Source organism: Elaeis guineensis, chromosome 2 (assembly GCF_000442705.2).
Source record: "Elaeis guineensis isolate ETL-2024a chromosome 2, EG11, whole genome shotgun sequence".
Lineage (NCBI taxonomy): Eukaryota > Viridiplantae > Streptophyta > Magnoliopsida > Arecales > Arecaceae > Elaeis > Elaeis guineensis.
Window position 1 is genome coordinate 116141291 of NC_025994.2, and position 72089 is coordinate 116213379.

The 72089-nt window shown below is 38.1% G+C and overlaps 4 protein-coding genes across 11 annotated transcripts in view; 2 read left to right on the top strand and 2 right to left on the bottom strand.

The window, feature by feature from the left end:
* Positions 1-12224, top strand: part of LOC105041941 (nuclear pore complex protein NUP85-like) — a 17462-nt gene extending 5238 nt beyond the window's left edge. The window contains exons 1-7 of one of the 2 annotated variants that reach the window (XM_073252900.1): positions 1-8111; positions 9146-9210; positions 10183-10293; positions 10408-10463; positions 10564-10719; positions 10795-10872; positions 11940-12224. The exon at positions 1-8111 is cut by the window's left edge and continues 5238 nt beyond it. In XM_073252900.1, the coding sequence (XP_073109001.1) occupies positions 8060-8111; positions 9146-9210; positions 10183-10293; positions 10408-10446 (267 nt within the window). In that variant the 5' untranslated portion in view covers positions 1-8059 and the 3' untranslated portion in view covers positions 10447-10463; positions 10564-10719; positions 10795-10872; positions 11940-12224. Of the gene's footprint in view, positions 8112-9068; positions 10294-10407; positions 10464-10563; positions 10720-10794; positions 10873-11939 lie in introns of both variants that reach the window. The other variant, XR_012139199.1, reaches the window with a different exon arrangement.
* A 5884-nt stretch (positions 12225-18108) lies between these two features.
* Positions 18109-44160, top strand: LOC105040813 (dolichyl-diphosphooligosaccharide--protein glycosyltransferase subunit STT3A). Of its 7 annotated transcripts, none has more exons than XM_073252902.1 (27): positions 18109-18413; positions 19424-19569; positions 19734-19796; positions 20649-20704; positions 20803-20874; positions 20977-21082; positions 21181-21231; positions 23488-23583; positions 23670-23729; positions 23808-23921; positions 24019-24105; positions 25163-25266; positions 25441-25536; positions 27096-27216; positions 28470-28550; positions 28641-28739; positions 28908-29159; positions 30666-30809; positions 32341-32527; positions 32615-32712; positions 33099-33178; positions 33251-33338; positions 33592-33678; positions 33761-33855; positions 41019-41125; positions 43186-43737; positions 43819-44160. In XM_073252902.1, the coding sequence occupies exons 2-24, from the start codon at positions 19450-19452 to the stop codon at positions 33824-33826; spliced, it is 2328 nt and encodes a 775-aa protein (XP_073109003.1). In that variant the 5' UTR covers positions 18109-18413; positions 19424-19449; the 3' UTR covers positions 33827-33855; positions 41019-41125; positions 43186-43737; positions 43819-44160. The 7 variants fall into 7 exon arrangements, with proteins under 7 accessions (XP_073109003.1, XP_073109004.1, XP_073109005.1 ...); XM_073252903.1 differs by having other exon boundaries at positions 43186-43647; XM_073252904.1 differs by having other exon boundaries at positions 43186-43265; positions 43350-44160.
* LOC105040806 (uncharacterized) lies at positions 35207-36400 on the bottom strand. Its single transcript, XM_073252908.1, has 2 exons — positions 35898-36400; positions 35207-35708 (listed from the first exon to the last, which is right to left on the bottom strand). Exons 1-2 carry the CDS (start codon positions 36025-36027, stop codon positions 35392-35394), a joined length of 447 nt encoding a protein of 148 aa, XP_073109009.1. The 5' UTR covers positions 36028-36400; the 3' UTR covers positions 35207-35391.
* A 6818-nt stretch (positions 44161-50978) lies between the features above and the next one.
* On the bottom strand, positions 50979-60168 carry LOC105041950 (protein unc-13 homolog). The gene is given in 15 exon segments (XM_073252909.1): positions 50979-51854; positions 51857-52048; positions 52051-52230; positions 52233-52382; positions 52385-52501; positions 52590-52779; positions 55928-56157; positions 56160-56382; positions 57214-57488; positions 57491-57658; positions 57661-57699; positions 57702-58071; positions 59326-59417; positions 59420-59476; positions 59479-60168. Coding segments are annotated over 15 exon segments (2934 nt in total). The 5' UTR covers positions 59858-60168; the 3' UTR covers positions 50979-51582.
* Between the last annotated feature and the right edge of the window lie 11921 nt (positions 60169-72089).

Sequence of the window (72089 nt, forward strand, 5' to 3'; positions counted from 1 at the left end):
TGATGGCAACTATAATGAATTTTCTCTGACTGAATGCCGAAGGAAAAGGATCGAGTATGTCGATTCTCCATTATGCGAAAGACTATAGTGCAACAATTGATGTTAGCTGACTGATCGGTTGATGCTGTATATTAGTATACTTCTAGCATGGTTCACATCTTCAGATAAGTTCAGCTGTATCCTTTTTCATGGTGGGCCAATAATATCCTTGTCGTAAGGCTTTATAAGCCAAAGATTTGCTCCCCAAGTGATTTTCACAAATCCCTTCATGAACTTCTTAGAGTACATGGTCGGCATCCATTGGTCTCAAACACTTCAGTAAGAGAAAATAGAATGACTTTTTATAGAGTTGTCCATTCATTAAAATATATTACGAGGCCATCTATCATAGTTGTTTGGCTTCTGAAGGATCTGCAGGTAAAATTTCATTAGTCAAGTACTGGATGATCGGGTCCATCCAGCATGGCTCGTCATTAATTTGTAGCGCTTCTTCAACTTTGTCATTGCTTGGCTGCTCGAGACATTCGATGAACATCCGACCCAGCGAGTTAAATAAATTGGTTGTAAGTCGAAAAAGTACGTCGGCTCGAGCATTCTCCATTCTTGGAATGTGAGAGATCTCAAAATATTTTAAAGTTGATGTAAGATCTTTCACTTTCTGAAGATACTTCATCATAACGAGATCTCGAACTTCAAATTCGCCCTTCACTTGTCTGATAATCAACTGTGAGTCGGTAAAGACCTTCAGGTTGTCTATGTCAAGTTCTTTGGCAATTTTCAAATCGGCTAAGAGAGTTTTATACTCAGCTTGATTATTTGAAGCTTTAAAATTAAACCAAAAGACATATTCGGTTACAATCCCTTCAGAGTTGGTGAGGATGAGACCGGCTCCACTGTCTTGTGCGTTGGATACTCTATCAATATGTAGCACCCACACCAATATTAAGTCGGGCTCAGGAGTTTCAACTTATTTTAATTTGTCGTTGGGTTCATTCTTAGAGTTATTGTTAGATATAGTACATTCGATGACAAAATCGATCAAAATTTGTACCTTCATCGACGGTCATGGACGATATTGAATATCAAACTCACTGAGTTTTATTGCCCACTTCGTCATTTGATCTGAAGTATCAGGTTGGTATAAAATTACCTTTAACGGCTGATCTGTCAAGACAACAATGAGATGTGCTTGGAAGTATGGACGAAGTCGCTGTGATGATATGATTAGAGCGTAGATCATCTTCTCTATACTTGAATATCTTATTTCAGCATTATGAAGCACATTACTGGTGTAGTAATTGATCGTTGAATTCGGTTTTTATCCTCTTGGATGAGTACTGAACTAACTGCTTCCATTGAAGTGGCCAAATAGAGATACAAAGTTTATTCGATCTTTGGTTTCGTAAGTAATGGTGGAGACGCCAGATATCTTTTTACATCTTCGAAGGACTGTCGGCACTCGTCTGACCATGAGAAGTCTTTTGCTTGTCTCAAGGTCTTGAAGAAGGGCAAGCATCTTTTTGTCGACCTTGAGATGAATTGACTGAGTGTGGCGATCCTTCCATTAAGTTGTTGTATCTCTTTCTTGGAGTTTGGATGCTTCATATTGATGATAGCTTTTATTTTTTCGAAATTGGCTTCAATTTCTCGTGGTGACATAAGAAATCCAAAATTTTTTTTGGAAGTTACTCTAAATGTACACTTAGTCGGATTTAATTTCATCTGATGTCGTCGAAGTATGCTGAAGGCTTCTTCTAAATTTCGAACATGATCAGAAGTTTGGAGACTCTTCACCAGCATATCATCAATATAGACTTTCATATTTCTCCCAATTTGTGCTTTGAATATTTTATTGATTAGCTGTTGATAAGTAGCTCTGGTATTTTTTAAACCGAATGGCATTACTTTGTAACAGTAGATGCCTTTATCGGTTATAAAGGCAGTGTGCTTCTCATCTTCAGGTGCCATCCGAATCTGATTATAGTCCGCAAAAACATCCATGAAGCATAAAAATCGGTGTCCCGAAGTCGCATCAACTAGCTGATCGATCTTTGGTAAGGAGAAACTGTCCTTCGGACAAGCTTTATTTAGATTTGTATAGTCGATGCAGATTCTTCATTTTTCATTGATTTTTTTCACCATCACTACATTGACGAGCCATTCGAGATAATTAGCTTCTCTGATGAAGCCAGCAGCGAGAAGCTTGTCAACCTCTTCGTCGATGACTTTCTGTCTTTCAGAAGCAAAAGATCTATTTTTTATCTCACCGACCTAACTTTAGGATCAATATTCAGCTGATGAGTTATTACTTTCGAAGGAATTTCTGACATATCCGTTGCCGACCAAGCAAAAATATTAGCATTTGCTCTTAGTAGATTCATCAGTTGTTGTCGCTCCGGATCAGACAACTGTGATCCAATTTGGACCGTCTTCTCAGGATCTTCTTCTTTTAATGGGATGAAAATCAGTTGCTCGACTGGTTCATCCTTTTTTTTATTTTTTTCTTTGGTCTAATTTATTAACAAACAAAGAGTCTTTAGATTGATTATTCTTTGTGGAGATCAGAAAGCAACGTCGAGCAAATTGTTGATCTCCACGCATTTTTTCGACTTTATTTCTTATTGAAAATCGAATCAGTAAATGGTATATTAAAACTACTGCTCTCAGAACATTAAGTCTAGGCTATTCAAGTATGGCGTTGTAAGCCGATGGAACTCAGACGACTGTAAATGTAAGAAAAACAGTACTTTATTGTGGATCCATTTCTGGGGTTAAAGGAAGAGTAATTTTTTCTTCCACGATAACTGCATCTCCAGTAAAATCGACTAATGGCGTCGAGACTCTTCTGAGTCGGTCAGTTGGTAGTCGCATTTGAGAGAAAATCGAGTAAAAAAGAACATCAGTTGAGCTTCTATTATCAACTAAAATTTTTTTTATATCATAATTTGCTATCATTGTCGAGACAACAACAGCATTATCATAGAGTGTTTGTATTCTCCGGACATCATCTTCCAAAAAAAAAATTACATTATCAAGTCGTCGTTTCTTCACCGACTCTTCTTCAGAAGTTGCCCTTCGGTCCTTCGGTCACCCAGAGATCATATTGATTACTTCCATCGTTGGTCAATTGTTGATCGCTGAGGCTATTTCTCTAGGTAGCCTCGTCGAATCAGGATCCCTATTTCGTCCTGAGTTGGATGCACTGTTCGGTATCGTGTCCGTGATCATGATGAAACCAACAGTATTTCTTTCTGTCACGACTCTTCGGTGGTGCTTTCGTCGGTGGAGTGTGTCGAAGATATTCCTCTCCTTCGATCTCCATTAAGATCTGCACACGAAGAGCAGAAAGAGAAGTATAGAAGTCATACCTACCATAGTTGATCGACTTTGGACTCTGTCGTCGAGATAAAGCTCGCTTATTGATGGTTGACCGACTTGATTCGATTGAAGCTCTACTTTTCTTCTGCTTCTTTTTTTGACCTTTTTTTCTGTCCGGCACCGGTCAGAAGCATCCTCATCCACGTGAATATACTTGTATGCGCGCTCCAAGAGTTCAGTATAGATCCGGAGGAGAGTCTTATCCAGAGAATAGGTGAATCTGGATCCCCTCAGACCCCTCTTCATGGTCGATATGGCCATATCTTCATTGAGATCCCTGACCTCGAGTGTGGCCGCATGGAAGCGAGCCACAAAATCTTTCAACATCTCTATCTCGCCTTGCTTGATGGAGAAGAGACTGTCTGACGTTTGTAGCACCTTCAGCTGGTGCTGAAATGGGTCATGAAAGAATGTTCGAGCTGCTCGAAGGAGTTATATTCTCCGACTGTAGCCTAGAATACCAGACTTGAGCAGCCTTCTGAATAATTATAGAGAAGTCGATGTATAGGAGGGCGCCTGTTGCCTCCTATATCATCATGAGAGCTTTGTAGCTCTCTAGGTAATCAATTGGGTTGATGGAACCGTCATATGGCTCCATCTGTGGCATCTTGAATCGAGATGGAATCGGCTCATGTAGGATGAGTCAAGGGAGAGGTTGGGTAGTGTGGAAGTAATAGTCGCTGGAAGATTTCCGACCTTCCATCTAAAGTCGGGCAAATTGGCTGTTGATTTCCTTAAACTTGCACTCATAGTCATTGAGCCACCGTTGTTGAGATAATCCGGAGGTAGTCCCTCAAAGAATTTGAAGATGGAGAAGGAGAAGGTTCACGCGGCTTTTTCTCCTTCTTGATACTATGTACACTGGAAAGAGAAAGAGATCGCCGCGAAGGATGTGCGGTGTGGCGAGAATTTTGAGAACGCGATTGCTCGACTTGATGAGGATGCCGAGATGACCGTCGTTCTGGAGATGAAGAGGGTGAATGCCGTGAAGGACGACGGCTGTGCCTAGATGGTATTGAATGAGCCACCGGCTCCTCCACTGGCGGTCGCTACTGCTGCTGTGTTTGTTGCTGTTGGAGGCTGTGAACTACCTTTGTTAACACTTTTTTTGCTGCATCAAGGCAGTAATTTGTGCATCCGTAGTGACTATAGGACGCGAAGAGCTAGGCTCTGTCAATTGGAGAGGAGGAATATCTTCTCGACGAAAAGATTGCCTCGTGGATCCCATTGAATGCTGAGCTCTGATCTTAGCCATGGTTGCTCGTATTCTTTTCTCTATCTGGCGCGTCAATCTGTTGCGGCTAATCTCCTGTTGTGCCCGTTATCGGAGAAGAGCACCTATAAAAGAAGTCCACACTAACCGAAGTTGTGTCCGATGGGGACCTTCCGATGTTTAAGTTAGTGGAGAGTGGTGAACAGCAGATAGAATTTCGAAAATGGTAGAGTATCAGTCCAGAAGTGTCCTACCTAATGCTATTCATTTACCTCCTTTTATAGATGAATGGTTGGTAACTGTCTGTAACGGTTAGACATATGGGTCTCGCTTGTTTTGGTATTATATGATCGTGGGATGGGTGGTTATTCCCGCCACTGATCATGTTCTGACCATTACGCGCTTCCTGCTCTGACAGTTTCAGGTAAGCTGACTATACATCGGTAATCGAGATATGTCGATCGTATGTCAGTAGTCGTGGAAGTCCGAATGACCATCGGTCAGTAACTCTGATATACCGATGGTCATCGATCTGAAATGAGTCGAGTCGTTATAGTCGGAGCTCATCAAATTTGCGGATAGTCGACCATTAGTCGGCTAACCAATTGATAGTCGGCAAGTCGTGCTTATCAGGCCGATCGTAAGTCGGAATCGGGGGGTTAGCTGAATCGCCCAACATGTCCAATTCTTTTCTTTTCTTTTGTGCTTTTTTAATGTACCTGTTTGAAGTTTTTTACATGTCAATGTGCTGTTTGGAGGATTGGTGTTTTCTTGAACTAGGGTTTGTATCTTGAACTATGGTGTTCAAGAACTCGTCCATAGTCATTTGTCTATCCGAATGAGTAGCCTATCATCACATCTCTTGGGGCAACTTCTTCATGGAGTTTTTAGTTACCAGAAATGCATACATCCTTTACAATAGTATGTGATGGAAAACTTAGGGGTCTTTTGACTTTGCTATGCTCCTTTTTTTTTTTCCTTTTTTGATTGAAAATGCTCCCAATTTTTGAATCACCCGCAAGATTTCTGTTGAAAAGGTTCAAAAATTTTATTCAGCTTAGCCTTTCTTGCACTTCTTTTAATAGCCAATATCCTTGTTGAAAGAGGATTGTAAGAAAGAGCAAGGCTTGGTGGTTTCTTGGGTCAAATGTTCCACCACCATTTATTGGTTACTTCAATTGGGCTTTTGGTGCTGCACTATTTTTCCAGAAATCAGCCAATTGCATTTATCTCAAGATTTTCAGAGAAACTTGTTGAACTTTCTTCGTTGAATTTCTGGAATAATGGGTTGGTTGGGTATCGCAATTGGTATTGACCTTCCAACTTTTTCTCTTTATCCAATAACTGCCTCTATTGAAGTTAATAAACTCTTCTGCCAAAAACCCATGAGGAACCTACCAGTTTAAAAGTGGCATGGCAGCTAATGGAAATATTTTATGTGGATAAGTAGTCATTAACTTGGTTGCCAGGGTGCCTCTTTGATTGGTTTGCAGCACTATACTTTCTTTTTATTGTTCAGCTTCTTATTCTTCTCATTCAGTGTGCATCTGACACAGCAATTTTCGTTCTCCATTATGGGATTTTAATGCTTGCTTTTGTTTTTATTTTATTTTTCCTTCCTACTATTATGACAACCTTCTAACCAGGACAGAGACTACAATCCATTCAAAGCTTCTGGGCCCGAAAAAAAGATGTTGATTTACAGGATTGATTCTTTTTATGATCTATCAGACAACATCATTTCCTCCACTTGACTTAATTTAAAATATTTCTGTACTTAATATGGTCCTTTATCATGAACTTTTCCATTTGATTTGGATATACTTTTCAGTAGAATAATCTTGTTCTAGTTTGAGATGGTATTCTTAGTTGCATTAGTTGGATTATTATTCCTTGAATCTTACTTAATCTTTCTTTTACTATCTGCATGATTCTTTTTGGTTGGTTTCATTACTTTTGGCCATCGTATGGTATCATGATTGATCATTAAGGGATTAAAGTTCCATTATTTTAAGACCTCACTATTCCGTATTGCACTTTTTAAGTTTGTAACAGAATGAACCCTTAATAAAGATATTATATTGCAAGTAGTGATCTGTGCAATTGCCTCTTGCTTTTTTCAAATTTACCTCTGCAGTTTTTTTTTTTTTTTGATCAGTGGCTTAATAACTTTATTGGAGAATCATATTTGCTAGATGTCTGGTTTTTATGAGAAAAATAACTGTCAATAACTCTTAATTTGCTTGTGCCTTAAATAACCATATGAAGGATATTGTTGCTTTATAACTTCTTGTGCAATAATAAGACTTCTAGCATTCATGGCAAGATTGCTTTATGGCTTGAGATATATCTGGATTTCTTAGGATGCACAAAACACATTCACCATGAGTCTTCAGTATGTTCATTAGCACTTGCAGTTGGGTGGCTTGACCTTGTGGTAAGATGTTCTGAAGTTCATCTATCTTAATTCTCAAGTAGTTCACTGGCATCTGCAATCTGTATCGTTAGCACATCGTTCCAGTCTTGTAACTGCCTCATGAGCCAAGAGTACACTATTCTTTTTTATGAATGAAATTGTTGAGACTGCATGGATCTTATCAGTTGGATCAACTTGGCAGCTATGAGGTTGGTAAGCATACCAATAAAAGGTTAACTAGTGTGTGTGTGTTCTTTCTTTTTCTTTTTATTTATTATTATTATTTTTTTTTTTATGGTCACTAATATTGACACTAGAAATCATGTCGTACCGAGAAAAAAGAACTAGCTTTCATGAATTGAATATTAATGTTACTTCTAAAGGAAGAGAGCCTTTTGGGTGAAATGCTACATCAGTAAGAATTATTAATTTTTTAGTTTCCAAAACCCACAGTTGGCTAACTTTGGAAGGACAGACAGTGTGACATCTCAAGTATTTTTATGTGATAGTGCATGGTCTCAGCCATCTTTTCTTGCTTTTTTGCCATTATTTCCAACAGACATGCTGTGTTTTGAAAAGAGCAGTTTATCGTGGACTGATTTTCCTGTTAAAAACAAAAGGAACTTTCATGCAACATGTTGAGAAGTTAATATCAACTTTGAGTACATAGATATATCAGGTAACCGTTTCATGCATTGCTTTGCCTCCACATGCATGGTACAGACAGAAAACGGGCTGGTAGAGGCAGTTGCTGTTCTTGTCTCCACAATGCCACGCATGTGTCCTTATCTACCAACTGGAAGATTAGGTCAATGCTTTAAAGCCAAACCGGATTTTGTCAAGGTATGATGATAGTTGCCCCATCATTATTATTATTATTATTTTGTTATTGATAAGAGGCTAACCATGTTATTTCCACTGCTAAGTATGGGAGAATGGCGAGGCCAAATAAGTAATTAGATTGTAGTGCATTTTTGGATTCAATGTGGGCTTGAGGAATGTATTATGGATGATGCTGGGAAACATTAGCTATCTTACAGCTGCAACTAGTCATGGAATGGAGCTGTTTATATCTCACTCTCTATGGAAAGGACTTTCACAATGGTTAGTACATATATTTTGTTTTCTACTATGGACTCTGATGCTCTATAATGGTTTGTAATATGTTAGTTATTTATTCTGATGATTTTCTTAGTTAGTTAATCTGATGATTTTCAAATTAATTGCTCAGGATAATTCATTTTGTAAGTATCAGTTTAATAAAATGATGGTGGTTTACACCTATAATTGAATGATAGATTTAATTCTGAAAAGTTTTGTGTGGCTCAACTACTTATTTTATGGAAATTAATTAATCAATCAATTTTCTATTTTTAGAATGATAGACTAGAGGAATGAGAGTCAGATTGTGGATGTATTTTTCATTTAATTGTTGCATTCATCTTCTACCACACAGACAAACATTTCACAAAATCAAAAAGTTTTGTATTGCTTTGCATAGTTATTCATTTTAGATTCTCTTGTGACTGACTCAATGAAGAAGTTTAATTTTGGGTTTGAGGTGTCGGTATCACTTGATGCTCAAAATTCCTTGGCATGGTCATCAAGTTCAATGGGCAGTCATTACATTACTAAGTGAGCAAAATATAGATTACTAAGTGGGCAGTCATTGCATTACTAAGCGAGCATACTGCCCATCAAAATATAGATTACAATGTGGAAGGCTAAAATCAATTTGGCAAAGACTGGGCAAATCAAATCAAATCAAATTGGCTAGCTTCTGGGGGAGCATTTTGTACATCTACTACAGGATGTTTATGTTGTGAGTTTTCTAAAGTAGTTGGAAGTTCAAGATAAACCTATCAACCAGTATGGAATGTCGAGAACAAGGAACACTGATCTTATCTGGAAAAGGTTTTGAAGGACCTTTATCATGCTGAAGGTTGCTTAGAAAATAGGAAAATCCATGCACCATCTAGATAGTAACTAGGATTTTAATATGTTGATGTACCTCCCTTGCTTCACATGTGATGCTGAATTGAGTAAATGTTATTGCTGCAGAGCTTCAACAACACTGATATGTAAATGGAGTAGTGAACCTAGTATGAGTCTGCCTTCAAATTGTGTGTTTATGACAGGAAGTGTTTTCATTCTTGAAGCTGAATTGAGTAAATGTTGCTGCTGCAGAACTTCAACAACACTGGTATGTAAATGGAGTAGCGAACCTAGCATGAATCTGCCTTCAAATTGTGTGTTTATGACAGGAAGTGTTTTCATTCTTCAAGCTGATTAGTTTGAAATTTTTATTGCAGTTTTTGATCTTGTTTGTGCTCTGTGTCTGTCATGTCACCTTTTCATTTATCAGATACTTAAATGTCTGGAACATATAGCAAGCAAATTTTTCTAAGGATGGCTATTTAACTGAACTATTGTGGACTCTTTGTTTGCATGGCTTTCATGTCAGTTTCCAATCTGAATATGCTATATATACAACATTAGTGTGTGTGTGTGCGTGCGTGCGTGTGTGTACGTGCGCGCGCGTGCGCGTGCGCTAATTGAACCTAAAATAAACATAATGCATAATCTATTTTAGAGGCTGCACGTGCGTGCGTGCGTGCGTGGCGCTAATTGAACCTAAAATAAACATAATGCATAATCTATTTTGGAGGCTGTGTGTCTTATAGTAAGTTTGCTATACTAGCCACATCTGTGTGCTAATTAAACCTAAAATAAACATAATGCATAATCTATTTTGGAGGCTGTAAGCATTATTCCCCCTTGCAATTTGCAGTTTCTTTTTCTGATGATTATTCAAACTTGATGCATCTTTGTTATTTGAGTATTCAGTAGCTTATGTTTGTTATAGTTATGATTTTATGATACAATAGGCCACTTCAGTGTGTTGATTCTAGATAATTTTTAAGGATCAGAATCTCACCATTATATTATTATCCTTTTTTCCTTGAAAGTATCTATTCATAAGAAAAACTGATAGGATGTTCTCATTTTCTTATCTGGTTAGAAATTCGACAGAGTTAACTGCAAAATCGATGGGAAGTATCCTAAAATTTAGATATAATTTTTTCATAAAATACTGCTGAGGCTTTTCCATATTCTTAAGTTGTGTAATGCTTTTTGAATTTTATGTGCCGAGAACTTTATTACCATGACTTAGGGTTTAGACTGGCTCCATAACTTCTCTCAGAAATGCATGCAATTGAAACCATCCTCTAGTTCTAACGGGTTGATGGGCCTCCTTATTGGTATTCTTGGAGAACATCCTGAGGTGAGAAAAGGATTACTTGCTCAGAACCATTTGGTCTTAAAAATATGACAACTTTTCTACAAGAGATATACAGCTCAATTGTGTAAATGACGGTGTTTCTTACTTGTTCTTTAGGTTGTGCTGGCAGAATGCTCAAAAAGATTTGGATCATGATATTCCTAAAAGCCTCTGTAAATGCTGCTTTTTGGTTTTTAGTTGCAACAACTGTGATAATTATATTTGGATCTGGCATATTTATCTTACAAGCACCTCTTGTCTCTGTTTAAGTAGGATGATTGCCCATGCTATGGCATTGTTGACAGTCGATAATTGTCATTCCGACGTTCTGTTGCGTGAGAAGAGGTGTAATTTGGGGGTATCAGCATTAAGGAACTCCACCAACTTGTATATGCTCAAGTTTTGTCTTCCCATCCTTTAACTTTGCAAGTATGTTCCAATCACTTTGAACTTAAATTTATCCATAATATGACCTGATTTATCAAAGAAAATCTTAATCATCAGGAGAGTTTGCACAATATCAGCTTCATGAGTCTAGCAAAGACCAAGGAAATGCAATCATTGCATAAGATGCTTCTGGAGGTATATAGATCAATTTCCATGCCTAGATGATCAATTATCGATGTTAAAGTAACTATACTGATCTTAGATTAAGTTGTTTTAGAGAATTTTCTAATATTTGCCTTTGTAAAAGAAATATTTCATGGGGAACAAAGAGGGAAATTTCATCTCTCACCCAAGTTTCTGTAGTAAATGTAAAATTGAATCCATGGAGCAATCAGGGGTCAGGGCCACACATTTGCTTGTTATCTATACTTATCATATTGGGCTTTTGAAATCCAGATTTTTAGATAAGTCATATGCATTGTAGGCATGTAGCATATAACTAGGCCTCCTCTGCTGCCAAGATCCCTTTAATTTCTAAGTTTAATTTTCTAGCATGTATTCCTAGCACCCAATATTCTGGCTCAACTTTAGAAATTTATGATGTTGTCTTTATGTTCTTTTTTCCCCTCTTATAGTATTACAAATTTCCACCAAATAAATAGTAGAAGTCCGGTTTTTAATGTGTACCATGATTAGTGATCTAGCCCATTTAAACTGCCATCTTGTGGTTTGTTCTCAAAAGCACTTTGTTTCAGCTAAATTGCTGATACTATGTCATCTCTTGTCTGATTGCACGAACATATCTGGCATCATGCCCAAAGCAAGGTTTGGGCATGTTAGAGATTTTAATTTTACAAACAGTCCATACAACATTATAAAATGATACTTAAGGTGATTAGCCTTGTCATTAGATTTGGTGGCATTAATTTTCTTGTTGCTCATCCTTCCGATTTGAATATGGTTGATTTGTTTTGGATATGCTATTTAGTACGTGAATATTCTCTTTTGTGTTCTGATCAGAATCTCGAGATTTGCTATTTTTATGAACTGGAAAAAACATCAGTTTAAGCGTTATGAAGGTTGCCCTAGCACTCCAAACATCTGTCATGTAGTAGTTAAGTTAAATTTCCAAAAATTGGTTGTACATTGCCTCAAATGCATCGTTAATGGCAAAAGACTTTAATTTATATGCCCAGAATATTCAGAAAATCCTGATCTTAAATAAATAGAATATTCTATTTGATTTATTTTCTCTTTCACAGGACAGATTGGTGGCATATACGATCGGGAGCATGGTAGAAAAGGTCTTGGTATTTGCTGGTGTCAACAAGCTCTTAATGAAGTTCAACTCAGCAGAATTGCTCAACAGCTCTTTGAATGTACTAGAAATTCAATCTCTGATGATAGTTTCAAGGTTTATTTTTTTCTTTTGCAATCTTTCATGCAAATTAATAGAAACGATTTTGCAGAAGACACTTTAAATAATGTGTGGTAATTGATTATATGAAGAGCAGCTGTTGTTTACTTTGACTTATATTTTCCACTCCTAACAGCAATGGGAGGGTTCAATTGATGTTCTTGATTTGCAAATTGGGACCGCAGGATGCTACAAATTTTTCCACAAGTACTGCTTTGCGCTTTTGCTTCCTTTTTCTTGCCATTCTACTGTAATGCCCAGTAGTTTGTATGTTTTTCCTTTTCTGGTTTCTTCTTTCCATATTTCTAAACTACGTATTTGAACAACAACTATCAGTATTTAAGGTCACTTCAGCAGGTGCAAGATCGAATTTCCATTGATGCTGCTCGGCAGACCATGGAATCCCTTATACAAATATTTGAATTTTGTTTTATGTGCGAATGATTTTGGCTTCATTAGTCTCTGAGCAATGTGATTGTTTTGTTTGGTTTGGTCTGCTTATTTACTTATTTGCCTCTATTCTTTTGTGCAATATGCTGGGCATCTTAGATTCCACCTATTAATTATCTGATTCATAAAAGTTAATTTATCATTTGGTCAAAAGCTTTTCTGTTCAACAAGATCTAGATAATAGAGGCTCTTTTGAATCATTTTTCACATCCAATAAACATTCAGATTCAGAATGGTAAAGTAGAAAACTAGAAAAAGGGGAGAAACAAAGAAAATGCAGGCTATCCCCTTCTTCATTTGGATTTACAATGCATAAATCTTATTATGGTTGTACTGATGCAAAATTCGATTGCCTTATACGAGGATTAAGATGCTTATCATACAAATTTCATCATTCTTGTTATAATCTTGGATAAATTCTTACATCTCAATCTAGTTTTGGGCCAGAAAAGTATAAATTAAATTAAATATTCAAGACTAATATGTTTCAGGTAGTGACAGTTTCTCAGAGCTTGAATCATAACATTCAAACTATTACATTTCTAATCTTCTAGATCCATAATTGTCAAATGCTGAAAGGAAAGAAAGATGATCTAATGTTGCCTTGGTAAAAGAAATTGTTAAGGTCTTCTATGTCACATCCTGTAAAGTTGTCAGGTTCTGCTGGATCTTCATGTTATAATCTATCACTTCTGTTTCTCTTTTCTGTGATGAGGTTGGCTGGTGAGAATTTTAATTAGGAAATTTCCTGACCTTTAAGAACGTCTGCTAATTGTTGCAGGGAGTGGAGCCTTGCTATATGGATTACAAAGTGATACTCTTTTATGAGTGCTTTAGAAATTCCTGCTACATTATCTGATGATGTGCCAACAAAGATAAGCAACCTTTCAACAGGGACAGCAAGATCATGCATGCATGAGTCGAGACGTTCTACTTTTAGGCCCAATACTAAATGAAACAAGCAAAAATAGCAACAGGAGAGATGAGAGAGACTCATGCATTGTCCAACCGCTCATCTTTTCTCTTTATTCTTTTGTTTTCTTAACCCACGGCTACGGTATTCATTCGCTTGCCGTTGCCACTATCCAGCATCTGTGGTATTTGGAGTTCCCGTCTGCTTAAGATCAAACAGACCGTGGCAAATCACGAGCGATGCTGGTCCACATCCAATCTCAAAACTTATTCTTAATAAAAATTATGAAAATTCATATAGAAATGTATTTAGTCACATATTACTTATACACAAAGAAGGCTATGAACATTGAAGCAGCACTAATTATCAAGCACCTCAATTAAAATGCTGACGAGTCTTTTAGAATGATATTAGAGTCTGTTCAATTATTTATGGTATTTATGATTAAATTCTTTTTCCAGATCAGGAGTCCGAAATTAAGTGATTCTATGATATGTCATAGGTTCATCTGTTCGTTCTACGATTAATTCTTTAACAGTAAATGGCTAATGAAAAAATTGGTCCTTAATATTAAGTGACTAGCGAACAAGTTGATCCTTAACATTAAATGTCTTGCGAACATGTGGAGCCCAATTAAGCATCAAATGGCTATTGACTTCCAAACCAATGAAATAATCGGATGATTAGTTTAACCTATATAAAATTTCCAGAGAATCTTTCTTGTTTGACAAAATTCTGACAGGTAAATATGTTTCCAGACATGACGTGTAGAACCCCCCGGTGGTGACTTGGTTCCTAACACTAGGTGGGTGAAAGGCGCATTGTTTTCATAAAAGGTAAGCAGTAACATCCAATAAAGTCTACTCTTGGCATGGTTTCCATGTGCTACCGTGTGTGAATTTCATCTGTTACAAACAAAGCTAGTGCATACAAGAAAAGAGTAAATTGATTTTGTTTTTATTTAAGTAGACAATTTTTTGATGTTTCTATTTTGTACTTCTAGTAGTCAAACAACTGCACTGATGGACAATATCTACTTTAAAACCTACAGCTTATGAAAAATCGGTCAACAACACAACATTTCTGGCTTCTTCTACTGCATGATTCGCCTCTCCTTAGTTGACGAGTTTTTTTCTTTATGTGGAAATATATTACTTTTTTGTTTAAATAAGGAAAGAATGTTGCATGTATAAAATAATATTCTTATTAATAAAAGGGAAGATAGTTGCCTGTATGTATTAATTCTGGTAGTTGCCTGTGCAAAATAATATCCAGTTCTTTTGCCTCAAGCAACACAAGAATACTCTAAGAGTAAGCAAATTATGCAAGTAACAAGAAGTGATTCAAGAATATTTTTTATTCAATGTTTTGGTCTTGGGCAGGAATCAATTGTTGAGAAGGTTTCACCTTCCTCGCTTTCAATGAGTTTGGAAGTTGTTGGAGAATATCGATCGATCCCGCTCGTGCCGACTCATAATCGGACATACCGACCGGCCGACCGACCCGACCGACGGACCGGACCGACCGACCGATCGACCGGACGCCATCACCGGCCGATTAACGGCCCTCTACCGACTGAAGATATGTCGGTCGGGCAGACCTTTTCCACTCTCCCGATCGACCGAATTAGGAAGTCTGATGGCCGACTCTCGCAACATGCCGACTGGCCGTCGGAGGGGCCCGAATCTCCATCCGACGCCACACAGCTGGCCACCGACCTAGGGTCGATCGATTCCTCCGATCGCTGTACAGCGGCCAGAGACTGTCAGCCCTGACAGCAGCATGCGGCACTGCCACCTAAGGCATTATCCCACCTAGGACATTGTCAACCCTAGTGATTTGACAGCCCCACGGCGATGTGACACTTTCACGGCGACTCTGACAGTCTACAGTGAGTTGACAATTCCTCAATTGTCCGCGCCATTAATGACGGCATCATACCACGCTCCACTATATATATCGGGGAAGGCAACAGTGTAAGGGGCCCTTCGAAACAACAGGCTGGCTCCCTCTCCCTCTCTCTCGATTGAGCTCTCTGTCTTTATTTCACTGTTGTCCGGTCACCTCTCTGACTTGACCGTCGGAGGGTCCCCGCCGGAGCCGCCTCCGGTCAGTGTGGACTTCCTTTTTTGCAGGCGCTCGTTTCCGGCGATCAGACGGCGAGGGGATTGGACGCAACAGATTGGCGCGCCAGGAAGGGGAGCGGCACCAAGCCTTCTCAAGCAGAAGATACTAATGACAAAGACAAGAGCCCAACGATCGAGGGTCACAGGGTCGGCGAGGCGCTCTCCCCGCTGGGAAGAGGCCTCTCCGCCACCCTCCGCGGCGGAACCCAGCTCTCCGCACCCCGCGTGACCACGGAGGCGCAGATCGCGGCAATCGTACGGCAGATGACCGTGCTGACGGACGCGGTCAAGAGTCTCCAGCAACAACCGGCGGCACGTCCGATGCCCTCCAGGAGCAGCCGCCGACGCCCGCACCGATCTCCGTCGTCTCCGCACGAGCGCCTGCCACAGCGCTCCCACGGAGAGGAGGGGCGGCCACGGCGCGATGCCCGTCAGTCCCAGCAGCTCTCTCCTTCCCTGCTGGAACGGGCGAGGAAGGAGAAACGACCGCGAACGCCGTCCGCCTCCCTCTCGGAATCTTCCGGAGACTCCACTCCTGGGGTCTTCCAGTACCGACGGACGGACGACTACGAACGCAGGTTCGAGGAAATCGACCGTCGGCTTGCGCAGTTGCAGGTGGACGGACAGAAGTCTTCGAACGACGTCGACTTCCAGACCGCCCAACCCCTCTCCCTCTCTCTGATTGAGCTCTCTGTCTTCATTTCATTGTTGCCCGGTCACCTCTCTGACTTGACCGTCAGAGGGTCCCGCCGGAGCCGCCTCCGGTCAGTGTGGACTTTTTTTTTGCAGGCGTTCGTTTCCGCGATCAGGCGGCGAGGGGATTGGATGCAACAGAAGTATATTTGTTTTTTTGCATGTTTGTGTATGATGTGCATGTATACATGCATTCATGCGTCTCTGTGGTTGCTCTGGCTTGGCTGGCTTTTTCCCAAACTGGAAGAATTATCTATGGCCCTACTGACTGTATCCAAAAAGAATCTGTAATTGCATAGACTGCAAGAATTATCTATGGCGAAGCTGCATCAAGATTTCTGTGAACCCAACCTGCCACCTCATGCCTTGAGCTCTGTTGGATTGGCCCTGGCTACAAATCTTTGGCATGCTATTCTTGAAGAACACTGAAACATTCGTTACGTCAACTATCATGGCGTATTGTGTTGTTTCATTTAAGGAATCAGAATATTCAATTGTTTGTGTCCCTTTTAAGAGTCCATTGTCCTGAACATTAGATATTGGTATCTGAAATAGTTGGAAGAAGGCTAAATGGTTATGGTTATATATAGTGCCAATACGTTAAGTCCCATCTATGAGTATCAACCAAGAGTGCCATATAGCAGTCTGCTGGGGCGCTTTAGTATAACCACTCAACTTTCATTCTTGCTTGTACCATCTAAGCTTGGGAATGAGCGGTAGTGTATCATCTTCTTCCCCGCTAGAAGGGTAAAATGCTTTTCACGGAGCTTGTCTGTGCACATATGAATATTTGTTGTCTGCATTATGGATCTAATTTCCATATTTTAAGCGTATAGTAGCTAAATACACTGAATGAGTTCATCGTAAAATTTTATAAGCATTATAGATTTAAATACCATCTTTTTTTGGTTCAGACCAGCTGCTTACACGGCTCTAGAGTAGACACATTTATCTGCATCAGCACGAGAATACCCTTCAATCTCTAGGGTAACGATGCTGCTGTTTCCCATAGCATCGCTCTATCATGATCGGCCATGTATGATGTCATCCACTTAGATGCATAGTGCCCTCCTTGTAGGGATGTTTGGTTACGTAAGAGTTGCAGCTCCAAGTCTCCGGATCTCTGCCACAAGAGGAGGTTGGTGTCTTGGTACACCATTTTCATTGTAATCCATGTTGTTGTTTTTAGAATGATATGCTCAGCCCTCAAAAAAAAATGGCATGCATCAATCCCTCTCACGCAGCTCTTAGCTCATTAAGTGGAACTGGTTGCAAATGATAAAGCCGGCTCCATGTTGACCATCGCTCTTGACACTTTTATTAAAGTCGATCATAAGGAAGCCAGGGGCAGAGGACCAGAGGTTCTCATGTGAACCACCTTTGACATACATTATAGCTTGAAAGAATTTAGCGAGTTGAAACAGATTGGAATTTCTTCCCTCATGGAGCATGTATGTGAACACTCGCATCAAAAACTTTAGTTGTCGTCATCTAAATTTTGAGAACTCGTGTCTAAATGGGAAGAGCCCATTTGCCAAATTGTTGTTGGATTGGGTGATAGGATCAATGCATCCAGGGCAGTGTGGTCTTGCAATTGTGGTGGCATTCAATGTCTTTGCTCATGACCAAACCGCGTAAAAAATAATCGAGCGTGTTCCAGTCGACATGAGAGGAACAGATGGTTGAGTCAGAATGGTGCTAGCAATAATCCTTGATGGTAAAAGCAAGCACTGCATGTGAGAGTAAGTGCACTTAAATCGAAATTTCAGGTTTAAGACCGCCCGTGATAACTACATCTTGTCCGGTTTAAGGGCATATAATATATCCATCTCAAAGAAAAAGAAAAGAAAACGGCCTAAAATGTAATTTATTTTAATTGTAACTGTTGGTCCGTTATGGACCATGCATTTCATCAAATAGAAGCAAAGAAGAGAAACGAAGCAGAGGAGTAAACCCCATTAAATGGGGGTTGCATTGATGTAGTTCCACGGTAATTTAGCAAAAATTAGCAATAATTTAGTTGCTCACAATTCTATGGCCGAGCCAAAGGGGTCAGCGTCCAGGTCCCCTCATCATCCACAGGCTTAGCGTCGGGGCCGTCCTCATTCATTGCAGCCTCGGCGAAGGCGGAGTCCAGGTGCTTGCCTTTCTCCAGCCTTTCTTTCTTTTGATTCTCTATTATATTGCTAACAAATGCGGGTTTTGTTTGAGGAGTTATTAGATTCTTGATGAATTCTGTGATGGGTTTCTCAAGAATCGCGGTTTCTTGAATTGTGGTTTTCTGGGTTTGGATTTATATGATGTAAAGTTGGCTTTTTGGGATTTCTTTGGGCCTTTGAATTTGTGTAGTTTAGCCATATGTTTTTGGCTAGTGGTCAGCCAGACGAACATGATGCATGGGCAATAAAAGAAGGTTATATGTATTATTTTGGGACAGGTAAGTTTGTAACATGTGGAAGCGGTCAGGAAGATAAAATCATATTTTTCCTAGGAATGATGTGTTGGTATGAGTAAAGTGGAATCTCCAATATGTGAAAGCCTTGCAAAGGCAAATTACCAAACCAACACATGTCATAATGCTCGTTCTTAACCTTCTGGATAACAACAAATTAACTAAGAATTGCATTTAGGAATTATGTGAAAACACTTTCTTAATTGAATGCATCCATGATTTCTCTGAAAAACAAGCTAAAGTTTGAAGGCTGTCCAACACATGAGACATGGCCTTGAATACATGGGCATATTAGATACCATTTACATCATAGTAGCTTTTTTATAAAATGATCATCTCAAACAAATTTCTCAGCATTTTGTACATCATGTAATGTTTACTACAAATAAAAATTTTGCTTATCTCTATTTTAATGTTTTTTTTGTGTTATATAATTTAGTGAGGGTTTTGTTCTAGACATGCAATTTGTAGTCTGAAGAGCTAAGATAACCAAATCATTTTTCTTCATGAAGTACCTTCCTTGGATCTTTAATTGGTTGGGTAAAGAGATGATTCTATTCGCAGCAAGATAGGGCCCTTGCAACAAAATCTTGAAAGGATTTTCAGATAATTTGATGGATAAAAGCCCCGGTCCAGCAGGACTCGGGTTCCTAAACCCCTACATTGGCACTCTCAAAGTCTGTCTTCTCTCTCAGATCTCCTGTGTTTCAGACCGCCAGCAATGATGGCAATCGCAGAGGCCAAGGGAGCGAGCGCTCTCAGGAACGCCTTCGGGGGCATCTTGGGTGTATTCATTCTCCTCCTTATCGGGATTTTCGCCTTCTCGATTCGCCTCTTTTCCGTAAGTTTTTTGTCTTCTCGACCTCTCGAGGATACCCTCAAAGCCCTAGACCTGATCTCCATTGTTTCTCTGTAATCAGGAGTGGAGCATGATTTGATTCCCAATCTCTGGACTATTTGCTTATTCTTTGTGGCATTTCATTTTTGGGTTGATTGGCATTTCAGGTTATCAAGTATGAGAGCGTGATTCACGAGTTTGATCCATACTTCAATTATAGAGTCACTCAGGTTGGATCCGTTTGATGATCTTTATTATTTTTCCCATTGTAATTTGTTTGTTTTGTTGACACTTTAAGCTCTGGACAAATTCCAGGATTGTTCCAAGTGTGCTAAACCCTTTTCTTTTGTTTTCCATCGGTTGGATTGTTTGTCTAACTGTCCGGAATGATATTCTTGCAAGAAAATTGACTCTGATTTTTCGGCTAACATTGTGAATGTATTAAGCTTTTTTTTACTTATTTTTTTATACAGCATATGTCGATCTTCTAATACCGAAACAGAGAAATTTTTGCTCAGGATTCAGTTAGAGAAGCAATTAATTCAACATAGAAGTTTCATGTATACAAATTGCTTTAACAAGATAAGGCCTTTTTTGATTTTCCAGTGAAAAAGAGACTAAGAAGCTAACATGACTCAAAGAAAAATTTGTAGCGTATTTAGTGTATAACAATGCTCTCATAGTATAGTGTTAATTATCAGGCATTTTTTAATGTTTTTCCTTTTCTTTCTTTCTTTCTTCTTCTGGAAAACATGGTGGGAATTCCACCTTCCTAGTTCGAACAGGGAACCTTTCTCATTAGCATGTGCTATTGAGATGGTGCTAACTAGTGGACCCGAGTCTCTTTGACAATTGTAGGCATCTTTTTCTATCATTCCCTTTTAGCTAACCACAGCTTCTTTGGTGATACCTTACCATAAGTAGGATGAAGAAACTGAATAAAACTGCAAACTGACAATGTTAGCAATACTGGCTTCAGTATGCTACTTTGGGTCAAATTTTCATTTGGTTGCTTGAAAAACTTATGTTTTGCATCCCACTTATGCTTACTCTATTCTATCTGACTACGTCACTTGTTTCAGTATCTTACAAATAATGGAATTTATGACTTCTGGAACTGGTTTGATGATCGAACCTGGTATTGGGCCCAAAAAACTTATGTACTTTTGCGATATAAACAATATCGGATACAATTAAATCCAAATTTGAAGTGATGCTCTTCTTACCTGTCTGTAGGTATCCTCTTGGTCGTGCCATCGGTGGAACTGTTTATCCTGGCTTGACATTAACAGCAGGTTCTATGTGGTGGTATGTGCTTGATATGGGTATTCTAATTTCATATAATAGGTCTGCATATGTCGGAACCTTAATGAACTTCATGGTATCAGAATGCTTGCTTGCTAATTTCAGGCTACTGAATTCCTTGAATATTCCTCTATCAGTGGAGACTGTCTGTGTATTCACTGCTCCAATTTTCTCTGCTAATGCAGCTTGGGCTACATACCTTCTGACAAAGGTAGAGTCTTTTGCAAAATTAACAGCTTCTGGCATTGTAAATGCTGTTGCATTACTACATTCTTAATAACTATTTTGTTACCATTGTTCTGTCCACAGGAAGTTAAGGGCACTGGAGCTGGATTGACTGCAGCAGCCCTATTAGCAATGGTAACTTATATGCTCAATTCTGTTCTTGTGGAAAGAGGGAAAAAATCTGCTGGATATGGAAATCTGAGCTTGATTCTCTAGTTATAAAATTGGACAAAGTAACTATGCTGTAACATGGATAAAACGTTGATTGATGGTTTGCCAAACCAGCCCAAACCAAGCGATTCAGGGCATGCTGAATCATATCGGCAGCTAATCAGTATGGTTTGGATATCCGATTTGGAACACCGGCGAAAAGAAGTGAGGGAGAAGGAAAGAGAGGAAGAGAGAGAGAGGAGGAAGAGAGGGAAGAAGAGGAGAAAGCCGGTGGCCCTTCAAGGCTGCCAGAGGGCCACCGAGACTCTAGGTCTCCACGATCATCCATAAGAGAAATTGAGAAGAGAGAGAGAGGGGGGGAAAGGAAGGGGAGAGGAAGGAGAGAAAGATGATGGAGAGACCATCGAGTGGCTGCTAGGTGGCCCAAATCCATTGCCGACTCACTGTGTTATGGATTTTTTAAAAAATCCGACAAAATAGGGACGAAGCCCCTATTTTGAACCATAATAGTTGTGGGGGTTCTTGGACTGCTCGATGGCCATAAAGGCCATCCGGCGACTCTCTAGTGACCTCTCTACTGCCTTTCCCGTCCCTTCCCCTCTCTCTATTTCTCTCTCTTCTCAGTTTCTCTCATGGAGGACCGTGGAGCTTGGGAAGCCTTGACAGCCTTCCAGTAGCCTCCACGGCCCTCCAACGGCAATTGTAGACGTCTTCACCGGCTTTCTGCTCCTTCCCTCTCCTTCTCTCCCCCCACTTTTTCTTTCACTCTCTTTTACTCTCCAATTCATCCTCCATTTTCATGTCGGTTCGGGCACAATCTGATATGGAGGCGTACTGACTCGTATCACCAGCTGCCCGGCATGGGAACTGGTTCTGAGTCAGCGATCTTTGATTGATTCGGTAGGATTCTAAATTTCTCTAAGTTATGGATGTTGGAAGTTAGTACAAAGTCTGCTCATAACTAAACCAGAAGCTTGAATTTGTTTTCATGTTGCATTTGTATTGAGAAAGCTTAGGATTTGTTTGATCAACATGAGGGGCTAGTTTTTCACAACTTTTTGAGTTGGGTTATATATGTCAAAATAGAGCCAACCCCTTATCTAGAGACTAGATTTTCATAATCAATTTAATTATCTTTTGATATTGAAATGTAGGTTTTTCTTTGGGTCATAAACAAGTTGTTTAGATCAGATTCAAGTTGATTCAAACTCAAACTTTATTCAGGAAAATTAAGATTCAATACATGTCCTGAGTAAGTGGTTTATGTCTCAGACTTAGCTTTAGAACTGATTAGTAATTAGTTCTAACTTGACTATTTAATTATAAGCAAGGACTGAAGTAACATATTCATCTAGTACGGCCCACACTGGCTGGTACGTAATGCCCACATCGGCAAAATCCACAAAGTTCTAGAACATCTTACAAATTTACAATCATCTCTCAATATGATATCAACCTCTAAGTTGGTATTAAACTCCTGGCAGTGCAACTTTTTGCAGGATGGGAAAAGGCAATCTAGCTACTTGGAAAGCTACCTTATGGGTTACTTTTTTGGTCTCATGCAGCAACTTGGAAGCCAACCTCTAGTGTTAGACATGAAAGGAGTTTCCACAAACCTAGCAAAAATCAATGCTTGACGTAAGGAATTGAATTCATCTCTAGAAAAAGTGATTGATCCTATAGTTGAAATTACTATTGAAGGGAAACCATCACAAATATTTATAGGATATGGGTAGATATTTATTAGCATGTTGTAGTGGCTGATGAATCTGATGGGTAAATTCCCGGAAAGAAAACTTAAAAGATCATAAAGAGCATAAAAGCCTCAGTTTAGATGTTTCCTGCCTCCATTTTCCATAATTGTATAAACCCCAAAGGAAATGCCGCCTGAAGGTATATGTTGTCATTTTTAGTCATTAAGCATTTTGTGTATTTGACTGAGAATTGTCTTGCATTTTGATTATGCATGCCAATTACAAACCAGCTTGTTTATTGCTTATCATTTTATATGCCGTGGAAAAAGTTTGGACGGTACAGGCCTTATATTTTTCAGTGTTGCTTGGCCAATCAGGTTTCAGAATCAACAATATGCATGCACACTGTTGCTTTCTAAAATTCAGTTATATGTTTGCTTCTTTAATCTCCAAGTGACTCCTTGCAGCTTCCACTTGAAAATCTGCCATAGTTCTAAACACCCATCCGTTCTTTCTTTACTTGCAGGTGCCTTCCTATATTTCACGTTCTGTGGCTGGCAGCTATGACAATGAAGCTGTAGCAATATTTGCTCTAATATTGACATTTTATTTTTATGTAAAGGTATAAGATGAGCTCAATATCTGCAGTCAGAAAACTGTTTACTCAGTATAATAACCTATCTGCTGCTTTCTTTATATTATGTGCAGACACTGAATTCAGGATCACTCTTCTATGCTACCCTAAATGCTTTATCATACTTCTACATGGTAAGCATAGTACGTTGAATCTGCATATGTTTCTTTTTTGTGCAAATAAATCCATTGATAATACTTTCTTTTCTCCAGGTGTGTTCTTGGGGAGGCTACACATTCATCATTAACCTTATTCCCATGCATGTTCTGTTGTGTATTGTAACTGGTCGCTACTCTTCACGATTGTACATTGCTTATGCTCCTCTGGTGAGTTTTTATAGTGCGAGGATTTAAAATTTGCAAGTTCCCTATTCTAGGGATGGTTAGGTTGTTGAATTTTCCACTGAAGACTTTTTCGATGCAGGTTGTCTTGGGAACTCTTCTAGCTTCTTTGGTTCCCGTGGTTGGTTTTAATACAGTGATGACGTCAGAGCATTTTTCGTCATTTCTGGTCGGTATATCTATGTTAATTTAGCTCATTAATTATGCATTTGTCATGCTACCGCTCATTTGATGGTTCGAAATTCTTCCCATTTTTCTAAGCTTCTTGCGTAACATGTACTTTTGATGAAAAACTTCTCAAGCAGTCAATTTTATTTTGGTGTATTACTACTCATGTTTGTGATTTAAGTTTATAACCTCATGAACCTTGCAAGAGGTGCGAACTCTGCACCATTGGGAACTCTTTGCCAGTTGCACTGATTCTCTTTCACTGATAGAGTCCTGTACATGATGCACAAGGAAACACATGGTCGGCTGAGATTTTCAGGATGTATAGGATCTCCCATGGAGGAACCATCAAAACTCTAATGAGAAAAGAAACTGCATGAGCGACAAAAGCAAGAAATGGATATTGGTTAACCAAAATAATCCAATAACAAAACCCTGCTATCAGAATTATACTTTCTTTCTAGAATCCCAAAGACAATGAAAGAGGTTAAGAGGTCAAGCATTTTCTGCTTCCTCAACTGAATAGCTCTCCCACCTTTAAGCAAACTCCTCCCTTCCCCAAATTGCAAGCCACGTACAACTTAAAAAGGGAGCAAAGTGGTCAATCCAGTCATGGAGGGCTTTCCTATTAAATATAATAGATACATTTATTTGCATTAAAACAGATGGGTTAGTCATTTGACAAGTTAGATTTGATAAATACTTCTGATGTGTAGGCTATATGATTCTTAAGGACCACAGATGATAGAGCTGTCACAATCTAGTAGAGGTCTAGTTATCTAGGTGACATTTTCAAATGTTCAGCATGATACATTTTTGCAATTACTCGGTTGCTTTTGGAAAAAATAGTTGACTTCTAAATTAAATTCCATTTACTCAAAGTTTAATATATCATGTTTACTATTTTTAGTGAGTTGATCGGTACTAAAGATGGAGTAGAAGAGAAGAGAGAATTAGAGAGAATTATTGTTGTTTAATATTATTTTGCAGATCTTGCACATTTGTTTGCGTGTTATGCATCATACTCTCCTTTTGCTGACTTTCAACAAAATATGCAGGTTTTTGTAATCATTCACATGGTTGCCCTTGTTTATTATATCAAAGGGATTCTATCTCCAAAGATGTTCAAAGTGGCTATGACACTTGCTGTGACAATTGGCTTGTAAGCTTTGGCCCTACGTAGCATTTTACATGTTTTGTGCTTGTAAACATGATTTTAAGTATTAGATTTTCTAAAGGTTGCTTACTTTCAATACTGGCAATCTAAGCATATACAGAGTAGTTGGATGAATTACACAGTTTTTTCTGTGAATGTACTTACAGAATTTTCTTTCAGGACTGTTTGTTGTGCGGTTATCGCCATATTCATAGCATCGGTGGCTTCCAGCCCCACAAAAGGATGGAGCGGGCGTAGTTTGAGTCTTCTTGATCCGTAAGCACCTGTTCTTAAAGTTGTGACTATTGTCATACCTTTTCAGTTGGTGTACTTAAGTAATAAAGCTTTTAGAACTGTGTAACATAGCTAACTCCAAGATGATATATAATGGTTGTTACTCATGGTTATGTGCTTGCTCTGAAATCAAATGGTCGCAGTTATGGGAAATGTAAATTTAAGAGACAATATGATTATTGCATTTTTGAGGATTTATATAAATGCATTGCCATTATATGCAACTGGTATGTGGTTTAATGAGGCATACACTTTGAGATGAGGTTAGCAGATGCTTGGAGATACAAGTTGCAGAACCAAAAAGATTTTAGCGCACGACTCACTGATCCAAGGCACATGACTTTCTCCTTAGATTTTATAGGTTGTGAAGAGGCACAAACCTCTATACATTTGGTCCACACAAAGTAATTTATTAAAGAATACCTATTCCCAAAGCTTCCAATAGCAAGCTTTATCAATCCTTGTTTCCTTGTTCCCCAAGAGAAAGCAATCAACATTCTTCTGTAATGCATTCTTATAATTTGAACTACAGTTGGAAAAAGGACTACAAAACCAGCATAACGAATGGATTTAGTCTCTGGACTCAAATTATGCAAAGAAACCACTTTCTTCTTGTCCTTAAGCTTAATCCCAGAACCATGTTTTGTTCCTGGGTTATCATCAACAAATATATAGACTTTGTCAGTCCAGAGATTCTGGAGCTCATACATTCTATTGAAAAAGATATAGCAAAGATGGACATGCGTTGTAGTTGTGCCTAGGAATCTAAACACTATGAAGGTAAATTTCTCCATGGATTCCAAAAGTGAGGTTCAGGATGAAGGGGATAAAATGACACACATCACATGCTAATGCATTAGAAGATAGGAAAATAATACATTTGGAGTTCTTTAGTGCTCTCCTCTCCTCTTCTCATAATTTTTCTCTTATAATCCAGGTGCAAACAGGCTTTTACTTATTTATCATGTTTTAAATGAATGAAACACAAAGCTCTCCATGGATGAAAATGCTGATACTTCTGTGGCAGAGTGCAAGTAGAGTTGATTGAAAAAATGGAACTAACAGAGCATAGATGACACTTAGCTTCAATGATAGAGAGACCTAAGCTCTTCACAATACAATAAAATTTGGGAATCAAATTTTTTATAAAATTGAACATAAATGGGAGCCATTTCACCATATTGGTGAACAGGTAAGTGAATTAGACCTTTGATAGTAGAGATCAAGTGCCTGGAGTATTTGGCAGCTAAGTTTAACCAGGAAACAGATATGGGTACTAGATGATTGCAGGAATGTTCAAGAAAAAGAAGATAAACTAGAGAAGTAGAGAGAATATATGAAAACCTGATAATGGTATCCATCATCTCTAGAACAAAGATGGAGAGTCATGTCCTAAAGCAACATGAAGCTTGAATTCAAAATTTCTTTTGCTTCAATGTGAAATCATTGGTCTTAGAATGACGGGATATATTTGTGTCTTCTTTTATTAGGTTACGATTACAACATAGCATCTTGATTTTCCTTCTTTGTTGGTGTGGCAGAACATATGCGAGCAAGTACATACCAATCATTGCTAGTGTTAGTGAACATCAGCCACCAACGTGGCCTTTATATTTTGTGGACATAAATGTTTTGGCATTCTTGGTTCCAGCTGGTATTATAGTAAGTTCTGGACTTATCACTGAATTTAAATGTTGTTCTTCGATCGGTGCATGTCTATATTGACTTTAATGCATGTCTAAGTTTTCTTTTGAGATTATGACTAAGAGATCCTTTTTGCTTTGAGGCTGTCATGGATGCTACTTCTTACAATGCATAGAAATTATAGAACTTTCTTTTGCAGTTCAGTTGTCCATGTATTTATCATTGTTGTAATTATCAGATCAGCTATTCTCCAAGCAACCCCAGGCAGAGTTGAAGCTGATTACTGCATTCTTTTTTTATTTAATTTGATAAAATAATATATCCTTGATGTCCTCTGATTCTTTTAACTATTTTCAGACCAATAAACTCAAGATCCTGCTTACATATATGAATTTTATCGATAACTTGAATATTACCTATGGAGGGATTATTTCTTGTTAAATTACTAAGGTCCAAAGATAATTGTAGTTGTCATCTTTGATATTAAGGTCTAAAACTTTTGGTTAATATGCAACTGCTACGGGAAGTAACCAGCAGCAGACTCTGCCTTGAATGAGCAACATGTATGTTAACTTCACCAAAGCGCTTGTGGCCTAGCTAAAAGACTTGGTTATGGATGCCAACTCAATCTAACTGTCTAGTAGGTTGATGCCTTTTGTACAACTCTCTTTCTCATTCCCCTCTCTTCTTCTTTGGCAATAGCAGCCATCACAATCAGCAACAGCCGCACTTCTAGCTGTAGTCTTTAAAATAGAGACATTGGGTGAGTAAAAGAAAAGGAACAAGAGGAGGAAATTGGACCAACAATGAAAACCATGATGACCAAGAAGTTCCAAACAGCCAGCACTTAATTTTGGATTTATGCTTATTACTTATAAATTTTATCTGTATTTTCAAATTATCTTATTTATGAAATTCTGTCTAATTTTTACTGTGCTAAAGATGACCCTGTAAGCCCATGGATTATAACTTTGCTTTGCAACCCAACAGAGTGCTTAGAGTGCTTGCCTTTAGAATATAAGATCACATTTTACGAACTTGTTATTGATGTTGTTTATTTTAAAAATAGAAGACTTAGTGCTCTAATGCCACAAAAACATATTCAATGATATAAAATCCTCCACCAGTTTATGTTTGGGTTTCAGTTGGGAATGTCGATAGTTGAATATTAATATATCTTTCCTGTCTTAGGAGAACCATCACAAATAAGAAAATATGCAAAGAATTTGATACAATCTCAACAACTGACAACTTTTCTACATGTTGCACAGGCATGCTTTTCACCTTTATCTGATGCCAGCTCATTTATGATCCTTTACTTAGCAATATCAGCATATTTTTCTGGAGTAATGGTGAGGAAATGACAGAAAGATTCTAGATAGTTTTTACAGTCTATGATTCTTTTATCATCCATATTATGATAATTGTATATCAATTCCCAGGTGCGTCTTATGCTTGTTTTGGCTCCAGCTGCATGCGTCATGTCCGGAATTGCTCTTTCTGAAGCCTTCGATGTTTTCACACGTTCAATCAAGTTTCAGGTGCCTTACATGCTTGACAGTCCACCTTGTGGTGTCTGTGCTTTATGCATTTCCTTGTGCTTGCTCCCCTTAATTTTAGTTTTGTCATTGTATGCTTGCTATTTTATATTTTTTATGCATTATTTTTGAACATCCTACTAATGTTTGCTGTTATGATATAACTTCAAGGCAGGGGACATTAATTCTGAGAGTTCTATAGCTCAAAATGATGTATCGAATGTTGATAGCAATGCAACAACTGATAAATCTGAAACTGTATCAAAAGAACCATCAAGGAAGAACCATGAGAAGGAAAAGGAACAAGAAATTGTGAAAAAAGTTACTAGTAAGTCCCAAAATGGAAAAAAGCTTCTGGTGTTGCCCCAGGAAGTGTCTGCAGTTGTCATTCTTCTTCTGATCGCACTTGGTGGCTTTTATGTGGTATGCTATGTATGCTTATTCTAAATTTTGCCAAACATTAACTTCTTCAGCTTATGTCGTGTCTTTCATTTTAGTTGTTAATAGTGAACATATGCGAAGTGTACAGTTATATGTGGAAGCCCATGTACAGATCATCCTTAATCTTGGTAGCTGCCTCAATGGGTCCTCACATGGAAAATAATAAACAGTCTCTTATCGAGCCTCCATATGTGCAAAATTGTCTAACTACTGACAAGCCGCACAACATGTTCAAGGGTCATGCTAATCTGAAAAAAAATTCTTTATATATCCCTAGCATCATGAAAACATGTCTAAGTTTCATTCAACCTATTGCATTTTGTACAATCATCGTGTAGTTCAGAATGGCTTACCTTTTATTCTGAAAGCATCTTAGTTCCCTGAAATAATGCCCCATCCTCATCCTCATTAGATAACATATTCTACTAAATTCTATGCTTGATCACTTTCATTATATGGTACTATAGAATTATATCCTCTATGTTAACTCTATTGGTAGGCCTGGATTCCCTGACACTTGCTTCTGATGATCGAAGATTCTTTGATGCATGTTATTTGACTGTGAATCGTAAATTTGAGCATTAAGTTGCCTATAAAGGTTCAATTGTCAAACTATTTCCATTCTATTAGCCTGTCTCATATGGTACTGATTTCTAAACTAGCATAACAACAGACTGTTCTGCTTTGTGCACCATTATGATGTTCACTGCTGAACTTTATGGTATGTAGTTGACATTTATCTCTCTTGAGAAATCAAAGAAACAACTGAGTCTAAAATGATAATAAATAATCATTGTTTTTTAGAAGCATTGAATTTAAATCAATAAAAAGGATTGTTTTTCTTGGACTGCATAAACATTTACCATGAAAGAGAGATAAGGTGAATGCTCTTGAGCTATGCACTCAAGACTGAAAAGAAATGGCTTTTAACTGATTATTGACCAGTCAAAGGACTCTTTTTCTTCTTTCTTTTGGACTTGAACTATTATGCACTCAAGATGGAAAAGAAATAGGCTCATAACTATTACAGCATACAGGTATGTTGGCTCATATACACTGACCTGGTGATATAATCTTTTCAAAAATAACAACATACTGTTGATTAATTGGAGGAAGTTTACAAGCCATGGAATGAATGCTTGCAGTCATGTCATTTGGTGGTCCAATATGATGTAAGAGGAAAACTCTCCATAAAAAGCTTGCAATCAGTAATGCCCCCTGTCCCTTATGGAAATTGTTCTGCATGATGAAACATATTGTTTTGTTATGTTGGCTGGATGTTGGAGATTCAAAGTGTGATCAGGATTGTGGTTCTAGTGAGGGTATCTAGGAAGCCCATCATAATAAAAAGATGTAATGGATAATTGTAGGGCATTTGTGTAAGCTTTTACAAATTTGATGAGCTTGTTTCATACATTCTGATAAAGTTCTTTTCTCTTATGATTCTCCTCATAGGTCAGTCAAATTTATTGCAATTTCTTACTGTAGGGCCATTGTGTATGGACAACAGCAACAGCTTACTCTGCCCCTGCAATTGTTCTAAAATCTTATACCCCTGATGGGTTGCGTGTGTTTGATGATTTTCGTGAAGCCTATGCATGGCTACAGCACAATACTGATGTGGATGATAAGGTGAGTCTTCCTCTCCTTTTATGACTTTTTTGCTACGTTCTATACAACAGTTTTTTCTGTTTGCCAAGATGTACTTTTTTGAAGGAAAAAAATGATGGTCATTCTAGGCCTACTTCTGCAAGAGACTAATGCTATTTGTTTTTATGTTGTGGAGTTGCTTTTTTATGGTTTTCTTTTATCATTTTTAACATGAAGATAGAATTGCTGACTTGTAGTGCAATTAATATATTTGTGAAGGAATAATTAGAGACATTAGCTTTTTCTAAAAAATAATCTTTGTTTTTTTTTTTTTTTTATTTTTTTTTTTTTTTTTTTTTTATGTTTTCTTTTATCATTTTTAACATGAAGATAGAATTGCTGACTTGTAGTGCAATTAATATTTGTGAAGGAATAATTAGAGACATTAGCTTTTTCTAAAAAAATAATCTTTGTTTGTTTTTATTATAAATTTTGGACCTGACTGACTATGCATACACATAAAATTTTGTTTCTTCCCTTGATGTTCTGGATTATAATAAATACATATTAATGTATTCAGACCCAACAATCTTTCCTATTAGAAGAAACACAATCATATAAGCAGATTAAAAGTGCATTTAACTCGTTCTCTTTTTGCCACACCCAACAATTGGCGGCTGTAGACAGTACCTACACTTGAATGTTTGTGTTACATGTAAAAGATAAATCAAAATTCAATTGGTAAACAAATTTTCATTTTGCTAGATGGGATGGTAAGAACCATATGGCTTTTGGTGGATACAATTTTATGAAGTACAAAGATAAGCTTGCTGGATATGTTATGCTTGTAAATGCTTTATGGTGAGTTAATTCCCAATCAGTGCACCTTTGGACTATTATACCAAAGGTAAACTATGCTAACTTGAGAGCCAACATATATCTAGGGCACTTCCATTGCTGATCTGATCTCATTTTTATTGAATAGAAATGCCCCTTCAACTTTGTATTTGTGCATGATTGCATAAAAAAAAGGTTACTTCATCATCTTCTAGAGCCAGCAAAGTTTCTTGGTTCATATGGTTATTCTAATAGATAGTTAGGATTCTTGAAGTGTTATTCCCTGTAACTTGTATTATTAAAACAGTAAGTGGATAAGTTTTTTCTATGGGGTTGACACCTACAATCGAGTTACGACCAAAGGAATCCTTGTATTTTAGATATTTCAACTTTCTACTAGCCAACTGAAATTGGGAGACAAAATGTGCATTTGTGGTTGGCTGTATATCATCCTATTTAATACATAACTGATTTGAAGCATACTGTTTCAAGCAAAACCACTTGAATATCTGTTCAAAATTAGATCCCAGCTATGTTGTGTTATTAACTATGCTCTAATGCTTCTCCTATCTCTGGAAAGATTTTCAAAGGGCTATTTTTTGTTTGCTCGCTTGCCTTGAGCCCATGTCACTAGCACAAGATGAATAACCTTGTTGATTCTCATACTTCTTCATTCTGATATTTGATGTGCTTGTCACACATATATTTCTTTAATGAGAGAGATCACTTCTTGCAGGTGGCATCTTGGTGGGATTATGGTTACCAAATAACTGCTATGGCTAATCGTACTGTCATAGTCGACAATAATACCTGGAATAACACCCATATTGCAACCGTTGGTGCTGCCGTGTCATCCCCAGAGAAAGCAGCTTGGGAGATTTTTAACTCATTGGATGTCAAATATGTTTTGGTTGTTTTTGGAGGTTAGTGCTACACTTGTGAGAAATCATTATTGTATCTCTAAGGAAGAGCCTGATGTTTAACTTTCTACATCATCTTTGGACTCTCAGGTCTTGTTGGCTACCCAAGTGATGATATTGATAAGTTCATATGGATGGTTCGCATCGCAGGTGGTGTATTTCCGCACATCAGGGAACAGGATTATCTTGTAGGTTCCTATATCTATTACTGCATTTAGGGCTTTGGCTACTTCTGACTTTCAGTTTTCATTCTGGTCAACTAATGAATTTTTGAGTTAATTGACTAACAAACTACAGCATTAACTGAAATGGATAAATATTTCCCACTAGTTTATTGATGTATATTCCACACTGGTGTTGCTGAGGCACTCTAAATTCTATCTGGCAGGACATATATTTTCTATGCATTTTCCTCCATGTATGATGAGTTCTTGTTTAGATGATTACATGGCATCATGTATTAGTCTGCTTACATATGTACACTAGTTAGCAGTTACAGCTTTTCTGGTACCAGCTGATGAAACATCAATGGCATTTACCATTGCTTTTCACTTTGTTGTTCCCCTTAATTTAGAGGGATGGACGGTACCATATTGATGCTCATGCAACTCCAACGATGCTGAATTGCCTCATGTACAAGCTCTCTTATTACAGGTTTGTAAATCTCTCCATAGGGTTCCCACTTGATCTACAGTGTTGCTTCTAATTTTATTTTCTTATTTCTAGGTTTGTGGAGACAGAGGCAGAAGGGTTTGATAAAGTTAGGAGGACAGAAATAGGAAACAAAAAGTTTGAGCTAACCCATTTTGAGGAGGTGAAATCATTTCAAATCTTTAGTAGCTTGTCAATGTTTCATGTTTTATCAGCTGCTTCACCAAAATTTGTATTCCATTTTTTGTATTTTTAACAAATTTTCGAAATCTGAGCTGAAGCAGTCTTCCAGTTTCATTGGCTTTTAGTTTGTCATTGTCAGAATATGTCTGGATTAACAAGCAATACATTGGCCTCTTCCCATGCCTAAATTTTTTATGGCTGCTGCGTAAATTTTACTCTTGTGCTTGATTCAGGCATTCACCACAGAACATTGGATGGTCCGAATTTATAAGTTGAAACTTCCAAAGAACAGGATCCAAGGAAAGTTGAAGAATAAATCAGTATGTCAAACCGTGAAAACATCTAGTTTAATCTTTAATGCTGATATAGATTCCCATAACACTATCTCGTTCTTATTTGCAGAGTTCTGAAACTTATTCGAGCAATCAAACAAGGGCTAGAAATACAAGAAGGAACCCATGGCAGTGAATCGATTCCAAGATTAACGTCTAATCAGTGTAAGGATTCTGCTCTGTGCATGACCTTCGAGAAGAGGGAGAGGGATAAGGCGTCTTTGATAGTTTGCAAGCACTAACAACTAGATATTTGATTAAGGAACTTGCAGTGTCCTTTCATATCATGTACCATTTGCATTGCTATCAAAGGAAGTTAACAAATTTTGATGGGTCACGAATAAATTAGGTGTACTGTGAAAATTTTAGCGGATTGCCTTATTTTTTTTCTATGCAATACATAAAGCAGTCTCAAACATTTTTTTTTATGGTTGCAGGTAATTTGGCATGAAAAAATAAATCATATATCAGATTATCATATTTGATAGAAAAAAAAATGGGAGAAATGATAAAAAAAATGATGAATTCTTTATCTACTTTAAGATGATAAAATAAATATCACTTTTTTTCCATTCGAAGTTATTGAGTGAAAGTAATTTGAAATCATTATTATTTGACAAAAATACCCTCGATTGTATTATAATAATATTATATTAATTATATTATATAGTTAATATACTAATTATAATAATATATATTAATATTATATTAATATATTATGATTAATATATTATAATAATGTTTGTTAAATAATTATTAATATCAATATACATTTATTATATATTCTTGTTATAATTAATAATGATACATTTATTATTAAATATATTATTTGTTAGTGATATATTAATATATCAATATATTTATTATAAATAATAGAATAAATTAGTTTATTATAATTAGTATATTAAAATGATAATATAATATAATTAATTATTAGTATATTTATTAATAAATATAAATAAATAATTATTAAACATTTATTAATGGTTAATAAAATTAGTATGGGATTTATTAATAATTGATATATTTATTTATTAACAAAATATGTTTATAAAATTTATAATTAATATATTTATTAGTATATTAAAAATATTCTAAAAATTATTAGGATAAAAAATATTTTTAAATATTTATAATTATTTTAAAAATATTGATTAATTTATATAAATATATTTTAATATTTGAAATGACTCATATTGACAATCTTCATATTAATAGATCATAAATGGCTAATAAATGAATTGAACAAAATAAAAATATTTAAATTATTTATTTAAAAATATTGTTGAAATTTAGTAATATGTTCATATAATATTATGTCCCATCAAATATAGCAATCGCCTTTCAATGCTATTTTGAACGGTAATTTCTCCGTCCTGAAGATGATAATATTTATTTTTTTATAATTATTTAATTTGATTAATAATTTTTAGGAATCATTAGACACATATCCCAACCAAACCAATCTTTCAAGAAATTTAAAAAAAAAAAAGGCATAAACATGGTATTTGGAGTAGAGATTAGGACGCGAATTCTTTGACTGAATTAAATCGTTGATATATGTTTAGAAATCTTGTACAACTGAAATTTTTATTGTACCCAAGACATAATTAGGTAATGTTTTTTTTGGGGGGTACAGTGGGTTTTTTGTAAATAAATAAATAAATAAATAAAACAAATCGATCATGGCTCCCATCCCAGCTACCTCCCGGGTCCTTTCTTCTTGCACTTCTTCGCCGGGATCTTGTTCTCTCGCCAACTACATCTCAATTTCCCTTCTCCCAACTTTGCCTGCCTTCTTGTGCTTCTTGATCCTCTTCTCTTACGATGGCGTCCTCTGATCCGTCTCCAATATCCTCCACCGTCTCGAGTGGCGTTCTCTACCTCGTTCTTTTGTCCCCCCACCCCGCCAACGCCGCCAGGTGTCCTGAAGCTTCTGCCACGCAGCAAAACCCCTTCTCCAACATCGCTCCTCCCAAAGAGCATCTTAGGGTTTTGCTTCTGTGACGAGAGCAAACCTGAAACCATATTTAACAACTTCTCATGTGAGTATCATCCATCACAAGACTCCTATTTATTTTTAAGCTTAAAATTTCTATGTGAGAGAGAGATTCAGAGCTTTATCAGGATCATCTCTATTTCATTGATCTGCCCTATTTATACCAATTCATGATTCGATCTTATAACTCAATGTTGTATCCCGTTACCTGTCGAGTAGTGCAGCAGCCCAACCCCATCGCCACGGTCCTCCCCTCGCCGTAAGGGCCTTTGGTTTTCCCCGTCTCCAAGCATCCCTCCACGGCCCCCTCCCCAGAACTCCCGCACCAAGTCGATCATGGCTCCCGTCCGGAGCCACCACTGGCCTCCAGCACCTCGTCCGGGCGGTTCCAACTTCCGAGGAGCTGGTCTGGGATTTTGAGTGCCGTAAGGCGACCTCCGTGCCGACCCAAGGAAGGTTTCCTGGCTTGTGGGGAGCCATCGACTTCCAGACGTCAGGAACGAGCCTGAGGTCTGGGAGCAGGCCTTAATTGAAGGCGAGCGGTTCTAAGGCCTGGCTGCCCGTTTCTTAGGTATGGATGGTATGGGACGGATGTTGAGGGCATTGATGGAATCCCCTCTAATGGCTTCGGGCTTATCGATGCCCGGAAGGGTTGTGGTGGAGACTTTTTGGCTTCATAAGATGGCTATTGTGGTAGCTCTGTTTGGTGTGTTTCTGAACCCTTTCTTGCCTTTATATAGCAGTTGTTCACTTGTCGTTTAGTTCTAGCGCCTGAAGTTTCGAGAGAGCACTTGCATCTGGTTTTGCGTGTATGTTGTGGGTGTAAATCCACAGGTTTGAGAGAGGATTTAATCTTATACTGCTTGCCGCTATTGGTAATAGAAATATGTGGTTTCTTTTGTTTCATACTAAACCTGTTGCCAGTTGGTTCATTCTGCACTAATGAACTCCAGACTGTGAGAGCAAGCTTGAACTTAGTTTTGCATTAATATCATGGTGGTGCCTATACGGATGATAGAAATGGTAAGATAATTCTGCATAGCCAGCAGCATCAGTCTAGTGTCTAATTCAATTCTATTGAGCCATTGCATGAATTCGAAGGTTCAAGAGAGAGCGTCTCATTTAATTCCATTCAACCCTTGCCTAAATTTGAAAGTTGGTGAAAGAGCATGAGTTTAAATTCTTGTTTAATTTTGCGTAGCCGTTGCATGTATTTCAAGGTTTCAGAAAGAGCATCAATCAAATGTCTAATTCAGTTCTATTCAACCATCAGATTAATTTGAAGGTTCGAGAAAGGGTGTCCCATTTAATTCCTTTCAACCATTGCATGATTTTGAAGGTTCAAAAAGAGCATGAATTTAAGTCTCTCATTTAATTCCATTTAACCCTTCCATAAATATGAAAGCTCGAGAAGGAGCATGGTCTTATGTCTAATTTAGTTCTATGGAACTGTTGTATGAATGGAGGGTTCGAGAGAGAGCATGGGTCTAGTGTCTCATTTAATTCCTATGAACCTTACATGATTTTGAAGGTTCGAGAAAGAGGATGAGCTTAAGCCCCTCATTCAATTCCATTCAATGCTTGCATGAATTAAAATTTTGAGAAAGAGTATTGGACTAATGTCTAATTCAATTCATTTCAACCATTGCACAAATTTCATGGTTTGAGAGAGAGTGCAGCCTGTGCAGGTCTACTGTCTTATTTGATTCCTTGTAACCTTTTCATGGTTTTGAAGGTTCGAGAAAGAGCATGAGTTTTGATGTTGCATTTAGTTTCGTATAGCTGTTGCATAAACTTGAATGTTCAACAAGATCACTAGACCAATGTTATATTTAAATTCTGTATATAACCATTGCATGAATTCGAAGGTTCAAGAAAGAGCCCAAATCTAAGGGTCTCAATTAATTCCTTATAACTGTTGCATGAATTTAAAGATTTGAGAAAGAGGATGGGTATAAGTGTCTCATTTAATTTCTTATAACTGTTGTATGAGTTTGAAGGTTCGAGAAAGAGCATGAGTTTAAGTCTCTCATCTAATTCCATTAAACCCTTGCATGAATGCGAAGGATTGAGAAAGAGAATCAGTCTAAAAGTCTTATTTAGTTCCTTATAACTATTCCATGGATTTAAAAAGGAGTTGAGATCCTCTCCAATATGGGGTTGAATTGGAGACTGCCAATCACCCAGTCACGGCCATCCATGTATGGCATGATGGCCATGATCAAGTGGACCCCACACTATGATGTTCATGTGCTGCAAGGGGCCCATTCAATCATGGCCGTATCACCATATGCATATGGCTGTGACTGGATGGCTCATCCTCTCTAGTCTAGATTGGAGAGAATCTGAACTCTTGAGAAATTGAGCAATTACTGTTGAATTCAAAGGTTCAAGAGATTGTGACCGTTTCATGAATGCCAATATTCCATGAAGAGCATGAGTTTAATTGTCTCATTTAATTCCTTGTAACCATTGTATGAATTTGAATTTTTGAGAAAGAGCATGAGCCTAGTGCCATTGCATGTATTCGAAGGTTCAAGAATGAGCATTAGTTTTGGTGGCTCATTTAATTCCTGATTAACTATTGCATGAATTTGAAAGTTCGAGAGACATCTGACATTTGATGTGATATTGATGTTGTGAACAAGACATGATCTCAAAGGATTGAGAGAGGACTTGAATTCCCTCAGTTCATACTGATGATGTTGTGAAAATGGACATATACAAAGACACATGCTTGTTGTAGACAACTGTAGAAAGTATCGTGACCATGTAAAGTGAATTTTTTTTCCTTTTTTATATTACATATTATTAGCAGCATATATCTAAATAAATATGGAAAGATTCATACATAATTTTATGAGAATAGGCTAGATGTTCCACTAAATGCATAAATTTATAGTAAATTTTCAGCTAGGTGTATGAATTTGAAGTCTGAATAGTAACTTGTATATGGCTTTTCTTTGGTCTTATGTATCACATGTTGTGTTTTGATTAAGAATTGAAGTATTATGTGCCAATGCATGCCAGCCTTCGCTAGCACTATAGTGTCAGGTGTTGTTATTCCATGCTAGTGCTTGGCACATGTAGTCCACGCTAGCATGACAACTCGCCAAATGCTAGACCACAAGCAGTTACATCCAAATGGTGCATGCCTGTATAGCACTAGCACAGTATTTATACCAACTGGCACTTAAATCCGTGGTCTTAAAAAAGGTCAGCCAAGTGCATAAGGCTTTTGCCATAGTAGGGTCTAGAAAGGGTCAGGGGTACACAACCTTACCCCCATATGCAAGGAGTCTGCTTCTATGTTCCGAACCCATGACCTCCAAGTCAAAATGGAGCTACCTTGTTGTTGGCACTAAAAGTCAATGGTCTTGATGGATGATAATGGACTAATGCTTAAAGGTGCATGGTGCCTACAATTCTTTGAGATTTATTCATGTGAAATATAGTAGTGGAAAGATAACCTGTTGATGAGAGGATTATGCTATTCTTTCAGACTGTCCTCCTCCAGTTGATTTTGTTGGAATTGTATAAAACATCTATATATAAGTTCGCAATAAGTTCTTGAACGTGTTTAGAGTAAACAACTTGAAGCTTCATATCTAGTCCATCTATAATCTTGTAGGCATATCTCCAATTGGCTGTAGTGAGAATTTTATCAGAGCAATCAACATTTGTTCCAGGGAAAGGTTTTGATATATGAAAATTAATATGTATTAAAGCAACAGAGTATTTGGAGAATCTGGATAAACCAGAAGGCAATATCAGCTGCTCATATGAGCCTTGTTTAATCGTGAATATATATATATATATATATATATATATATATATATATATATATATATTGTATGTTGCCTTTTAAGACTATTTTCTACTCCACCTTTTAGTAAAAACAAAATTCTAAGAAATTGCTCATGCAACACATCTAGCATATATTCTTAAAAGCAAGATTTATGAACCTATAAGTGAACTTCCAGATTAACCTCCTGTAGAACACAACTTGCATGTCTCACCATTTCTAGAGGCTAATCATGTTGGTATTATACCTGGACTCATAAGTCCTCAAGCAAAGCTTGTCTAAGCCATGCTCCACTTTAAAGCCCATTGCAGTCCTCAGTGCTAATTTCGTGTTAAGACAAACTTGCAAGGTGTATAGTCAGTATAATGGTGACATCACGATAAAGGTGTGTCATCTGATGACACAACTTCTTAGAATGAAAGATCTCAATATTCAAACACATCTACCCTATAATACTACATTCTCAAACAGCCCCTGTTTTCTATACTTCCTGAAATTGGAAAGCGAAACATATTACACAGTTAGTCTCCTAATGGAGCTTATATGGTAGGAAGGCAAATTGCAGGTGCACACATTCGGGTTCAAATCAACATATTTCTACCTTATAATTTGGGTCATATGCATACATGCTTTGTTAGTTTAGGTGCTAGTGGTAGTACTTACAAGGATTCATTGCTTTATATTGCTATGGTTCCTAAAACTTTTATGTTGTGTTCCATAAAATATTCCAAATATGAATAGAGATAGAAAATGACTTGATCTTAATAACTTTACATAGTTCTTAAATTGTCCTTATGCCAAAAAATGACCTCATCAGTCTATGCTAAAAAATACTGATCAGAATTGTGATGAATCAGTAGTGCATACACCACATGTTCTACAAATTTCAGATGTTCCTCCTTTTTGGTAGGCCAGCAGATAGTCTAGAAATGAGCTACCAATTGGGTGTAGACATTCCTGAACTTAGTCCAATGGGCCATTAAGCATAGAGGCTATTGTTGTGGCACTCATGCTAGAAAACATGCATCCCTCCAGTATAGCCACACCAACTATGATAATGAGACAATAGCGCCACATTGGCAGTTTTAAGTCAAAGATCACTGTTAACCCATCTTTCAGTCCTTAGGCTCTTTCTTAATCCTTGCCTTAACAATCTGTGGCTATTGATTTAAAATGTTAATTGCTTTTATGTTTATGCTGACCCTTGTTACAGGAATTGCTGTGTACATCGTGTCCAAATTAATTTGACAGCCACAAATTCCCAACTCCTATAATTGTCTGTTTGATATTCCCTGAATATATTTCGATCTAATCTGTCATACTGAAGATGAGTTGTGCTCCATGATCTTTCTAGGTGTGGGCTACACCACCAGTGATATTAAATAATTTTACAGTTGTTTGGATTTATCCCACCAATCAGAATCCCAACTTGCTATTAAATCATATTATAAGAAGTTGATAAAGACCGTCATTTTCTTGCTTATCTGCTCAATTTTTTGAATGTCTTTGTTCTATTCCATGCAGTTGAAGAATAAAAACTGGTGTTTTCGCCATGCCAAGGATTCCTTGGACATGCTTTGTGTGGAAAGGCTTAAGGAAGCTGATAACTGAGGAGGTTGTCGAAGGAAAAGGTGAGCTTGAACATATATTGCTCAAAAATAAACTTTACTGCTTAGAAACAGGTATATAACTTATTAGACACTGAAGTAAGGCATAATTGTTGATGGATATGTTGTGCAAAACCTTTTGCTTTGTTAGGTAATTATGTAGATACAAAGATAAAAATTTTATGTTCTCTAGAACTAGACAACAAAATATATGATATAATGGTTTTATCATGACGAACACAATCTAGAGTCTTACGGTCAATGTAGTCTGGTATCTAGTGCATATTAGCATAATAACAGTAATTTGTCAGTCTCAAGAAGTAGCTCTATGGAGCCACACAGCCATAAACTCCCATACAAGAGGATGTATGGGAGACAGTGCCAAAGTGATACAAATATCGAGGACTAAAGTTACAAATGAGGGAATCCTATTCCAAAGTATCTAGAGGACCTAAGATGGTGTTGAAATGGCACTCATGTATTAGTGAGGATAGTTTAGAGAATTCATTTAATTCAAACCCTCTTTTCTTTAATATTCTAGAATTCTCAGGAGTTTTTGCATATAAGGTATGCTCAGGCAGATGGATGTGTTTCAACCTATGTCAAGCCCCCACCCTTTTACATCTGGGCATGGTACCAGCATCAGTGGCTGAAGCACCAATATAAGTGCTGGCTTCAAATGGAAAAATGAACCCCAATTTATCTAAATGCATACATATTTTAGAAGTTGTAAATATTGATGATATGTACTGTGTGCGACTCTGATAGTCAATGTCTTTGCAAGAGAATGAGAAAGAAAAGTCAGGCATCAAGTTAGGTGCTCACAGGTAGGTATCCTCCAGCCTGTTCAACAAGCAGTTCTCTGGTAATAAACATGATTTCAACCAATGAAAACTTGGCAGACTACATTGTCCAGAAGATGCATGAGATTTAACATCAGGATTTGATCCCAACTATTTGTGGTGGCCTAGGCCTTTGTGGGACTGGCATTCCCGCACCTCAATACTTGAATCTGCAGCTCTAAATGCCCATTTTAAGCAAAGGATAGTGCTTGAATGAGGCTGGGAAGCTGGGATCTTAGGCATGGATGATATGGAACAGATGTGTATTACATCTAAAGGATCCACTTCAGTGGCTCCAGGCATGTTGCTGCCCACAAGGGGCATGGTAGAAGCTCCATTTGGCTTGATCGGATTTATCACAGGGCAGATTGCTCAGTTTATAACCTTCCATTACCTTTATAGGATTGAAATTGTGTTTGTTGGTTATACATTATGTATTAGAACATTCACGTAACAGCTGAAATTCCATTGCTTTTTATAGGATTGAACTCAACTTGTTGGTTCTATACTTCATATGAGTTGGAACATTTGCAATAGCAGTCGAGTCCAGCATTTCATTAATGTACTCTGCATAATTTAAAAAGTTCTCAAAGAGACTAGAATTATTTAGTTTAGTCATCGGCAAGTTGGTGGACTCACGTTAATGTAATCAATAGTGTTTATTCTAGACAGGTATAGAAATTAAAGGATTCAAATTGTATGTGTGCATGTGTACTCGTTGGATATATGTGGTACAGTGTAAGTAAATATGAGTTGATTGATTTTTTTTTTTCATGTGATTTTCAAGGCATTAATTGTCAGTTGAATGCATATGTGGAAGTTTTTAATTATTTGAAGATATCTCAACCAAATATGGTCAAGCTACTTAACAGGTAGCAATAAGTATAAGGTATGTTTCTAGTCATCCGCAAAAGAATCAACATCTCATAGGGGGCCTTTTTGAGCCTAGAAAAACCAAAATATTCCAGCTAGTTTTGTGGGTTTGATTTTCAAATAGGATCCTTTTCATGTTGTGGATTTATAGTTAAATTTGTTTGCTTGCTAGTTCAAAGTGTATATTGTTTGCTATTTTCTATATTTTATTTGACTGAATTTTTCTTAGAGGTTAATGAACCTGTTAACCATGGGAATTCGCTATTCTGCAAGACCGACATCCTGTAGTTAATTGCAATAATACTAAACTTGAGGATATCAAGAATTAGATGATTAAAAGGAAATGCTGATATTTTGTTTGCCTTTTAGCTGCTGGTGTCTCAAGTTGTAAAAGTTCATGCAACTCCAACAATGCTGAATGCCATCATGAAGAAGCTCTCCTATCACATGTTTGTGAATCGTTCTGTTGGTTTCCCACTTGATTTACAGTTGCAGCAACAATGTTGCTTCTGATTTTAGTTTCTTATTTCTAGACTTGTGGAGACAGTGGACCAGGGTTTGATCAAGTAAGGAGGACAGAAACAGGAAAACAAAAATTCAAGCTCTCCTATTACATGTTTTGACAACTGCTGCACCAAAAGTTGTCTTCCATTTTCTCTTATTTCTAACCAAATTTCGAAATCTGACTGAAGCATACTGTCTTCCAGTTCCGTTGGCTTTTAGTTTGTCATTGTCAGAATATGCCTGGATCAGCAAGCTATGCATTGGCTTCTTCACATGCCTAATTTTTTCATGGCTGCCGGATAAATTTTACTCTGGTGCTTGATTCAGGTATTCACTACGCATCATTGGATGATTTGTATTTATAAGTTGAAACCTCCAAAGAACAGGATCTGGGGAAAGTTGAAGAAGACTAAATCAGTATGTCAAACCATACAGGTATCTGATGTATTCTTAATGCTTATATAGAGTCTCATAACGCCATCCTGTTCTTATTTGCAGAGTTCTAAAACTTCTAGAAGCATTCAAAGAAGGGCTGGAAATGCAAGAAAGAACCCATGGCACTGAACTGATTCTAAGATGAACATCTTATCGGTTTAGGGATTCTGCTGTGTGCATGACCCTCGAGAGGAGGGAAAGGGATGAGGCGGCTTTGATTGTTTGCAGGCACAAAAAAGTAGATATTTGATGAAGGAATTTGCAGTGTCCTTTCATATTGCATACTTTTTCCTTTTTTATTTGCATTGCTATCAAAGGATCACGGACAAATTTTTGGCTGGCGTATCGTGGAAATTGGAGCAGTGCATTATTTTTTCTATGCAATCGTGAAGTTGATTTGCTCGAGTTGTTTATGGCATTTAGGTACAGAAGATGGTACAACTGTCCTTCTAATTGGCACTTGTGCTGCTGTCTCGTGTTTAGGTTTTGTTTGGATTGGGAGATTTAGAACAAAAGGAAAGGGAGGAATTTTTTTTTTTAATTTGAATATTAATTTTTTTAAAAAAATATTTTTCTCCCTCTCTTTTCTTTCGTTAAACTAATTTTTTAATAAATTTATGATAGATTAAAAGATAAAAATATCTATAGGTTTTAAAATAAAATTAAAATATAATAATTTTTTAATCTATTTTCTTTATTCTTGTGAAGGTTATCCAAACAAAGATGATGCTTCTTCTTTTTTTCTCTCTTTTTCTTTTTTTTTTTTTTTGCTTACGATGGTCGGTCCAAACAAAGTGGATCAAAAGATTATCAATTTGAATTTGATCTATTTATTAAATAGATAATCTAATCTGATTTATTTAATTTATTTATTAAATGAATCAAGTGAGATTAAATAGATTAAGTAGATTAAATAAATTTTTAATAGATTAAATAGATCGAATTAAATAGATCAAAAATAGATTAAGTAAATTTTAAATAAATTTTAAATAATTTAAATAAATTAATTATATTAAATAGATTATCTGATTTAATCTGAGGTAAATATTAAATGGATTGAATAGATCATATATTTGAAATTTAAATTCGATCAAAATATTAAAAAATTTAAATGGATTGAACTATTTATGATTTAAATTTATTTAGTTTAAATTTAATTCTGTCTATAATAAGTAGAATATGAATCAAATTGGTGGATTGGATTATATTTGATCGATTTTACTCATATTCGGCCTTACTCGACCTCGTCCTTCCGATTCCTTAGAAATTCATAAGGGACATGGTGAACCTTGAGCCACTAACATAAAATTTCGTGATTACGAGATTTCACAGCGGAGGAACCATTCGAGGGCCAGGCTAATTTTCTAGGGTTTGTAAAGGGTTCTGGAGCGGTGATCCATACATAAAATTTGGCCTTGCTCAGGGCATGTGCATCGATAAATAATTAAATAATGGTTTTACATATAAAAAAACAAAGTAAATCAAGTCAATTATGGCTCCCATCCCAGCCACTGCAGGTATCCGTGAACGTGCGCCAGGTTCTTTCTTTTGCCCTTCTTCAGCTTGATCCTAGCGCTTCTTGATCTTGCTCTCTCGAACCCGTTCTGCCCACTTGCATCAGCGAACAGGACGAGCTTAGCTTCCACTCCCTCATCTGAAAAAAAAGGGCAAGTCCGGCTCCAGCTCAATTGACTAACGAAGCCATTTTTCTTTTCCTCTGTAATCTTTGTATCCGACTGGAACAAAGAAAAAGATATACTATTCGTGGAGTTGGTTCCGCTTCCACAAAGGAGATCTGCAATTGAATCTTCAACTGCCTCTGCTTCAATTTGTGATGAAAGGTCGATTAGTTCTGGATTGGAAAAGAGAAGTCCACACAATGCTAGGCTAGTGGTATCGATTGAGTGAATCGATCAAGTTAAGATCGAAAAACGTGGATTCCTCAATCAGAAAGAGATTGTGGGGAGACAAGATCAGATAATGTCAGTCATAAAAAAAATTCAATCCGATCAAGATCAGATACCATCGATATTGGGCCAAACAGGTCATGTTTCACCCATGATCGATCGATCAAATCACGTCCAGCTGTCTCAATTGACACTTGACTCGGCGTTCTCTACCTCGTTCTTTTGGCCCCCCACCCCGCCAACGTCGCCAGGTGGTCCCGAAGCCTTCTGCCGATGCAGCAAAAGTCCTTCAACGTCCCTTCTCACAAAGGGCAGTTTAGGGTTTGGTTCGTGACGAGAGGAAATCTGAAACAATATTAACGAACTTCTCATGTAAGTATCATCATCATCGGACCTATGCCTATGATCCAATGTTGTAACCCTCGTTACCTGTCTTGCAGTCTACCAGCCCAACCCCATCACCACGGCAAGGGCCTTTGATTTCCCCTCGTCTCCAAGCATCCGTCCACGGCTTCCTCCACAGAATTCCCGTACCAAGTCGATCATGGCTCCGATCCGGAGCCACTACCGGCCTCCAGCACCTCCTTCAGACGGTTGCAACCGCCGAGAAGCTGGTCTGGGATTTTAAGGCCGTAAGTCGACACATGGGTTCGCCAGACGACCTCTGTACCGACGCAATGGAAGGATGCTAGCTTTTCGAGAACCATCGACGCCCCGTCCCGGGACGGATCGAACCCCTGGGAACGGGCCACAAATGAAGGCGCAGCGGTGCTGAGGCCTGGTCGCCCGTTTCTTAGGTATGGATGGTATGGGACCGATGTCGAGGCATAGATGGAATCCCCTCTGGTTTCGGGCTTGCGGATGCCCGGCAGGGCCACGGTGGGGGCTCTTTTGGTGGCTTCATGAGGTGGCTATTTTGGTAGCTTGGTTTGGTGAGTTCCTGAGCCCTTTCCTGTCTTTATATAACAGTTGCTCATTTGTCATTTAGTTCCAGCACCCAAAGTTTCGAGAGAAAGCTTGCATCCGGTTTTGCGAATATGTTGTGGGCAGGATTTAATCCGCTATTGATAATAGAAATATGTGCTTTATTTTGTTTCATACTAAATTTGTTGTTGCTTCGTTTGTTTTGTGCTAATAAACTCGAAGGTTCGAGAGGGAGCTTGTGAAGTTAATTTTGCATTAATATCATGGTGGTGCCTATACCAATAATACAAAAGGATGGTTTCTTTTGTTTTATCCCAAGCTTGTTGTTAATTTGTCATTTGTTTTATGTTAATGATCTTAAAACTTCAAGAGGAAACTTGAATTTGATTTGACATTAATATTGTAGGTTCAATTTGTAGGTTTTGGAGAAGTCTTAATGTAGTTGGTTTATATCTAGTGCAGCTCCTAGTAACGGAAATGTGTAGTTCTTCTTTTCTTTTTTTTTATATCAAGCTATTTGTGGGTTTATCATTTATTTTTAATGAACGAATCTGAAGCTTTCAGAGAGAGCTTGAATTTGGTATCCATTAATGTCACAGGCATAATTTGCAAGTCTGGAAGAAAACTTAATGTGCTGACTCATATCATGTGCAGCCCAGAGTGCTAGAAGCATGTGGTTTCTATTGTTTCATACCAATCTCATTTCCAGTTTGTCGTTTATGTCATATGAATGAATCCAAAGCTGTAAAAGTGAGAGCTTGAATTCAGTTTCACATTAATATCATGAAAGCAATTTGTAGGTTTGAAAGAAGAGTTGGTGTGGTGGGTTATATCAAGGTGACCCTTGGTAATAAAAATACGTGGTTTCTTTTATTTAGTAGTAAACTTTGTTGATTTGTCGTTTGTGTTCTCTAAGTGAATTTGAAGCTTCGAGAGAGGGGTTGAATTTAATTTCACATTAATATTGTAGGTGTACATTGTAGGTTTTAGAGAATTTAGTGGTCTCATACCGACCATGGCCCCTAGTAACAGAAGTGTCTGGCTTGTTTTGTTTCATACAAGCTTATTTGCACTTTGTTGTTTATATCTTGTGAGTGAACTTGAAGCTTATAGAGAGAGCTTGAATTTGATTTCTTATTAATACTGTGGTTGCAATTTGTAGATTTGAGAGGAAATTAATGTGGTGGCCTTTTGGTGGGTGTGGCCCATGGTAATAGAATTATGTTGCTTCTATTTTGTACCAAGATTGTTGTTGTTGGTTCACTTACATCCTGTGGATGAACTGAAGCTTCGAGAGAGAGCTTGAATTTGGTTTTACAGTAAGACCGCATGTGCAATTGTAAATTTGAGAGAAGAAATAATGTGGTGGACTTGCACCAGTGTGGTTCAAGTAAAAGAAACATGTGGTTTCATTTATTTCATACCAAAGTTCATTTTCTATTTGTCATTTATGTCCTGTGAATGAACTTGAAGCTATGAGAACCTTGATTCGATTTCACATTATTGTCGTGGGTGCAAAATGTAGGATTTGAGAGAGAATTCTGTGGGGCTTATACCAATTGTGGCCCTTGTGATAGAACTGTGTGTTTTCTTTTGTTTCATACCAGGGTCATTTTTGGTTTGTCATTTATGCCGTATGAATGAACTTGAAGCATCAAGAGAGAGCTTGAATTCGTTTTCATAATAGTTTAGTGGGCCAATTTTAGGTTTCAAAGATGACCTTGTGTGGCTGCCACATGCCCAGATGTGGCACCTTGTAATTGAAATACATGTTTTTTTTTTTTGGTTCCCATGACAAGGCCATTGTTTATTGTCTATGTCCAATGAATTAACTTGAAACTTTGAGACAGTTTATATTCGGTTTCCCATTAATGTCATGGCCACAATTTGTTGGTTTAAGAGAAGATTTAGTGCAATGGGCTCATACCAAGTGCATCCTTAGTAATATAAATGCATGATTTCTTTTCTGTTTCTTACCAAACTCACTAGCAATTTTTATTACGAAGAGTTGCGATATTATATATATGTATGTATGTATATTTATAATGGTTCGTTTTCCCCTGAATCATCCAGTTCGAGGTGTGCCAAAGTGGACCAGCATGGTTGCACCCCTCAATGCTATGGTGCCCCTCTACCAACTTCACTGATAGTTTCAAAATAAATTGCAAATGAAACAAGGGGACCAAAGGGAGGAGCTTTCTTCCGCCCCTTCACCCTGGGCCCTTCTTCGGCCATCCTCCTTCCTCTTCCTCTCTCTCCCTACCTTCCTCCCCCTCTCTTCCCTTCTCTCCCTCCCTCCCCCAACTCTGCTGCGTCAATACCAGCCTAGCACAGAATTCCATGGTACCATACCAAATGGTGCTATCAGGAAACTGGTACTGGACCCAATACCAGCATAGTAATCCTCGATACTATATGAGCTTAAACTAGCAATCAGAAATAAATACAATATCTACAATGTATTCTAGCTATCCAGATATTTCCAATCCTAATTGATATTTTTCACATGGGTTTCCTTTTGTGTTACAAACAACTAGTTTTGATGATGACCATTGAATTGATGGGTAAAGGCATTTGTTGTCTTTCATTCTTCAGCATATATACATTTGAACTTTATGAAGGTGTGGGGAATTGTTATTTTCTGGCTGACATCCTCCAGTTGATTCTTTTCATGTTGTGGATTTATAGTTAAATTTTGCTGCCTTTCTAGTTCGAAGTGTATATTGTTTGCCATGTTTCTATATTTTATTTGACAGATTTTTTCCGAGGTTAATTAACCTGTAAATCACAGGAATATGCTATTCTGCAAGACTGACATTCTCTAGTCGATTGCAGTAGTACGAAACTTCAGGATATCTAGAATTAGACGATTAAAAGGAAATGCTGATATGTTGATTACCTTCTAGCTATTGATGTCTCTAAGTAATCATCCATGGGTGGGTTGTCTATGGCACCATTTTAAAAGAAAACCATAGAAAACAAACATGGGTGATGGCTGGTTGGATTGCAGACACAGATCCAAGGTTTGGAGGACTGCTGTCAAAGAAGCAATAAGAGAGAGCTTTGCAATTTTCTAATAAACAGTATCTGGGTAGAGATGGATGCCTAACGACAAAGCTGTTTGGCCAGCAGAATTTGAACAAATTTTGCAAGAAACGTAGATCATTGTCTCAGTTCTAAGGGGTGATCCTTTCTTATATATAACAAAGGCCAGTTTTAAAGCAGATTGGCTGTCTGTTCTAAAGAGAATCTTTTACTGTTACAGGAATCTCTGTATGCCATTTGTTGCGAAAGTTGATCCTAGTCAGATGGCAATTATTGAACCCTTGTGACCGTATGTTCTGTAGTCTTTGGGGTTGGGGGAAGAGAGGAACATGATATCTGTAGGTGCCCGTGTGCTCAAGTTATCTTCCATCAGATCTCTTTTTCTTGGTTTGCAAAACACAGTGGTTATCAGAACCGGGAAAGTTATCTCCAACGATGCACTGAACTCTCTCTCTCTCATGCACGCACAAACACGCATCCACCCACCCACCCACCCTCCTTGAATATATTCAAAATAATCCAAATGGAGTGTAGAACCTATATCTCATATCATTCGACCTGGAGAAATGCTTCGGGGCTGCTGTTATCCGCGACTCAGCATAATGTTACCAAGGGCTCCCGTTATTTGCACGCGATTCTCTTACCGTGGATGAGAATTCGTGCAAATTGTTGGATTTGTTGCCAACACGGAGTTAATTGATTACTTGATGTAGAGTTGCAAATCAGCAAATTTGGGCCTAGCGAACTTCCATTGTGCAGTATTTTCTTTGAGTTAGGTAGCAAGGGTTTTGAATCTGCCCAAAAGATCCTTTAATTTACCCCATGTAGTCAAGTAGCCGGTACCTTTTTTGGAGGAACAACTTAGATAGGTGGTTGATTGGTCTCAAAATATGCCCAATTCAGTAAGTAGATGACGCATGTTTAAATTTCTCGATATTGGCAATTCTGTCCAAGGTGAAAAGAGAGCGGAGGATCAGCTCTGAAGGTGTTTGTCGATCATGACAGGTGCGTTCCCCAAGCTGCAGAAACCATATTGCAACTTTCAGCTCCCCGGGAGACTGATTTACTACCAGTTGGAGACATTTTTTACCTCGCTACTCTCGTTAAGACCACACAGGAAGAAGCACACAGCACAGAGGCCGTGGGTAACCTCCAATACATCATGGAGATGATGAACTTTGCACCGCTGCCAGCCAAGAGTTCCTCAACCAGGAATAGTGAGATCAATGCAGATCAACAGAAAACTCTTGCTCAACTGTAAAACTAGGATAACAAACATTAGGGATGTCCGGAGAACACTACATCTAGCACGAACAAATGGTAGTCACAACTACAGTCCCTTCCACAGATTAAAAAATAAGAATTATATAAATGGGCACCCAATACAAACTCTAGATCTCTTGATACATAACATATACGACGCATAAGCGGCAAAAAGATATCAAGTAACTTATTCACAATAGATTTCCTTCAACTTCTCACAGGCATACAAAGTAAAGACAAAAGATTAAAAGCAGAAGAATGTAATGAAGAACCCAAAAGCTTCAACTAAACCAAAGAATGCTTCTAAATGAGGTGAGAATAGCATCTTATCCTCCGTGAGATCCTGATGCTATGAACGAACGGTGGGAATGCTATTCCACTTCGCCTCAACTCCTCAAAACCAAACGGATGCCATTTGGTAAGTCAAATTACACTGAATGAGGCTGCCTAGGGTAAATCAAGTCCTGTGATAGCAATGTGGTGTAGCAAGCATTACTCAAGGAGGCAACTCTGCTGTCCCACATTGGGATAATTATAATATGCTTCACATGACGCAATCAGATCTACCAAAGAGATTGAGTAGACTCCTATCAAGGCTGATATCGTAGATATACAGAGTACATACAAGAAAGTCATCCACACAATTACTGACCAATGTACCACAGCTGTTATGGACTCCTCCAAGAGGTCACAGCTTTTTGGGGAGGTTATAAGTTTTCTTAAGAAACCTTGTGGCAGCCTCATCATTCCTGTAGCATAAGACACGCAATATTGTATTGGCCTCAGTTGGGCTCCAATGCCCCGAAGTAGGTGGTAATGGGTACCTGGATTTGGCTGCAGAACCATATGCCTCTGCTATCATATGTTTGAACTGCTGAACAAGGCTTTCTGAATCGGTGCGAAAAAGAGGCAGCACATTTGTCACTTGGGCTGAAGCCTTCTCAACCAATTCTCTGGCAACCCATCACCATCAGCCAAGTACAAGGCTTTGAGAGACCTGAAATCATCCTCTATTATCTGAGAATCTTGGCAAGAGAAAGAACGAGATGGACCACCCGCAAGAAGCACCAGCAAAAACCCATCAAAAGAAGCTTTCATTAATGCTGTTATCACACGATTTCGCACTCTGTCATGCACAGTGGTTGATATCATCTGAGAATAGGGTCAAGTTCTTTCAGTAAAGGATCCATTCTTGAAGAAGCAGTCTCACCAACATATAAGCCATCCCACAGAACATGACTTAAATCATGGAAGATCACCTTGTATGCTGTTGCCTCACACAGTTGCTGAATCCCTTCTTGACAAGCAGCAAGAGAAATCTCAAACTTGATTTCCATCCATTAGATATATCTGCTTGGGCAGATTCAACATTTCTTAAACAAGTTTTTATTTTCTTCTCCAGATTATCCACCTCTGTTCGGATATGGTGAAGTGTATTCATACGTACACATAGCTGTGGGAAACCCAAAGAATCATCTCTATTCATTGATCGACTTGCGATCTCCTTTTCTGTAAGGGTTGTGATTTCTCTTTTTTCTTCCACAACTTTGAACCAACCTCACATCTGGTTAATGCTGGCAGTGCAGGGATAAAAGTATTTCGTGTTCCTATAAATTAAAAAGTATAATTAGCAGCAAAATATAATGACATTGACACCTCATAAAGTTATCCAGTTTCAGGTTTCTTCAAACTTACCACAGCCTGACTTTGCCTTAGATATGTAATGTTGCAGACTTCTATCCAGTCCAATCATCAAGTCTGGAAGCAAGGCTGGGTGCATTGCTATAGGCAGTTGAAAGAAGGCATCTAAGGTCTCATCAATTATTCGTAGAACTTCAATTGCAGAAGGAGCGCAACTCTCTCTATTTGCCCTTGGGTTCCAAACCTATAGAAAATGATCCAAAAAAAAACATTGGCAACTACACCTTTTTGCAGAACAGGTAACCACTTAAAAGGACATGAAGGAAACCTTCATAAGTACAATGATGCTTATGAAATGCATCATGTTATACACAGTGCACCTTTACATTCATTAAAACGTGCATGCCTGACAGTTGTTTTGGATACAAAGTTGACTTTTGGTGTCAATCTAGATGCATAGTAGAAGACCGTCCAAATTTGAAAAACAGTAGTTGATGGATATATGCATCTTATATCAATAAAGAAGACAAAGCACGTAAGATCCATAAGATGTCATTCATACCACATAATCAGTTACTTGACTAATCTGTCAACATCTATACAACATATAAGCCCAAGAGCAGAACCATGACCAAATTCTTCATAGTACTTAAGGTCAGTTAATGTTCCTTACATATGATGAGGTTTGGCGATTAGACATAGTAGCAATAATGGTCGTTTGGTACTGGAGTGCTTCCCAGAAGATTTGAAGGATTAAACAACTGCTTATAAGCAACACTAGCTTCAGAAATTCTTTGTGCACCGCAGGCGGTATAGAAAATTCGACTTAAACATACCGCTTTATTGATTGGTACACATGGTCACTGCTTTCCAACGCGCATTTAATGCCTGCAGTTTCACTTTTTTTTTGAAAATTTTGAATAACGAAAATGCCCCTACTCTTTGAAAAAAATTATGACATCTTGTGTCCATATTATGACATCCTTATGTAGAAAGTCATAATTTTGACGTAGGATGTCATAATATGCCACAGGATGTCATAATTTTTTTTCAAAAATAGGAGTATTTTCATCATTTAAAATTTTCAGTCGAAAAAACGAACTGCAGGCATTAAATGCACATTGAAAAATAATTGGACAAAAATGCTCCTTACATATTATGACATCTGCATGCAGGAAGTCATAATTTGACATAAGATGTTATAATTTTCTGGCCATATTATGACATCCTGAAGTAGGAAGTCATAATATGTCACAGGATGTCATAATTTTTTCAAGAATAGAGATATTTTCATCATACAAATTTTTAAACGAAAAAACAAACTACGGGCATTAAATGTGCGTTGGAAAGCGATGGCTCCACGTCAGATTTTCTACACCGCCCATGGTGCACAAAGAATTTCTCCACTAGCCTCAGCCATGTAGAGCAGTCAAAGTAACATAGGTGCTGATCCCACTGAGAGCCATCAAAGTAAAGATTGTACTCATTTCTTCAGAGGACCCCATGTAGACCACATATGCATATGAGTCTATTATTTTTGACTACTTGAAAATAAACATAATGCAAATATAATAATAGCAAAATAGTTATAGTAGTATTTTTCTGGATGAATGATAATAATATTAATAAGAACAATAACTGACAATTAGTACTCGTTGCTTAATGCCGAATCCCTAATAGCAATAATTTTAAAATAATAAATATTTTAACATTAATAATACCTATATCAAGCCCACCTAAAAACCATATCAAACCTAACCATTAGCTTGAACTGGCTTTACCATCTCAGGCTTGCATAAGAGTGGGCTGTATGTGTAGCTCCAAAGTGTTAAAATGGCTCACATATAGCCGTACAAATATAATACTAAGAAGGTCATTTATGTGTTTGCATATTACTAAGTGGACCACCTTTTTGGTTCATTTACAGCACAACCACATATAGCAACCTTCATATAGCAACGCAATGCGTGAGACCAAGGAAACACATGCATATTCAGGAGCACAAGCAATAGTATGCCGCACATTTTAAAACAGTGAAAGAATCTTCAACAAAACAATAACAGACGGGAGTTGATAGGTTTAACACCAGTAACTTTATAAGACAACATAAACCATGAAATGGAAACACCAGGAAATAAACAAGCAGTTAACATGCATGCATTTCTAGTGCAAATCCTGGCCAAGGCTCAGCAGACAGTGACTATGCACAAGATATGACCTATTTTACATCTAAGTTGACTCGGCTAAAGAAGGTAAGCTTTCACCATTTTGTTTCCATGAGTTGTTTCCAACCAAATGATGACAAAAGGAAAGCCAATCAACCTTCTGAGACTCAGAATTACTCTTACTTGAGTCACTAACATGATTGTAGCTCCACAGTCTGCAACAAGATCAAGAAAATCAAACAACATAGTCAAACAAACATAAGAACTAAGCAGTCTCTAACTTGACCCTAAGGAATCATTTTTAGTGAGATAAGATTCAACTATCTGATAATTTACTATAAAGAACCATAGATAGGATAGAAACCAACATCTTGGTATTTCTTATTTCAGCACTGATCTTTTGTTCTTCTTCTGAGAATGACAATGGCGGCCCCATCCTGACATCGTCGTAACGAAGAAGCAAGCTTATTGTGTTTTTACTATAAGCCAATCTTCTTTGAGGCAATTCCGTGATATTGCTAAAGGATACTGATAAAATACCTTTCTCCAGGGCCACCAAACCATACCACTTGCCATCAATTATAAAAGCAATCACAGATGCATCTTATGGTGCAATAAGAACCTTCCTGGATTACCAGGCAAAAGTGGAAACATTTCAAAAGGCCGTATGAGAAGTCATAAAAGTTGATGTTGATAGTCATATACAAGACTAAATTACCTTCATTCATTTTTCTTATTCTGACTAGCAAAATTTGAACATATCACAAATAACTGATCCACAAATAGTGTTTATTATAAAATAGTGGTTCTCTTTAAAGATAATTATGAAATAAGCTCCAGCTTATAATTTGAATTCTTCTACATTTTAATTATATAAAATCATAGATTTCTATATCATAAATAATATGAAATAAACAGCATTGCAAGGATTTTTCATGGTGTTATATTGCATACATAATGAATAACTATGAGAAGATTAGCAATTCCACAATTAGGTTTAATGGCAACATTCTGTGATGAAGTTTAAAGGCAGACACCAATCTGAACGTGTATAATTGTTGTGCTTTCCAATGTGTGGAACAAGTGAAATGTAAATTAATGATAGAGGCGGAGGATTTTAAATGCAACTAGCAGGTCAGATGATATGCAAAAAAGCTAGGCATTGAGGCATTTGCATATCTCGGTAAGTAAAAAGAAAAATTACAAACAAAGCCTATAGAATCAAACCTCTTGCTGCAAGTTCCGGTCGAACGACTCCTTCAGTCTGTCCACTCGTGTCTTTATCCAAGTTTTCACAAGATTAGCAATTGCAGATTCAGCCTCATAAGGAGGCATCTCTCGGATCAACGATTTACCACCATCATCACTATCAACAGAGTCTTCAACAGCAATATGTACCAGAGCTTTCTCTAATTTGTCTGCAGCTTTAAGCACTTGGACTGTGTCTGGTGTCAGTCCGTGACACCGGATATAAACTGCTTAAGTTCATTACCATAACATGAATGAAGGGTAGCAACAGCAACGCCTGCAGCCAGAGGATGCCACTTCTTCAATATAGGACTGAACAGTGCTTTTTCCTTGCTTGCTAGATCACCAATATCCTTTGCAAGGATGGCAAGAACAGGAGTGGGAGTACTCTGATTTTTTGATGATCGCCTGCTTGAGTCTGCTTGTTCCATTTTCTGCATCAAAACTCTGATTGACTATAACCAAATGGGTTGGCAGTGATATAGAAACATCCAATATAATCCATTTGAAGGAAAAAAAACTTCTCCAATAAAGGGTAAAAAGGCCATTTGCATGTTGCATGTGTATGTGTAGATGGACAAATATTCTTATATGTCAATCTATTCCATGCAAGAAACTGACCTGCTATTAATGTGGTATTTCTATTTCCAGAGTGGGATCCCATCTCAAACTAAAGCCATGAAACAAGTACTAGCAAATGAAAATTGGAACTATAACTCATGGAGTTAGAAGCCCTTGCACAATTCGCTTCTATCTCGATAAAGCTACTCAGAATCAATTGGCAAAAGGTCAACGATTAAGTGAGTTTCTTAAGAAAATGATAACCCCTTCTTCCTAAGCATTTCTGATAAATTTTTATTCTTTTTTTATATGATATGCCAATAAGATAAATTTTTTTTTTTTTTATGCATTAGGTTTTAGATGTATAAATTTCTTTTATTATATGAAACCAAAATACACACACACATATATGCTGCACTCAACTATTAATAAATATAAATCCCAAAATAAATAATTACCATTATTATTCATGAACTAATATCATCATCTAATCAGTATAATTCAGTTTTTATGATTGATTTCGGGTATAATAACCTTAATCTTAAACAAGATGATGACATAAGCTTTTCTTTGGCTTAAAAAAATTGACTGGCACAATTATAATCCACTCTTCTAAGAATCATGAAAGCACATGTAAATAGTAAATGACAATGACAGAGGTAAAAGGCCATTCAGAGTGTAATCTGCAGATGGAGGGGAGTTACCTGAGCAAAAGCAGTACGGAGTGAGGACCGAATGTACGTATCAATCCTGCTGCGAGCTACATCAGTTTCTTCTCTCCTCTTACGACGATACTCTTGTGAAATATCTTCCATTAGTATCTTGGCAGCTGACACTCCTAAAGAAACAATACTCTGCATAGATTCAATATTACTAGGATTGAAGGTATCATGGTAAGCAAGAAGTCTCTTCTCTGTCCACCCCATTATCGAGCTCAATGTTGAACTCAATATCTTAGAATAAGCTGAATCTTTTGTTCTTTGGCATCCTTATCAACTTCAGCTAACTGATTATCAGCTGCAAACAGTAGATCAATGTCAACTTGACCAGTTGTAACAAAACGGTGAAATAAAGACCAAGTAAAGCAAAGATTGTGATGCATCTGATTTATCCCTAGGATAGTCCAAGTCTTCTTTATCAATTCTAAACCTCATCAATTTCATCAATTATTGATCCTTCCTCGCTGTTACAAAACAAGCTTCGAGCAGCATTTGGTACAGATGGAGATTCAGTGGAAAACCATCTGCCCAATGGCATGTATCTGAAGCAGATCCATCAGAACCTTTGCATGCAAGGGCCATTACAGCACTGCGTAGAACCTGCATTGACTCTGAATTTCTTCCTGTTTCAAGTGGTCTCTCTGAAGCTCCACGTATGATTTGTCTTAACCGCTGTGCTGAAACATCTGATTTTTCTAATGGACGAAAAGGGTGTAAGAGTAATCCAGCCTCAAGAATCTTTAAGTTCCTAAGCTGCCAGCTTTCATGTTCTAGTTGATCAGGAAAGTCCGTGACCTTGAACTGCTGCAATAACTCCAGTGGCAAAACCATGGACTCCATGCGCTCCCAAGCTGTTATTTGGGGAACAGGAAAAAAAAATGCCACTGTCAAACGCAATGACTTTCTTCTTTTTCTTCTTTTTTGCAATGTAAATATCTTGAAAGCAACAAATTATTATATTACTAGCATTGATGCTTCAAGCAAGTAAATCAAAAGACAGTTATTCTAAAGGCCCCAACTTTTCCTTTAATTGTGAAACAGAAAACCAGATTCACATGATCAAATGACGATGAACAGTATTTTCGAATTACCCTGAGAAGGATCTCAGTATTTCAAAGAAACAGCAGATGAGTAGCTTCTCATGTTGCCAACCACTCCAGGATGGTGCTCTCAAGTCCTTTTCTTCTATTCCCAGGCAGTTTTGTGACATTTTGAACTCAGATTCTGGTAATTGTATATATATTAGGGCTGGATGATAGTAGCCATCCCCCACCCACCCAAAAAAAGGGGCAAGTCAAAGCATTAGAAATGATTAGGGTTAAGTTGTTGCATAATGTTTTACAGCAATTACAATAGAGCATACTTGAGTGGAACATGTTAGCATCTCAATCTGTAGACTGGTGGATAAACACCCAAAATAACACATTCTTTTAATCACAGCACTGTATAAACCATAGAAACCTCTTATAACATAACATCACAAGATCTTGTTCGCAGTTTACAAGCCCAATTACCACTCAACAGTAACTCGGCTGCAGTATATAAGATAGAAACTGAGTTAAGACTCACCATACTAATAAGGTTGGCGTGGAATCAGCATCAACACTAGGATTTCAACAAAACGGAAGATCAGTAATCAACATAAGATTAGTTTGTAGGAAAAAAGTATAGAGGAACCCACAAAAGATTTGCCCCTTCACCACCTCAGACAAGATTAGTCAAAGCCGAAAAATTAATTTAGGTCCCAAATAAGATCATGAATAAGAATTTTAAGAAAAACACCCCCCATAATGCATCATCAAATAAAATGGATATTTGGGAGTGAAGAGAATAATTATTTGGCGGCTTAAACATTTAACTGCAATGCAAAGAATTACCTATAAGTGTCCACAAAATAAAAATAACTCCACAGATTAAAATCTGGCGCAAGTTAGTTGGTAAATCTAATGAAAAATAATAACAAGGTACCATTTAATACATGATCTTCTTAAAGAATTCAGATATGGTTTCTACCGGACATCAAGCATTATGTTACATACTAACATTAGAGGAAAAAAAAAAAACACCAAAAAGAAGGGATACAACTAAACCGAAAACCCTAAAAAATTCAGAGCTGACCTGACTCGCAGCAGCCCGGAGCAGTCCCCGCCGGATCCGGGTGTCTGCTTGCTCGGAGATCCCCATCTGGACCTCATCAGCTCGCCGACGGTAGCCGGGCGCTTGGAGCCCTTGGACGGACTGCTTCCTTGCCGGGGCTCTTCTTGGAGGACTTGATCCCGAGGGCCTTCTTCATCTTACTGGCCGCCGTCGAGGTGAGAGAACGCTGGAGAGACGAAGAGGAGGACGAGGAAGCCGGCGAGGACAGCGAGCGATCGGCGGAGGGCGGTGTGCGCTCGGACTGGGAAATGAAGGTGAGCGGCTTGCCACCGGTGGAGCGGCAGGCGGCAACGAAGATCTCGTAGGCGGTCTCTCGGAGCTCCGGATCGAGGAGGGCGCAGCCCAGTTTGCCGTAGGGGGAAGGGAGATCAGCGGCGGTCATGGCGGCGGTGGACGAGAGCCGCAGGGACTGGCCGTTCGTCTCCTGCTTGGAGTCCCCTAGGGTTCCCCTGTCTCTAAAGATCCGAGCCATCTCCGCCGGTAATATGATGGCTTCGCGATTCTCTCTCTTCTCTTCTCCTCCTTACCTCAGAGAGAGAGAGAGTTGTTTTGAGGAAAAAAGATCAAGAGGAGTGGAATAAGAAGAAAAGATGGATCATGTTCTCCTGGAGGATGGTAGTGCGGTTGAGACCTGAACGAGCGCGGGGGCTATGGAAGTTTCGAGAGAGAGAGAGAGAGAGGAGAAGGAGAGAGAAACAGAGGGAGAGAGTAGGGTGGGAGATGAAAGTGAAAGAACGACAAGAACGGAGAGCTGGATGACAGCAGAACGGCATCTTGGTTGTTTCCCTTTCTTTCCCTCTATTTTCACTTTCCCGTGATTGTTACCGTAGAGTACTTGCTTTGAAATAATCAAGTCTTTGGCGCGAGTACATATAAGTTTAGATGAAATATATAAAATTAGGTCTATTTTTTTATAGATAAAAATTTAATTGAGAATCAATATTTTTTTAAATAAATATTTTAAATAATATTTAAATAAAAAATGATTTATTTATATTATTTTATATATAAAAAAATGGTTTCAAAATTCATTATTCATATTTTTTTTACATTACTATTTTTTAGATAAATTATTAAAATTTATTTATATTTTTTATAATATTTTTTTATTTTTTAAATTTAAAAAAAATAGATTTTTTAAATTTGGAGAAAGCAAATAATTGAGTTATTAGGCATTAAATGGATGTGCAGGCATTGAAAATAAAAATAAAATATTTTAAAAATAAAATTAAATATATATTTTAAAAAATAATTTAATCATTTTTTAGGTAAATAAAATTTTTATTCAATTTTATAAATAAATATTATTCATAAAAAATAATTTATCTATTTTAAAAAATATAAAAATATGGATAAGTTAGTCAATAAAAAAATTGATCGATTTTTTATAATATTTATTTATAAAAAAATAAATTTAAAAATTAATAATATAGACGCACAAAGTCGTATCCTTTGCGATTACAGTGATACTTATCTAGCTATAAGTATGGGTAATTGGTATAGGATTAGAATTTAAGCTTGTGGAATTATATGATTATGTTTTTATAATTAATCATTGTCAATTCATAACTAATAATATTATTTTTGATTGATTAATATTTTTAATTTTATAAAAAAACTGTCCAGCGAGCAAACGAGGGACATAACTTATTGGCGGCAAATTTATGATGAATTTTTATATGATAATCATCTGTTGATAATTAATTAGAATATATTTTTTATAATTTTTTATACTCAATTGTACATGCTTATTTATTAGTTCATGTCACAAAATTTCGATACCTTATGATAAAGTTTAGAAAGAATGAAGGAGTAGATACGGACCTTTTTAAGATTTTCTCCTTATCCAATTTGTTGAATTATGTTGTTGAAAGGATCTTGGATGAAGAATACCAATTTTTTGAAGGATACTCTAATGAAAATATGCTAGTATCGTTAAAATCCTTGAATGGCAAGACACATTTGGTCAATTTTGAAAGGAATATGAAAGTTGATGGATAACATTTAAGCAAGGACATGATATAGATTTTTTTTTTTTTTTTTGATGAAAAGAGAAGAATGACCCTCACTATAGCTTATTAAGATAAAAAAGGGTATTAAAAAAAATAAAAAAAGAGAAAAAAACAATATCGAATCATGATCACCATGGATCTGATCTCGATACATTATTATAAGTTTCCAAATTTAGCCAAATTTATTCTCATATGCCATGAAGAAAAACAATCCTACAAATCGTTAAATTTATCTGATTAGATTAAATTTTGATTGAAAGCCTTTTGCATCTGACCACCACCTGTCCCCTTAGAGGTGTTAAGCATGGCAAGAAGGAAATAGATAGGAGCAAACTCATGAACAAATTTTGATATCTATTGGTGCCAACAGCTTTTGTCCAAATGATCCGATAAATCAAGCCTCTAAATAATTGTCAAACAACTATAGTTCTGTTCCCTTTTCTCTTCCTGGTTTTCCATGGAAGAAGCCCAAAACATGCCTACAACCACGCAGAAAAAATCATGAACTGAATCATCAACATTAAAAATAAACCATATTCCAACAGTAGAAATGCTGATTTGGAAGTTTGAAATATGGACCCCCTTCTTATCATCGGCAAAATAAAACGTATAAAATTATCAGTGATCAAGAATTCAATATTAGCAGTTAAGATAGCGTCGGGAAGCCTGCCGATATTGAGACTTTGAAGACATGATCAGCCGTCAGCCTTGGAAACTTTCAGGGAGAATTGGTTGAGTTTTTTGCCGAGTCCTCTGCAGCACAGATCACAGTAGTGTGAAGTTGTCTATTTTCCCAAAGGAAGGTTCATGCGTGGACAAAGGGCAGATGCCCACTGATGTCAAGGGACTTGGGGAGCTCTTGGCTAAAGGTGGGCAAAAATATCAAACACTCCTGGCCCTGGCTGGCAGTGGTTGGTTATACCATTTCCTACCGGACCATCCTGATCCCCCACGCAAAAAAAAAAAAAAAAGAAAGCAGCCAAACCATGGCTGGTATTGACAACAGCAAGGAATTATGCTAAACAAATATATGAAAAGGACCCCATGGTTAAGGTGAATAAGATAATCATATTAGTCAAGTCCAGTGAAACCTGAGAAATGGGTTTCTATTTTTTTGGCTTTTTCAGCTTATCTCTTCCTTTCCGTACTCTGTATGATTGGCTTTTAATGAGCTCTACGGGCAAGATAAAGAGCCTAAAATTTATTCGCGACTGAAGCGGGACAAATTAAAGCCCAACCACATGATGCGCTGTAACCAAGAAGATGCGACTTGTGAGAGACAAGCACCCAAAATTAATGGTCCGCGAACATGCTCATATTTCTCCATGATTCTCTCTTCCATGGTTCAACCGCTCTTCTTGGGTCCAGAACTTTTTTTTTTTTTTTTCCCTTGGGTCCAGAACCCTCTTTTTTTTTTTTTTTTTGGTAAGGAGTCCAGAACTTATTTAAAAGAGAGGACGATTCTGCTCGAAACCCAGAGGAGAGCATGTGATGTTCTTCTGTTTATGATTGCATAATGATGGGCATCAGGAGGGCGCCTTCGCAGCTGACGGGCATGGAATGAATCCTAGTGTGCACTTGGCACGTGTGCGTCTTCAATTAGGCGAATATTAGGTATGTCGCATGTGATTCTACGTTCTAAGTTTAATCACCTATTTTATGGATTGATCGTGTAAGATGAGAAAGGATGACATTTTGGAGTTGGTGAAGAGGATAAATCAGAGGTGTGACGTTGAATAGGTGGGATGTATTGTACTGTACATCTTTGAATGGTGAAAGCTATTGACTTTCTATCTCCACTTGATTCCTAATCGCAAGATTGCCCTAGCCATCCTTGCCATTGTGGATTTGGTTTCTGAAAATTTCAAAAATTATGCTTGAAATTGAAAGTTTCCATTGATCTAGTTGGACATACGGAGAAAGAATTTACATGTCCAACTCAATCACTTGTTATTTTTGTAGGTTATGGTTTTATCTTTCTCACGTGTAATGATTCATTTTTTTTCATAATGTTAACCATTGGATCATATAATGACTACTTTAAAATCCATACAGATGGATAAAATAAGTATTTAAAGTATTTTGAAATCTGTGTAAAAATATGATCTAATGATCGACAAGATGAAAGAAGATCCATCATTTTTTGGCATAAAAGGTATTATTGAACTCATCTAAATAAGAATAATAAAACATTGTAGGCACAGATGATCTCTTGAATCATTTGCCTTGCCATACAGATAGATCGTGGTGGGTAATTGAGCTTAGCCATTGGACTAAAGATAAAACATAGACATATATTTAAACTAGATTTATGACTTTTTTTGTAACTTTGTGATAACGAAGTTTGTAGATGAATAGCCTTGACATTTGTTTGATTTGACTAATGCAACACGCAAGAGTGTATAAAGGTGCAATGATGCATTAGAACAAATTTAAAATGCCATCATGAGTTCATGACCTATTTGGGCATCTTTTCAATTTGACCAACCGCCATGTGCTGTGAACTCAAGAGGCTGGCTGGTAATTGTCAACACTTTTTTAGCAAAACGACATCGGCTATTGTCCCTTCAAGGTGCTTCCACATTTGGAGTCATTGTCACAGGGATGATGTTCGAGGCAAACGACGACCAAACACATAGCATTAGACTACGTGGGGTAGGATGGAAATCCGGATGGATCGGATCAAATATTGTTCAAGCTAGGTATGGGCCAATCTTATTTATCCATTAAACAGATCAAAAATTTAAATTTAAATCTTATCTATTCATTAAACATATAATCCAACCCAATGCATAACTTATTTACCAAACAAATCAAATTAGATTAAACATGTTAGACAGATTAAATAGGCTTTTAACGGATAAAATAAATTTAAACAAGTTAAGCAGGTTAGGTTAAAAAGGATAAAAATATGTTAAGTAGATTTTAAATGGACTAAATAGGTAAGATCATGATCTAACCCAATTATTAAATAGATTGAGATGGGTTAAATGAATCAAAGATCCAAACCTAAATATGTTTCGTTTAATAAACATATCCAGATGAATTGGTCAATTTATGATATAAATTATTTATGTCCAATTCAAATTTACTTAAAATTGATTGTTTGAGGATTGGATTGATGGATCGGATCGTCACTCCTAAGGTCACGACCATCATTTCATTTCTAGAGATTACAACTCGGCTGATACCAGTCATGTTGTTTTACCTTTTCTTTTTTCTCAAAAAAGGAACAACTGAAAGCAACTTAAGAAACAAACCAGCTTTTTAGATATCTTAATGAGGCATGCGGAAGCAACTAAATTAAAAAAAAGGAAGTGCTAGCTCACTATATGGGCTGTGTATTGCGCTGTCAAGAATCATGGGTACTTGGTAAAACAGACAGGGCATTCCTTGCATTATGTGCTTTTTTTTAGGCATGATACACTGGCCATGCTATGAATTATGTATCCTAATCCATTTCGGTGCTTCAATTTTCAGAATTATTACAATAAAGGTGTTATTGGAGGCAATCACGATGAATAAGCATAGCCTCAAATTGCAAGAAGTTATGATCATCATGTGTGCCTAGACAGCAGAGTTGTTATTGATGCCGGAGGTCACTTTGCATTATTTTCCTTTTTTTTTTTTTTTTTTTGCTTATTTTAGTGTATACAGGAAGCAACTTGAGAGGGAAAAAAAGAAAAGCATATGAAAAAGATAAGTTATTTAAAAAGATCAATTATCAATATATGGTTTATATAGAGAATTCATTTGGATATATATTTAATCTTATATCAACTATGCACTGAGTAAATTTTAGATACTTACATAAAAAAAGAAATCCTAATAACACCTTTTGACTAATTTTTTTATGTGTAATTCTGGATTATCATAAATGATATGAAAGCAAACTAAGCTCATATAAACTAGAGGATCTTGCAACCCTGATTCTTTGTAGTTGGTGTTATTTGTGATTGGATTTTGGATTCTTAGATTGATAAGGATGCAAGAGCTGAAAAGGCAAAAATGTGTGAAGATCGTGCATGTGTGTTTAATTTCACATTGACTATGCACTCTGTAGATTTGGAGTACATGTATAAGATTAAAAAATTTAAACAATATCTTTCTCGATTAGTCTTTTTGGATAAGATCCCAAAAAATAATAGGGGAGGTTTTTTTGTTGCAAGAAAGTCTGATTAATACATGCAAAAGGGCTATATCTGACTCATTTTTGCACCCTTAGAAAGATATTGATGCTTGGCATTTGAAATTAAACCAAACCTCCTACGGTTTTTCCTTTTCCTTTTTTTAAAAAATAAACTCCTAAAGTTTTTACTATAAAATGCTATGCGTTGTGCATTTTTAGAAGCATGATGTGTCTCATGCTGCATTTGTGGAATTACCTAAAAAATCTTTTGTACACAATCCTAACAATTTCATGTAGATGTATTATTTCAGATTTCAAAGAAGAAAAGAGGAAAGAAAAGGCCAACCTGAACTAAGCTTTGATAATTTGAGCTTGCTATTTCAAGGGGATATTAGAGTTTGTAGAGATCGATCATGCGCTTTTAAGTGCTTATGGGTTACATGGATAAGTCAAATTTTAAGGGTCTTTTTATACAAAAAGGAAGAGCAGAGCTCCACCCACTTCATTGGGGTGAGGCGTCAAGGAGAGGTGGACCTTCCGGGTTGGTCTTCAGAATATCGATACATATCAAAAGAATTATCAATCTATGGAGCCCATGTAAGAGAGGGTTTGCATCCAGCAAGAAAGAACGATTCACTTTCCTTTGCGATGTGAACCACTGGCTGCATAATGATTACTTTGAAATCTATGCAAAGGGATCGAAGAAGGTTGAAATATTTTGAGATCTATATAAAGCAGATTGAATGATTGACGTCGTAAAAAATGATTAATCATTTTTTTCATGTGAAAGATACAATCTGATCCCTACAAGAAATTGTGTTCATTAATCTAGTCAGATGATAACAACATGAAGGTACTCTAATAATTATCATTTCATGAGAATGGTATCATGATGAATTTTTCCATAATTTATCTTTAATAATTTATTTCTTAATTTGAGTACACTTTTCATTCATTAGACATCTTTACTTTTTTAAATTTAAAATTGCACTTCTAAATCCAAGCAAAATCTGACAAAATAACTAAATACATACAGTTGGGTTTGTACAAGATTACTAAAATTTGTTTTTGTGAAATCCATCAACTGAACAAATTCAGCAATCAAACATCTCAAATGAAGTAGGTGAAACTTTTACTTCTTCCATTTATCTCTCAAAACTAAAGAAGTATATATTTCAATAGTTCAGCAAACCTGCGTTCAGACGTGCGTAAGTGGAGGCTACTTTGTTTTTGCCATTTACCATTTTGTAGTGGGGTTTCCTCTGTACATTGCGATGGTTGGCTCTTTTACTTCCTTGGGTCAGCCGCTGTATCGAGGTTTCTGCCATTTGGCATTTTTTAAAATTTTTAGGGCGCTTGTCTTTTTTTTTTTTTTACATATGGATGGCCATACTATTTTGATGTGAGAGTAATATAAAAAAATCAGAGTATAAAAGATTTCACGAAACTGACAGACATTTATCCTATAATCGATCTCTTTTTTTTTTAACTATTTTTTAATCTCATGTATTTTTATTTTTAATTTAAAAAATCAAAATACAAAAGATTCCACGGCACCTACGGACATTTGTTCTCCATTCTTTATAATGTACTTTTTTATTTTTTTTAAAAAAAAGAAGAGAGAGAACATAGAGGGTGGTTGGGGGAGGGAACTTCCAACCATCAGGGACCATGTCATTTTGTTTCCTTCCAACAAGCACACTATGTAAAGCGTGACACGACGTCGCAACCGGGAGCTGTGGAGCAGCCAAGTGCGGCAGCAGGCGATGGTGTTAAAGCATGGACACGACGGAAAGCAATTGTAACGTCTCCACTGATGGTCCGTCTATGATGAGAAAAAAATAATAAAATAAAATAAAAATAATTTATTAATTTATTAACATTTATTTTATATATATATCAAAAATAATAAAAATATATTTTATATATAGTGTAGATTATAAATTATTCATAAGCTATTTTATTTTTTCTAAATTTGAAATTTTTCGTGGATCTCTTGCCATCTAGCTCCTTCTAAAATTTTTTGTCCTCCTTCCTTAGCATTTGTTCTTTTTTGTTTTGCTCTTCGCCTCCAGAACTCATTCTCTTTTATCCTTTTTCATTGTCATGACAAAGCTCAAGAGACTCTCAGAGAGCTGGGACTTCTCTTGAAATGTCCAAAACCTAGATCCTCATCCAGACTTTCAATCTATTTTGCTTTTCGTATACTGAGCTTGTTCTCTCTTCTCTCTTTTCACTATCATGAAGGAGCTCAAGATGTTCTCAGTGAATTGAGACCTCATTCGAATCATCAACACCCACTTGTACATCTGCGGTCATGACCTCTACTCTACTCTAGAGATCCGCATCATCTTTGAAGATATAATCCACCAACAATCCATCTGCAAGACCACTAATCTTATCTTCTAGCTCATTTATGAAGGCAAGAACATCGGCCGCACCATCCTCCCCTTTGGCCTCATCCTTATCTAAGCTTTCCGCCGTACCATTCCAATGAAGAAAAATCTTTCTGATGGACCAAACGAATCCAAATGATCGTTGTTGATTCAAAACAATACACTAACAGAGCAGTTATTAGAATATGATTCTAGCACTCCAACCCCAAAATGCCAAAACACACCCATGCATGTATATGCACACCAAAAAAAGAAAAAAGAAAAAAAAAAGATAGAAAGAAAAACTACCAACAATTATAACTGCCTCAGCACCACATAAGAGGGCCCATCCACTGTTACACTCGTTCTTTTTTATCCTATATATATATATATATATATATATATATATATATATATATATATTTTTTTTTTTTTTTTTTTTTTTTTTTTTTGAATAAGATGGTTCATCCAAACAGCTTTGGTGTAAATATAAGATAGGATCTCACCATCATATTAATTAAACTACTATAGGAGTTGCCTGGTGACCATTTCATAGTACATCCAATGGTAGAGTTGCCATGGTGACCATTTTATAATGTGACCATGGCACCCTGACGCACAACGCCTTCATCTGCAATGGGTCACGAATGCACCCACTGCCTCGTCGGCATCTAAAAGGAGCGGGTGAGCGGCGAGAGCGGTTTGGGGAGGTGAGCCATGGTGGGGTGAGGTCTTCTTGAGGGGTTCGGATGGGGAGGAGAGTAGATAAATCAAAGAAAATTCTAGATAAATCAGAGATTGATGCAACGGAAAAAAAAATGGGAAAGAGCGTGGAGAGAAATTACCCGAGATGGGGAGACCGGAGTGGCACGAGAGTAATAGCTTGAAGGCATTCCCGAGCTCGCGGGTCAGTTGAAAGATCCTCACAGCACAAACGGCCGGCATGCGGATCCTCCGCCCGTGGCCCTCCACCTTAGTCTGTCGGTCCTTCCTCTGTCCAATCGGCCGCCTGAGTAGTGCCCCCATGAACTCCATCGACTCTGGCTCAGGGACATTGTTGGGTGAATGTCTGATCAGGACACCACTTTCCAAGATCCTTTCAGTACCACGCGATGCAGCAGAAAGAAAGAAGAAACAAAACAAAAGAAAAACAATCAAAATACGTGGATCAGCCGCAAAAGGACTCACCTCCACGGGACATGCAAACTTCACTATGAAAAAAAAATTTTACAAGAGGAGACCTCACCCTCAACCTTTGTACACCCAATTCTCTCTCATCTGAAGTTCCCCTCACAAAAACTCTCTCTCTCTTGGAGACCCCTCTGAACCCCTGAAGAGCCTGGCGACCGCTGTCCAGGAGCCTGCTGCTCCTTCTCTCACAGCAGCCTCACGCCTCTTTCTCTCCTCTGGTTTGTACGGCGGCGAGAAAACCCAGCCACACACCCTGTTCTCTGTGTACAGGGCCTTTTATAACCTTAATCACGACTTAGATCATGATTAGGACTCCTTAATCAACCCAAATCACGTCCCAGACCGTCGGATCAAGACCGGGAGCCTCCTGGGCCGTCGGATCGCGCTCCGGTCCATGGAATAGTGCCGTGGACCGCAAAAAATGCGTGGGAAACGCCCACGCGGTCCACAGACCCCTCCGTGGACCACCCGGTCCACGGTGGATCGGGGCAAGGGGGCCAGCAGGCCGCTGGCCTGGGCCGGCCCGCGCCTGCGCGCACCCGGCTGGGCCACGCGCCCACCTGGGCCACGCGCCCGGCTGGGCCGCGGGCCCCCATCGCGCGGGCCTGGGTCGCGCGTCCCGCCCGCCACCGCCTGCGACCGCGCCGCTGCCGCCCACCACCGGTCGCCGGCGGTCCTCCGCCGCCTCGATTCTCGTGCCGACTTCAAAAGCTCGTATCTCCTCCATCCGAGCTCTGATTCAGGTGATCTTGGTCTTGTTGGACTCCGTTTTTCGCCACGAACCTCGCTGTGGGCTCAATATGGGTTGAATCTCGAGGTATCAAATCCTAACAATCTCCACCTCGATTCGATATTCGGCCTCCTCCAAACTCCGAGAGCTTCTGGATCTCCTCGCCCCCATGCCCTGGGGCAATCGCCTGCTGATCATGGATGGGCAAACATGGGAGTCGAGCCAGGCTGCTCGATCCCATCTCCGTCGTATGCTGTGCTTCTCCTGACTTGAGACCTGCTCGGGGCATCGTCCTGCGGCAATAGGAATCTCACCTTGCGACGTCGCCTCTCGTCCTCCCGAGTCTCCTGTCTCGTACCCGATCCACCTCCTGGAGCTCCACCTCGCTCTGGGCTCCGCCTAGCTCCCGAAGCTCCACCTCGCACTGGGCTCCCCGCCAGGTAATAATATCCTCTGCTCCCTTTCTTCTCCTCCAGCACAATCCTATCGCCGCGTAACACCCTCAGGATTCCTCCACCAGCTACCATCCTGTAGCCTCTCGAATCCAGTCTGCTAAGTGAGATAAGATTCCGTCTGAAATCGGATATGTATCGGACCTCCCCCAATCTCCTCACTGCACCATCATGTGTCCTCTAGCTGACCGTCCCAATGCCTCTGATCGCACAGCTCGATATATCCAGCAGATATATAGTGCTCTCACTGTTCTCTAGGGAGTCAAACTGCTCCTCTCTGCAATACACATGATAGGGGCATGCAGAATCTAATATCCACTGCTGGAAAGAAGTAGATACCTCATCAGATATCTCCAGGACATCTCCATCTGAATCACTGCCGGCCGTCGCTACAGCAGCCACCGTCCGATTTTTCAGTTGAGGGCAATCTCTGGCTAGATGCCCCAACTCCTCACACCGGTAACACCTGGTTTTGCTCAAGTCCCTCCTGGACTTAGACCGCCCTCGATGCGATCTCCTGTCGCTCCGTCTACTGCCTCCTACTCCTCCAGAAGCCACCAAAGCTGAGCTACCGCCACCTGAGCTCGAAGCTGGGTTCTCCCTCCTGAGAACCTCGTTCTGGAGTATCGCCGCGGTGACCTCGTCCATCTTGATAGTGCTCTTCCCCACTAGAAGAGCAGTCACCAAGGACTCGTACGAAGGAGGAAGCGACGCCAGCAAAACCAGCGCCCTGGTCTTCTCCTCAACATTCTCGCCAACGCTGAGAAGGTCGGTGAGGATCTTCTGAAAGTGGCTCAAATGCTCCTGCACGCTCTGTCCCTCAGTCATCCGCAGTTGGTAAAACTGCCTCCAGAGGAAAAGTGTGTTGGTGAGAGACTTCGCCATGTATAACTCCTCGAGCTTCGACCACAGCACCGTCGGGAAAGTCTCGCTCAGCACATGGATCACCACCTCATCTGCCAGGTACATGCGGATGGTACTCACCGCCTGTATCTGTAGCCGTTTTCAATCCCGCACCTCCATGGTGGTCGGCTTCTCATCGCACAAGAGAGCATCGATCAACCCCTGTTGGATGAGCACGTCCTTCACCCTTGCCTGCCACAAGGAGAAATTGCTCTTACCATCAAACTTATTGATCTCCATCTTGATTGTTCCTGTTTTCTCCATCTTCAGTCTTGCTCACCACCACTGTAATCTGCGTCCTTGTACCGTCTTGCTCTGATACCACTTGTTGGGTGGATGTCTGGCCAGGACACCACCTCCCAAGATCTTTTCAGTACCACGCGATGCAGCAGGAAGAAAGAAGAAACAAAACAAAAGAAAAACAATCAAAATACGTGGATCAGCCACAAAAGGGCTCGCCTCCACGGGGCATGCAAACTTCACTATGAAAAGAAAATTTTACAAGAGGAGACCTCATCCTCAACTCTTGTACACCCAATTCTCTCTCATCTGAAGTTCCCCTCACAAAAACTCTCTCTCTCTTGGAGACCCCCCTGAACTCCAGAAGAGCCTGGCGACCGCTGTCCAGGAGCCTCCTGCTCCTTCTCTCACAGCAGCCTCATGCCTCTCTCTCTCCTCTGTTTCGTACGGTGGTGAGAAAACCCAGCCACACACCCTGTTCTCTGTGTACAGGGCCTTTTATAACCTTAATCACGACTTAGATCATGATTAAGACTCCTTAATCAACCCAAATCACGTCCTAGACCGTCGGATCAAGATCGGGAGCCTCCTGGGCCATCGGATCGCACTCCGATCTACGGAATAGTGCCATAGACCGCGAGAAACGTGTGGGAAACGCCCATGCGGTCCACA

Coding starts and splice junctions, on each gene's coding strand:
- LOC105040813 (XM_073252901.1), top strand. CDS start 19,450: ATGATGGCAATCGCAGAGGCCAAGGGAGCGAGCGCTCTCAGGAACGCC. Junction 20,875..20,976: donor ACAGCAGGTTCTATGTGGTG/GTATGTGCTTGA, acceptor TGCTAATTTCAG/GCTACTGAATTCCTTGAATA. Junction 21,232..23,487: donor CAGCAGCCCTATTAGCAATG/GTAACTTATATG, acceptor CTTTACTTGCAG/GTGCCTTCCTATATTTCACG.
- LOC105040806 (XM_073252908.1), bottom strand. CDS start 36,027: ATGATCGACTTGGTGCGGGAGTTCTGGGGAGGGGGCCGTGGAGGGATG. Junction 35,709..35,897: donor GCTGCTGCACTACTCGACAG/GTAACGGGATAC, acceptor ATATGGTTTCAG/GTTTGCTCTCGTCACAGAAG.